The 72,089-nt window shown below is 42.5% G+C and overlaps 1 long non-coding RNA gene across 1 annotated transcript; it reads right to left on the bottom strand.

Annotated features, from left to right (window-relative positions):
* Positions 1-52,907: 52,907 nt before the first annotated feature.
* Positions 52,908-54,348, bottom strand: LOC139062137 (uncharacterized). Its single transcript, XR_011515724.1, has 2 exons — positions 53,382-54,348; positions 52,908-53,036 (listed from the first exon to the last, which is right to left on the bottom strand). It is a non-coding gene; the product is annotated as an uncharacterized lncRNA (long non-coding RNA).
* Positions 54,349-72,089: the final 17,741 nt, after the last annotated feature.

Genomic DNA, 72,089 nt, shown 5'->3' with positions numbered 1-72,089 from the left:
GAATAAAAAAATGAATCTTACTTTCATCAGCCTCTTGTTGTATGTGACATACTTCTTATTAACAGACTGATGTGTTAGTCTTGAAGCTGTGCCAGTATGCTATTACGGGCTACAAATAAGGGCAACCCACATTTGTTTATTACTCTTCCGCTTGTCAGAGATTTCTTTTTTTGTGAGTTGATAACTTTTCTACAGCTTGGACATTTCCATTGTTTAGGATTCCTTTTCAAGTGCAGACAAGTTTTATGAAACTTTTTTTTAAAGAACTAAAACTTGAGGTGCACACCAACATGTCGCCGTCCTCTGGCTCGCGACAGTAACACCACTGTTGACCATTATCAGCACATGCTGCTGCTGGCTTTGGTGCTGAAAAAGTCTTTGCAAGCAGCTCTGGGAGAATACATTTTTTGTAAAAAGCTTTTGCACATTCAAGCTGTTTGTCAAAAAATGACACATTTGCTGTCACACATTCAACAAATGGTGAATCACAGTCTCTTTCAGTCCAGAGGACGAAATCACAATATTGTCTGTCAGAAACAAATATCTGCATTTGTACTTGATAATAGTATGCGTGATCCGGCTTTAGTCTGATGGTTCCCTGCTCATTTTTTTCAAGGCAAAAGTTTGCTAGATCTGCTCCCTCATCCACAGAAAGTGCCTTTGCACAGAATGTGCACTTTATTTCTATAAGACCTGGACCACAACAACTGCAAGAAACATAACCATCAGGTGAGGCTCTGATGAATGGATGTGTGGGCGAGATCCTGAAACCAGCTGTTTCTACTAGGACATCGGAATGGGCAAGGCGATGCTGAATTTCATAATAATTTCTTGCCAGCTCCTCATGGTTACCATCTGTAAAACAACAAAATCCTTTTAGATACTTTTGTGAATCAAATCTCTATAAAATGATGATAAATAGTTCAAGTAGCACACAAAACCAAGTTATTTCACTTGATACGTGGTAGCCTCACTGGTGAAGCTATGAGACTTAGGGTAGCATATTTTTTGAATCAGGGACACGGAGGGCTTTGTGATGTCTGTCTTTGTGGCTGCTTTGAAGGTGGACGCTGTTATTCTACCACTTCTTTGGTCAAACCAAATGTTGGACTTTGACTGTGCTCGAGTCTCCTCTTCCACAATATCACTCTGAAAATATGATCAGACAAAATCTTACACAATGACAAACATGAACTAAGGCCAAAAAGACTTGAATTTGCTGTATTTGTAACACGATGATTTACCTGTTCCTTGGTCACAGTCATGTTTTCTAAAAGTTTTTCTGCTATTTCTTCTGGCTCCTCTGCGCTGACATCTCTCGCCTGTCTGTCACACAGATTTATGAGGGGCTGTGGAAGATCGAGGGTCACAGCTTTTGGGACATTGGATGATGCAAGTTTACAGTTCTGTTTCACAAATGTTTTAAGAAAATACCGAAGTTATTTTTGTGAGGTTCATGAACACACAACGTAACTGAGGTTCATGAACACACAAAGTTTCACACAGAGATAACCTCGCAATGGCCTGTTGCTAATGGTAAAAAAATAATCTCCACTTACCCTCCCAGTGACAACAGCGCTGTTCTTTGCAGGAAGAATCCAGAGCTGGATACCAACAACAAACCCTGATTGTGTCCATTTGTATCCCTCCAGGCTTTTATATGCTTGTAGCGATGCTCCGGAGCAGGACGAGGGAAAATTAATAAGGAAATTATAAATGTGTCATGGTCCGTGGTGAGCTGCCAGCCTGTAACCCTGATCTCTTCTGAGTATTGTTTTCACAGGTGGGCGTGTCTGAGAGCTCCCAGCTGCAGCTGATCTCACCATCAAGGCCCAGGGGATATAAGGAGCAGTGTGACACTTCACCACGCCGGATGATTACTCTTTTGGGTAGCTCTAGCCTCCGACCTGACTTAGACGTTCGTATTTTTGCTCTGGTTAACCTGTCGTCTAAAAATCCCTTGATGCCCTCTCCTGCTCTCCTCCAGGTTCCTCACAATCTCTCACCTCCTCTAGAACAAACCCGGATCTCAGCCTGCCTGACACACTGCTTCTTCCCCTGGCCGCCCGCTCTCAGCCGCTCACCTACCAATGTCCATTCCTGCTCCTACACCTCTGGACAAAACAATCCCTTTACCTGTGGATCTCCTCAGCTCACCCGGACCTTACAACCTTCCTGTACAATTACCACTACCAAGAAACAGTAAGACCAGGCTTTCAGATAATGTTTCCATTTGTTTACGCCTCATATTCACTCTGTCTCCCTCCTTAGAATCTCCCCCTGGATTCCTGCTGCCAGTCCTGCGTCTCGTCTGTTCCCGTCTCTCACATTGCTCTTTATTTAGTAATAAAAACCTTTTTACTTACCTTCTTGCTCTCCGTATGGTGATTCTGCATGTCGTGGGTCAAGAAATTTCCTCCCGTCATGACAAAATGTCATGGTATCTCAAATCCGGTAGGTCTGCTCCGACAGATTCTGGCATTTTAAAAAGTATCCCAGAATACGAAAATATCATTTCTATAGCACCTCAAGATAAAAATCACAAGGCGCTTCACAAAAACAAAAACAAAAAATAAAAAAAATTGTAACAGTATAAAAAAGCATTTCGAAAATGTTTAAAAATATATTTAAAATGAGCAAGAATAAGCAATTGCGATTTAAAAGAAAAAATGTTAAAAGAGAGAGTGAACAGGAAAGAGGGAAATCAGTGGATCCTGAGGAAGGTGGGATAGGTGGGGAGAACAGAATAAAGAGAGAGGTGAAGGAGGTCATACAAAAGCATGTCTTCAGCTGCTTTTTGAAGGAGACCACTGAGTCCACTGATCTCAGGCTCAGGGGGAGAGAGTTCCAGAGTCTGGGGGCCACAGCAGCAAATGATCTGTCACCTTTGGTCTTTAGCCTGGTGCTGCACAACCAGTAGACTTTGATCACTGGACCTCAGGGACCTGCTGGGGGTGTAGGGACTAAGAAGATCACCAATGTAAGATGGTGCTTGTCCATGTAAGGCCCTATAGACCAGAACCAGGATCTTGAAATGAACCCTGGAGTTGACTGGCAGCCAGTGAAGCTGGAGGAGAAGCGGGGTGATGTGGGTGTGTTTGGAGGACTTGGTCAGAAGCCGAGCACAGGCATTCTGAACCACCTGTAGACGGTTCAGGGAGGTTCTGCTCAGACACGTGAAAAGAGAGTTACAGTAGTCTAAGCGTGAGGAGATGAAGGTGTGGAGAACAGTCTCAAGTTCAGAGTGGGACAGAATGGGACTCAGCTTAGCAACGTTCCTGAGATGGAAGGAGGAAGAGCGAACAAGATAACTGACATGAGAATCCAGGGTGAGAGCTGGGTCAAAGGTCACGCCAAGATTCCTTACAGAAGGTTTGGTGTGAGAAGCAAGCTGATCAAGAGAGTCTCTGACTTTGGGAACCAGCTTGTCTGGGGCACAGATGAGGATCTCAGTCTTATCTTCATTCAGCTGAAGAAAGCTCCCAGCCATCCAGGTTTTGATAGTCTAAGCAGGTGTGTAACAGCTGCAGCTTAGACCTCTCATGGGGCTTAAAGGATATGTACAGTTGCAGGTCATGGTAAGGGGCATGGTAAGGGTCAGAGATGTTTAATCTATTTAATTTATGACTATATAAAACGATTTCTTCGGTTTTAAAGTGAGAAGTGAACTCTGACGGAATAAAATCCAAGCCGATCACGTTCATGTTTACGATCCGTGTTTGTTTACCTTTTTCCCCTGCCAATATGGCATCTACTCTCTGAGAGTCACGTGACGTCCGGAGCTCTATAGAGGAGTTCAATCTCATCCCAGCTGAAGCAGCACAGCTGTATGCCGGAACAGCTGGTATTGCTTTTGACTTGTACAAGAAGGTTTCAGATTCCAAACTCAGCTGTGGCCCTTCTGCACAGAGGTACCATGGTCTCTAATGCAAACGTGGGTTTCTCTGGGCGCTCTGGTTTCATCCCACAGAAGAAAAAAAAAACATGTTGAAAGTTTGCTGCACTGTTACATCCTCAAGTTGAGGTACCAACAACTTCCCAAGCTAGACCCCCTGGAGGAGCCCTGGTGGCATCTACAAATGTTGGTTGAATGTTTTGTTTAATCTGTAATTCCTAATCATCTAAATCCATAAAATCATGTTTAAACATCAACACTTATAGTGACAGTAGCCTAAGCTCTGCCCCCAGCTGGAGCCCTGTAGCACCTTAACACCCAAAAATAAACTTTCTAGCTCGGCCTCTGCACATCCAATACCACATTGTGTTTTATTAGAGGTGGAACAATCAGATTAAACGTTGCATAACTCCCAAATTGAAAACAGGAATCTGCGCAGACCTGTGGTTCCGCTGGCAACCCAGCAGAACCACACAGGTGGCATGTGACTCTGCTGTGACTGTATATACAGAACATATATGTGTTTATTGTGCTAACATCAGACCCAGAACGCCAAGCACATGTTTCCAAGAAACATCATTGAAGTGGGGAGGAGGGGAGAGGCAGGTGATGAGGGAGGGTTCACACAGTTTATGGAATACACATCATGTTACTGATAAGGATCTAAGCTGTTATGTAAGAGCCTCAGAGCCTTTGTTTCATCCTGGAACATCATACATGAACAACCAGCCCTGACACTCTTTTGTGTGTGTGTGTGTGTGTGTGTGTGTGTGTGTGTGTGTGTGTGTGTGTGTGTGTGTGTGTGTGTGTGTGTGTGTGTGTGTGTGTGTGTGTGTGTGTGTGTGTTTGCTCGAAGGCAAAGTAACAGGAATAAATAAAAGGAGACGCCACTGAGACACTTCCTAGAACATCCAGAGAAAATAAACAACACAGAAAATATCTCCTGCTCATCAACCATGAACTGTTCCATTTGCCACAAACGCCCCGGAAACAAAAATAAAAAGTGTGTTTATAGATCTCAGTTTATTTTCTCTTCAGATGTCTGAAGGAATAAAGAGTCACAATCATTTTGATTATTTAATTTTACTGTTGTTTCATTTTTCTGATTATTGCATTCTCATAAACTTTCAGTCAGCCTTACACTGTAGCCCCCTCTGCTGGAGACAACGATAAAAGGGGGTCCCTGAATCGAGGCATCTGACCGGTGTTGAGCATTTTACATTAAAAAAGTAATTAGTTATAGTTTTTAATTACTTTTTCTAAGAAATAGTTGAGTTAGTAACTCAGTTACCACACTGTAAAAGTAATTAGTTGCCTAGCAAAGTAACATCTGCAATTATACGCTCTTGCAAGATGGCGCCCATGAGTGGTTGTTCGTTTGCTAGGCTCCTGATCTTTTTTGGTTTTTTGTTGTTTTTTATTGTTTCTTCTTTATCTGGTGCAGATATTCGCTGCTAACATATGATCAAGACTTACAATTGTCGATCAGATCCGCGATGATCAACCTCCAGAACTTCAATACCGGACCCGCTTTCCCACCGCCACTGGAAAGTGGCGTTAACCCAGGTGTCGGCCCTTTGTTACCTGTCGGCCTGCCGCTGCCCCGAAGGCCATGGAAGAGGAAACGGGGGAAGAGAGCCGACTTCTTCGTTCAGCTTTGAAAGATCCTGAGAGGCGAAGCTCTACCTGATCGCTGCTTCGTGGCTGTGACGTGGCGGATCCAACAGAATCTCAACGGAGTTGGGCTGATCTCGCTGCTTACTGGAGCCTCCGAAGCAGGATGCCACCTGAAGGTGTGGGAGACAATGAGCCTCTGTGGGCGTAGCGGGAGTCGCTACGTAGCTTAGCCCGCCAGCCGACTGTAATTATGGAGCCCGCGGCACACACATTGCCAGATTTCTCTGTGAAAATGATGATAATTAATGCACGCTTCATCGCCATCAAATCTCACATCCTAAACAATCCGTTCTGCACCGAAAAATTAAACTTTTTATGGATTTCTGAGTCGTGGTAGCTTTTTGTTGATAAACTGCAGATAAATGATGTTCAGTGACCATAAGTCAGTTTCCTTTCATATTAACCTAAATTCTGAATCTCTTTTACCAGACTCTGCCAAGTAAAGACATATTATCAACAGTTCTACCATTTTAAATTTCTCCTCCCTCTTTGACTTTGTACCTCCTTCTTCTGATGACATAGAGCTCCTCACCCCGGGTTTCCACGGGAGCCGTCAGCAGCACGTTACTGCAGCAGCACGTCTTGCTCGCGTAAGCTGCTGCTTGGCCCTTCCCACGAGACGCGAAGCAGCAGGGGAGCAGCTGTCACCAACCGAGCACGAAGTCACACGAGTGACTTCGTCAGTAAACACAACAACAAGCAGGAGAAAACTACAACATGGTTTGTGTTTTATGTTCTGTCCGTTTTATAATCACCAATACGGACCTGAAAAACAAAGGAGACCGCTAGCTATGTGATAGCTTCTCACGGGGCCGCACAGTCAGTAACGTTTTTAAAAGTAAAGAAAACGGAAGGCAGTACGTTCTTTATTCTGAAAATCTCGGGAGCTTCTCTCCATTTCCGCGTCCGATTTCCTGTCTTTCCTTCCCCAAAAATTATTGGCAAAAATGTCGAACTTGACCCGTTTCAGAGGCGTCGCGCGTAGAAAATAGAACCGGCGCGTAAAGGCCGCGACATGCTGCTCCTGAGATGCGGCCGACTCGCGCTGCTGACCGCTGCTGACGGCTTCAGTGGAAAAGGTTCTGTTGACCACAGCGGTTCCTATCAGCAGCTATGACGTGCTGCTGCAGTAACGTGCTACTGACGGCTCCTGTGGAAAGCCAGGGTTACTAACTCATTTAATGATCACTGCCTCAAAATTCTAGATCAGGTTGCCCTACACAAAACCAGCCGCAGTTCCAGTGCCTCCGGTTCACCCTGGCTGAACAACCGGATTCTTGATCTTAGATGCTCCTGTAGAAAAGCAGAACATCGGTGGAAGAGGACAGGTTTGGTTGTTCATCGCGAATATTTTAAAGAACTTCTCGAGTCATACAACAAAGCTGTAGAAAATGTCAGGTCTTCTTTCTTCAGCAACCTCATATGCCAAAATAAGAATAATCCTAAGGTTTTGTTTGATACCATCTCCAGCATCGTTTCTTCAGCAGGCTCAGCTATCTTCAGCTGATGACTGTAACAAATTTCTCCACTTTTTTGCTAACAAGGTGTTGAATCTGAGATCCAGCATTCCACCAGCTCCCCCCATCAGCGAGGAGGCCCCTCAGTGCTCCGAGTCTTTCACCTCCTTCTCCCCAATTACACTAAATGACTTAACCTCAATAATCAGTCAGACAAAGCTCTCATCATGCTCATCAGATGTGTTACCTCCCTCTGTCTTAGTCGGGTCCCTTGCCTCTATCAGTCCATCTCTGTTGACTATAATCAACAGCTCACTGGGTCAAAGCTGTGTTCTGTCTTACTTTAAAAATGCAGTGGTGACTCCTCTCTTAAAGAAACCCAACCTTGACGCCAGCTCCACCAGTAACTTTAGGCCCATTTCTAAACTACCTTTCATCAGCAAAGTACTTGAGAAGGTTGTTGAAACCAAACTCAGATCCTGGTTTTCGAAGTCAAAGATCTCTGACCCCTTCTAGTCTGGCTTTCTGAAGCAGCACTCAACTGAGACTGCTCTAGTAAGGGTGCATAATGACCTCCAGTGACCTCCTAATGGCTGCTGATGCTGAGAAATGCTCTGTCATGGTCCTGCTTGACCTCATTGTAGTTTTTGACACTGTAGACCACAATGTTCTACTGAACAGGTTAAATGCTCTGGCTGGTATCTCAGGTTCTGCTCTAGACTGGCTCTCCTCTTATCTCACCAACAGAACATTCACAGTGAAGTCAGAAACCTTTTTATCAGACACCACCTCTCTAACCTGTGGGGCCCCACAAGGTTCAGTTCTAGGGCCTCTACTATTCGCGTTCTATATTCTTCCTCTAGCTGGCATCATTCAGTCTTTCCCTGACATCTCCTACCACATCTACACTGATGATATATAGCTCTACATGTCCTTCATGCCACACCAGTAGGACAGGCTGGCCACCCTTGTACTCTACCTGACCCAGATCAGTAACTGGCTGTCCAGCAACTTTCTTGTTCTCAACGCCAACAAGACAGAGACCCTGATCTCAGCACCCCCGGAACTTCAGCCAAAAATCGAGCAGGAAATTGCCTCCTTTTGTCCAACATTAGAAACCTGGGGTTATTTTTGATCCAGTTTTAAGTTTAGACTCACATGTCAAAACCATCTCCCGCTCCTGTTTCTTTCACCTGAGAAACATTTCAAAATTTCGTAAACTGGTTTCAACTGCAGATCTGGAAATAATCATCCATGCCTTTGCCTCATCACGCTTAGACTATTGTAATGCTCTTTTTACTGGTTTCAGCAAAATCTCCCTCTCACGCCTTCAAGCCATCCAAAATGCAGCAGCCAGATTCCTAACGAAATCCAGCAAACGAACTTGCATCACTCCAGTTTTACAGTCCCTCCACTGGCTCCCGGTAGAATTTAGAATTCAATTTAAAGTATTAGAGCTGACCAATAAAGCTCATAACAACCAAGCTCCAAGCTATCTATCTGAGCTTTTATCCCCCCACACCATTTCACGGAACCTTCGATCCACATCTCAAAACCTCCTGGCTGTTCCTCGAACCAGACGCCAGACGCAGGGGACAGGGCCTTTCAGATTATTGCCCCAGACTTTGGAACAGTCTGCCTTCAAAACGCCATCTCTCCGAAACTGTAGAGGTCTTGATTTTACTTATGTTGTACAGCGCTTTGTGATTCGTATCTGCGAAAGGCGTTTCATGAACATCTTATTCTTAGTTTTCCTAATCCATATTGCAAAACTGTAAAACCACTCTTGTTTGTAGTTTTATATCAACCACCAGGCCCTTACTCTGAGTTTTTGGATCAGGTCTCTGATTTTTTATCTGATTTGGTGCTAAATACTGATAAGGTCAGTATAATGGGGGATTTTAACATACATGTGGACATTGAAAATGATAGCCTCAATGTAGCCTTTAGTAATATCCTAGACTCAATTGATTTTACTCAAAGAATACATAGCTCAACCCACTCCTGCCATCACACATTAGACCTTGTGCTGACTTATGGCATAGAGTGTGAGGAAATAACTATCTTTCCACATAATCCAGTCCTCTCGGACCACTTTCTGATAACCTTTGAGTTTTTTATAACTGAGTTCTCGAGACATGAAAGTAAATTTCACTATAGTCTGTCTCTATCTGACAACGCTGTAGCATCTTTTAAATCAACTGTTCCATCTTAACTGTCCTCAGCATCTCAGAGGAACGTAGCAGAGGGCAATATTTTCATTTCTAGCCCTTCACAAATTGATGCCTTAGTTCATAATGTTACTTCCTCTTTACGTGTGGCATTAGATGATGTTGCCCCTTTAAAAAAGAAGGTAATTAGGGACAGGAAATTGGCTCCCTGGTTTAATTATCATTTACGAACTTTAAAACAAAACTCTAGAAAATTGGAGAGAGCATGGCACTCTATGCACCATGAGCAGTCCTACTTAACCTGGAAAAATAGCCTTGTGCTTTATAAAAATAAGCTTCGACAAACTAGAACTGCTTATTTCTCAGCGTTAATTGAGGAGAATAAGAATAATCCTAAATTTCTTTTTAGTACAGTTGCCAAACTTACTCAGAATCATAGCTCTGAACCATCTATTCCATTAGTCCTCAGCAGTAACGACTTTATGGGATTTTTCACAAGTAAAATTAATTCTATTACAAACAAAATCTTTAGCATCCTCCCTAATGCGATTTCTTCTTCCTCAGTAAGTGAGGCAGCATCAGAGGTGACTGTAGAACCTCATCTGTGTTTGAACCGTTTTGATCCAGTTGAGCTTTCAGAGTTATCAAAAATATTAGTTTCGTCTAAACCTTCAACTTGCATTTTAGATCCAATCCCAACCAAATTATTTAAAGATGCATTTCCTTTAGTTACTGCCCCCATTCTAGATATAATCAATCTATCCTTAGTAAATGGATATGTACCACAGGATTTTAAGGTTGCTGTAATCAAACCTTCACTTAAGAAGCCTTCTCTGGATCCAGATGACTCAATGAATTATAGACCAACATCTAACCTTCCATTTTTATCCAAAGTCCTGGAGAAAATAGTGGCCATCCAAGTATGTGAGCATTTAAACACTAATGCTCTGTTTGAGGAATCTCAGTCTGATTTTAGAGAGTATCACAGCACTGAAACTGCATTAGTGAGAGTTACAAATGATATTCCCATGGCCTCAGATAAGAATCTTTTGTCTGTTCTAGTCTTGTTAGATCTCAGTGCTGCCTTTGACACAGTAGATCACAATGTTCTTGTAGAAAGACTTGAACATGTTGTAGGGATCAAGGGAACAGCGCTAGGCTGGTTTAAATCCTACCTGTCTGACAGATTTCATTTTGTAAACGGACATGACAAATCTTCTTCATACTCCAGGGTTACTTGTAGAGTACCACAGGGTTCAGTGCTTGGACCAATTCTTTTTACCATATATATGCTCCCAATTGGTAAAGTCATTAGACAGCATGGGATAAACTTTCACTGATACTCCGTTATATTTATCCATTAACCCTGATGAACCTAATCGGTTGGGTAGATTACAGGCTTGTCTTGAGGACATAAACAATTGGATTACTGTAAACTTTTTGCTTTTAAATCAAGACAAGACAGACATTCTCATCTTTGAACCAGAAATCCAGAAAAGGAAATTGCTTAGTCAATCACCTGACCTGAATGGCATTACATTAATCTCCGAGAACAAAGTAAGGAACTTGGTGTTATCTTTGACCAGGACATGTCATTCAAATCTCACGTTAAACAGGTTTGTAGGATTTTCTTTTTCTACCTTCGGAATATTGCTGAGATTAGAAGCATCCTTTCCAGGAATGATGCTGAAAAACTAGTTCATGCATTTATTACATCAAGACTGGAATACTGTAATTCATTACTCTCAGGAAGTCCACAGAATGTAGTTAAAAGTCTTCAGCTTGTCCAAAATACTGCAGCTAGAGTTCTGATGAGAATTACAAAGAGAGATCATATCCCTCCTGTCCTAGCTTCCCTACATTGGCTACCTGTTAAATTCAGAATAGATTTTAAGATCCTTCTTCTCACATATAAAGCTCTTAATAATCAAGGTCCATCATACATCAGTGATCTGATTGTTCCATACATTCCTAACCGAGCACTTAGCTCTCAGACTGCAAGTTTACTGGTGGTTCCCAGAATATCTAAAAATAGGATGGGAGGCAGATCTTTTAGTTATCAGGCTCCTCTCCTGTGGAACCAGCTCCCAGCCTTAGTCCGTGAGGCAGACACCTTGTCTACTTTTAAGACTAGGCTTAAAACATCGGGCCTATGGTTAAAATCTGATGTTAGTCTAGATCTGGACAAGTGGGGGAGTAGAGGGAGGTGGAGTGTACAGTTGGTAAAGACAGCTCTCCCTTGCCCTGCCTCCAACATGCCTCCATCTAAAAAGGCGAGGTTATCCAGAGTTATCTCTGTAGTTGTGCTGCTATAGGCTTAGACTGCTGGAGGATACACTGACCACTTTTCACACTCTACTACTTTCTTCTACAATCTGCTCTTTAACTGTATTATTTTCTGCAATTTCAGCTGTTAACTTTATTTTTTCTCTGTTTTTCTCCCCAGAAGAAGCTTCAATGATGATCTGCTGAGCTGTGGTGGCCTCATGGAGGGGGCTATCGTCTAGCACACTCCTGCTAACCACTTAAACATTCTCCTTCTCCTGATAATAACTTTTTGCTTTCCTTGACGTTGGATGTGTTACTGCTAGTTTATCCGTTTAAATATAGATTCACTAGGATAAATACAATAATGTTTATCTCTCACCAAATAGAATATTTACTAAGAAATCACAATGTAACCATAAACACATTGCTTGGTGTGTGTGTGTGTGTGTGTGTGTGTGTGTGTGTGTGTGTGTGTGTGTGTGTGTGTGTGTGTGTGTGTGTGTGTGTGTGTGTGTGTCTGCTCTGTCTTCTCGATCCCCAGTGAGTCGTGGAGGATGGCTGCTTATACTGAGCCAGGATTCTCTGGAGGTTTCTTCCTGTTAAAAGGGAATTTTCCTCTCCACAGCTATATATAATATGCTTATATATATATATATATATATATATATATATATATATATATATATATATATATATATATATATATATATATGCTTGCTTAGTATGAGGATTGCTGTTAAGTCACTGACACTAGTCAGTGACTTGATGCAATTTGCTGGGTTCCTCATATAGGAAACATTATTTCTGATTGGCTTAATGAATTGACCTGGATTGGAATGTTTATTATGTGAAGTGCCTTGAGACGACTCTTGTCGTGATTTGGCGCTATATAAATAAAATTGAATTTAATTTAATTGAATTATAAATAAACTTTTACTTACTTATAAGTCTAATAACCAAAAATATGAAAGTTCTCTCATTTTAGATACTCCTATTAGATGCAACAGGTACAAACCTTCACAATCTATGGCTATAAATGCTATAAATCAACAGTAGCCATAGGCCGGAGACACACCGGCCGCCGAAGCGCTGGGAGGCGAAGCGCTCACGAAATTCGGCCACTGCTCACTGCTCACTGCTTCTCAGTTCAGACCAGATGCTTGTTTCTCCGCTCCGGTCGAGGTGCGGCTCGTAGTTTTTCTTTTAACATGCATTCGCTTCGGCGGCCCATGTGGTCTATAGAATAGGATAACAAGGGTGCCGAATGAAGGTGGTCCCAATTTCGCAGCGCTTCAGCGGCCGGTGTGTTCCCGGCCTTATGATCCAACCCGAGCCCTCAAGTCCACACGCCAGAACCTTCTAGAAGTTCCAAAGACCAGATATAAAAGTTGAGGTGATCGCTCCTTCCAGACTGTTGCACCCTGACTTTGGAATGATCTTCCTTTATCCTTACGCAACATTGACAGTCTGGGCACTTTTAAAAAACAGCTATAGACCCTTTTACTTAAAGCTGCTTTTACCTAAATCTTTAATTTATTTATTTTTAACTCCAATTTTTAATGTTTAGTCTGTTTATGAAATTTTAGAATTTTATGACTTTATTTTTTCATGTAAATTTATTCCTGTTTTGAGGTCATTATGATTTTATGACTTTGTTTTATTTTGTTTTGATCTATGTGACACACTTTGTGATTCTATGTCTGTGATTAGTGCTAAATAAAGAAAATGTACTTACTAGTAATGATTCCGATGGTCTTTGTTTTGTTTTGTTATAGTGCTGAACTGTTCAAACCCATTTTATTTAGTCTTTTATGATGCTGTACACTGTTTTTATCGAGTCTTTCATCTCTTAGTATAATGACTTGATGAAGGTAAAGTAATGTCAGTGCTGAATGTGTGAATTGTGCCTGTGGTGCTTATCCTGACCAGAGTTCCACATGAGGGATAATCAACTAACTCAACTGATTTTCTCCCATTTCAACACAACCTCCCTATTTTAAATCCTAAACTGTGTCCTTGTCCTTTCCCCAGGTCCAGACTGCACCCTTCCTGCTCCCTCCACCCAGGCCTTCTGGATGCTGCCCAGCATCACACCATCAGCTCAGTCTCTGGGCCTTTCACCAAACCCTGGTTCATTCTGGGTTAATGTGGATGGTGGGAGGCTACTCCTTCAACTACTCCACTCACCGTATGGTGCTGAGGTAAGCTGCTCGTGTGTGAGCAACAGCAGGATGCCGATGGATATGAAACATGGCTGAAGTGTGTGACTCTGTGCAGTTACAACCTGGACTCCATGGTATCGTTCATTGGTGGACCTCCCTACACATACGGACACCAGGTGGCGCTCTACCAGGTAATGCAGATGTAAAATTATCACACATTTCTGGAGAACATTTTCCACCTGCTACCAGATGTAAGGTTGGATCTGATGGCTTTTCTGCAGGAAGACATCTTCACGGTTCGTGGAAAACTGGTAGCAGGACCTGCTAACATTACTGATGAGATGTGGGTCACCACGGAAACCAGCCCCACCTCCTCCATATGCCCTGGAGGGCCAGAGGTGGTACAGCTGGCCAATGGCGAGCTAGTGATGCTGACCTTCAGTTACTCCCCCGTCTACTGTCAGCACCATTCAGGAGTACAACATCAGTGTGCTCACCTGCTTCATCATCATTATCTCCTCTTAGGTTCTTAGTTAGGAGCCTTGGGGGGTTAGCTGAGGGAATCTGAGTCGTCTGTACCTTTAGTTTGATTTGTGGCTGAGACGTCGACACCACCTGACACCGACGTTTTGGGGTTCAGACCTGATCAGTAACCAGTCTGACATCAGCTGATGGACCGTTCAATTGTTTTGATTTAATTTTCCTCCTGATGAGTTATGTCTTCATCAGTAAACCAGCTTTTTTCTGTGCGAGGAGAAAATGTCATTTTTTTTCTTCTCCTCTGAAGAAGGTTGCAAAGGAGCTCTTTACTTCCTATTTCCATCCTTCCTTCATTTTTCCATTTTTCTTCTTTCTCTCCATTCCTTTTTTGTTTTTCCCTTTTTTGTCATTTCTTCCCTTCCTTCTTCATGTTCTCTCTGTTTTTCTTTCCTCCCTTTCTCCTATTTTACTTTCTCATTTCTTCTTTTTGCTTTCTTTCCTCTCTTCCTTGTTTCTGCCTGACATTCCTTTTGTTTTTTCTTCCATGTCACTCGTTCCTATCCTTATTCTCCTTCTCTACCCTTTTCTTTGCTGCATGTAGTAAAAAGTTTAGATTGTTAGAAGTAAGAACCGACAAACTCCTCAGAGGAGAAGCTGAATGTTTCTGCAGAAGTTCACATGTAGGTTGAGATGTTTCCTGTGGAGGTGTGAACATGTTCATGCCCAGTAGGTGGTGCTGCTCTACCAAACATCTGTTCTTCTCACAATATTCAACAGCCATCCCAACCATTCTCTAAAAACCAGAAGAGGGTCGTTTTGTTGTCTTACTGTGAAAAACTTTTCTACGACGTCACATTTAAATGCTGAATCACCTCTTTCATCAGAGATCTGACCATCAGAACCAACCAGAGGAGGTGATTCAGGAATGCTGCTTTAATAAATGTACCTTCTGTAGTCTTCTTTTAATGCTGACCTGTTGTTTATGGAGTCTCATAGGGTGATGTGATCTCTTCCTTTTTTCTAAAAAAATCTATCTCTGAATTATTTACTATGCTGTATGAAGAAAACAAAGTTGGGTTCTTTCAACTTTGATGTGAGTTTGATTAATCATCTAAGCTTCTGTTTGTGGACCACACGTACCGTTAGCACGTCGGTACGAGGACATGGTGAGCATGTTCTTATGTAACATATCAATGTTCTCAATCCTGAAATGATGAAGCAAGCAGCAATCTGCTTAGAGTCTGTAAAACATGAGCTTAATTTCAGGTTTACTAAAATGTGTGTGGCCTCGTGAAGGAGAAAGGATCTGGATCTCTAGTTAAGGACACTGGGAAACTTTATTGCGTGACGCTCTAGTGATAAAGTTTAATGTCTGACCAGGGCGTGTGATCTAAAACAATGATTTTTGACTCTGCTTCTCCGGACCCCCTGTCCTGCAAGTTTTCCATGTTGCTCTTTCAAACACCAGAGTGTCCCTGCTGCAACATGCCTGACATAAACAAGAGTGATTAACAGGTTTCTGCAGCACTTGATGTCCTTCTGAGGAGGCAATGCAAACATATAAATCAGGTGGGCTGAAGCAGAGACATGGAAGACATGCAGGACAGGAGGTCCTGAGGACCAGGGTCCTTGATCTAAACACAAACAAGTCGTATCAGGTCTGTTCCTAGTATGGTCATCCATATTGATCCCAATATGTTCTCAGCATCCTCCTGGGGCAACAGTGGCAGAGGAGTTAAAGGCCAGCCCCGTAACCAGAGGGTTGCAGGTTCGTGTCCTGCTCACTCTGTTGCAGTCGTGCCCTCGGGCAAGACACTTCACCCTCCGTACCTGGTGGTGGTCGGATGGACGGGTGGTGTCCCTACCTTCAGCACTCCCCAGGGCAGCTGTGGCTACAGTGTAGTTCATCACCCCCAGCCTGTGAATGTGTGTCTGGAAGTGTGAATGTCAGATGTGTTGTAAAGCACCTTAGGGGTTGCACTGCACAAAAACAGATTTCCAGGCCTGTGAACATCTGCAAACCTAGTCAGTTCCCAGCAACCAACAGGTGTTCACATGGCTGTGGAGTTTGTGCTTCTCTGTTCCTGAAACTTCTAGAAAAGAACCAGGGGGAGGTGGTGCAGGGATCTGGATTGGGCAATTCACGTGTCAAAGTCATAATTAGCATTTAAATTGCGCACCAGCATGTCACACCTTTACCAAAAAAGGCTGGGATTGGTTGGATCTGTGCCAACTCATTTCAATAATATCCATGACAGGACTGTACATTTGGCACCTTCCACCCCTTATGCTGCTTATAATGCAGTTCCCGCCCCCCAGATGTTTGTGTATTGGTATAAACTTAACACAGAAAACATGTTAAAACATCAACTTTTTTATTTTAAAATTTGAGGCATCAACTCAGGAATGAAATGTTTTGTTGCTTTATCGGAGCTGTAGCGGGTAGCTGGCCTTCAGTCAGACTCAGACCCAGAACACAGCCGTCGGTGATAAGTTGTAGTTTAGTTTGGAAAGGCATCCAGTCTGATTTGAAGCACCCCGCACAAGTCAATGAGCTCACGACTCACCCTCCTCATCACACCTGACCATAACTCCAGTTCTTCTGCCTTGCTGCCAGTAGCTGCACACAAAAAGTAGAAAATAAACTAAAAGAAAATCTGTTTAAAGAGCAAATATCAGATAATTCACTTATGTCATGAGTCTTTGAACTCATTCTCTTTCTTCTTTGTCCGCTCCTAGCTGAGCTCTTAAATGAGACGGCTTTAGCTCCAAGGTACAGTTGCTGGTACCCAAAGTTTCGCCGAACAGTCTCAAAGCACGTCCTGCAAGCTGCTGGAATAAAAGCGAATGCATGTTAAAATTACGTATATGTTTACATATTAAAATCAAAATACGTAAAATGATGTTGTTGCTCTCCACACACTGAAAATCTGGACTTGCTCTTGGCGTGTGGACTAGGCCGGAGGTAACTGCTGCTCAGTCTGTAATGAATCAGTTTTTCTAGAGTTCAAACCATTAAATGTGAACAAAAACTAAACTCACCCTACCTCTGACTCGTAGCGGCAGCTGTTCGTTTCAGCATTGTGAAAACAACGGACTGCTTCCTTTAACACAAAGAAGTCTGTTTAGAGCGTAATCACAAAGCTATTCTTATGTTTGTGGGTTTCTGCCATAGAATGGCTTTCCCGTCTGTCCTCTAAGCCAGAGATCCTTTCTTTGAGGGAAATGAACCTCTCATCCATTGATTCCAGTGTCTGATGAAGACTTTCAGAGAACTGAGTCATCTGGCGAGACAACCCACTGATGGTGGACAACACCGTTTTAATGTCCACTTCCACAAGGCTGGCAGGAATCCTCGGTGGACATTCCTGTTCGTGCTGAGGAGTGGCGTGAGGAAAGGTTTGAGGAATTGTGGCCTGTCCAGGCTTCCATACCAGTAACCTGGTTACTCGGAGGAGGGGTTTGGCTCGTCTCAGCACATAAACAGGAAAACCACATGGGTGAAGCGGTGAAGGAAAACATTAGGATTTCTAATGTTTGCATAACCAACTACTTTAGGAGAGGGGTTCACGTGAGTATCACCACAGTAGAAAGCCCAGAATCTAACAGCTGTGCTCTAAAAGGCATTTGACCTTCCAGCCAATCCCTAAAAACACATTAGTGTGTTTCATCTATGAAGAAGGAAATTTCAAATTTATAAATGTAAAAAAATATCCATGAAATAAAAAGATCACCTTAAAGTAATTATCATTTATCATCATTTATTATTGTCTCTTTATTTTTGAACCAAATATTTATGCTAAAAGCCTTAATAAAAATAAGTAGACTGATAAAACAGCTTTGTAAAGCCTGTGGATCATGGGCAGCAGACAGGCTTACGGAGTTGTATCCTGCTGAGGTCAGGAACAGAAGAGCTGGTGAGACCAGAGGATCTGACAGCAGCTTTGACCTCGGGTGACTTGGAGCAGATGGATGGCTGAAAGAGAAACTCAGCTCCTTAACTCTCCTCCTCTCACACACAAGTGTGACCCTCACCACCATGACATGTGCACGGATACTCGTGCAACCTGCTGTGTCTCCGACGTTCTCACTTTCCAGCCAGATTTAAGTTGTGGAGTCAGCTGTGTCACCAGATCCTGTAGGAGGCTCATTCTGAAGCATTTCAGGACCACTTCTGGAGTTTTATGATTGCTTTTCTAAATTTTAAACAGTTGGATCCAAAACCAACAAACTGTTGATTAAACACATTCCTGTTCGTCAGCCTCGGAGTCAGAGAGACTACAGGAAGAGACAGTTGGCTTCCATCGAGTGACCTTTGACCTGAGAATGTCTCTCCCAGCAGACTGAGACCTCCTACAGTGTGTGTGTGTGTGTGTGTGTGTGTGTGTGTGTGTGTGTGTGTGTGTGTGTGTGTGTGTGTGTGTGTGGTTACTGAAAGATAGTTGGTTGTGTGACCCGTCTGGTGGTTGCTGCCCTTCATACCAACTGTTCTGTCACTTGAGCAGAACACACACACACACACACACACACGCACGCACACACACACACACGGCTGCTGAATTAACAGTCCTTTAATATCTCAGACTCTTGACTTGTAGTTATCTCCCTTTCTGTGTGTGTGTGTGTGTGTGTGTGTGTGTGTGTGTGTGTGTGTGTGTGTGTGTGTGTGTGTGTGTGTGTGTAGGCTGATTTTGGCCTCCATTCGGTGATGCTGCTGAGCGGTACCATCCTGGTTATAGGAGGAAACACACAATGACACATCGGAGCTAAGTGTTTCTCTGCTGACTTCCTGTCATCTGATTTGGGTGGGATCAACTTCTGAAAGGGTAACAACATTTTTCTGCTGCATTAGGGTTTGTGGACATGTCACCCTAAGCACACAAACAGTGAAGGCGGAAAAGAGGGCGAACTAGGAAAAACAGGCAGATTTCACCTGTATTTACAAACTCCTGGGGATTCAACAAGTGGGAGTGGTGCATCGACGAATTTTTAGAATCGAGCCGTCGACTTCATGGAGGCTTCGCTGCAGCCCTAGTTTTAACCAGGTGTTAGCTCACTAGCTAGCTGCTAAGCTAGCCATTGAGCTAGCCTTCACGATAATGCTTTATTGCTGCAGAGAGGCGTGTTAAAGCCTAATCTTAATAAATTCATTACTGGTTTCATGGAATTACACATTATTGCAATTTCTGTTAATAAGTTGGCAAATTTTTCAGGAATTTGTGGAACATCAGAGATTTTGCAGCCACTGGAGCAAACCTGTGTACAGATAACTTGCCACAAAGGAAGCAGCAGAAAGCAGAGCTAACAGGCTGTTTGCAGGTAAAAACTCTTTTAGTGGAACAGGATTTTTATGGTATAACTCAGACAGAATCTACATGAACTATTGTAGGAAGACATTTAAACTACAGATACATTTATTGTTTATTCCATGTTACTTGGACGGGCTAAACAAGTTCATACTTCTGCCTGCTCCTTTTTCAGTCAAAGTAATTGTTTATATGATGTAACTCTGACTGAATAATTATCTAAGTGAGTATGTTTGAAAATAAATTTCTTACCAGTATACAGATCTGACATTTGTTTGTCAGAACAGGACAAATCGGATTATTCCAAATCAGATTCAATGTGCTTTCCGTCACATGTATTCTGTATTCTCCATCAAAGGAATCTTATCCAGGACAGATAAGGTAATAAATCAACTATAATAAATTTTGGGGAAACTAAACACATGTTTTACACAAATTAGGGTTTTGTTTGCATGTTTCCACTAAACCAGCAGAAACTCATGTCCATGTTTGTAATCTCTGTCCTCTGTCTCGTCTCTTCAGGACACGGTTAATGAGTTCCACCTGTGGAAGTCGCTTCCCTCCGTTCCTGGTTTCCTCCGTTTGCTCCTCCTTTCCTCTGCACGCTGTGAGCGCTGATTTGTTTTTGTCGTGCAACACTAACCTTGGCGGGGCGACATAACATTATTAGCTTCTCCTGCTGCACTTTAGACGCCGCTCGACGTGGAAAGCACTTTTCATTTGGATTTAATTCTCCCTCTCCTCCTTCAGCTCACCCCCACCCCCCTACACCAACACCATCACACTTCTAATTAGATTTAGGGGAAAATGAACTCTGATTAAAAAACTCGGTCCTCTCCAACAACACGCCCACACAAACATGCACTCATCCAGCTGAAAAAGCCCAGGGCATTCTGGGAGCCTGTTGTGACGATGGTGCAAAGGGAGACAGCATTCCTCCTCCCCCTCCTCCTCCTCCAGCCTTCTTCATCAACCTCCTTATTAGTGTAGATCAGATCAAACTGCCAATCAGACCAGCTCGCCTGCCTGCTTCGATCTGGACCTGTGATTTCGTTCTGTCCCATCATGCATTATTAACACAGATTTTCTCATATCCTGGGAGGAAATTAAACCTCTGCTGGTGTGTGTGTGTGTGTGTGTGTGTGTGTGTGTGTGTGTGTGTGTGTGTGTGTGTGTGTGTGTGCGTGCGCGCGCGCGTGTTTCTAGAATAACAGATATTTTTTTGTTGCAGCTGGACTTCAGATTATAGATCACTCCAGAAATTTTGGACTGTTTTGTTTCTGTTCTGGAAAAACAAAATAGCCATTGTTACCCATTCCTCCGTGAGAAACAAAGCTATTGGCTCTCCTCAAAGCCACTGTATGACATCATCAGTAAATGATGATGGTGTATCAGGAGCCTAGCTTCATGTCTCCTACAGCTGCTGAAAACTGAAGATTTTCACAAATTCTTTGTTGATAAAGTATCTGGCATTAGAGCAGCTATTTCTGGTAACTCTATTGACCCTGTTCCATTTCCTCCATCACCACCCACCCTGAACTCCCTCAATACTGTTTCTTATTCTGAGCTGAGTAAGCTTGCTACAAGGCAGAAGCCATCTGGCTCTCCACTTGACGTTCTGCCGCCTCGTCTCTGGAAGGCTGCCTTTCCGTGCCTTGGCCCATCACTTGGTCAGATTATCAATGGGAGCCTCAGCACAGGTGTGGTCCCAGCTGCTTTGAAAGCAGCAGTTATTCGGCCGACCCTGAAGAAACCTGGTGCAGATGTCTCTGTGATCGCAAATTACAGGCCTATCTCTACCCTGCCTTTTACATCAAAACTGCTTGAGAAAGTCGTTTATCAGCAACTTGTCTCACATTTAGCTGACTCTGATCTGTTTGAGGTTTTTCAATCAGGGTTCAGGTCTGGCCATAGCACAGAGTCAGCTCTACTGAGGGTCCTAATGACATCTATCTATCACTAGATCAGGGTACATCTGTGGTGCTTCTGTTGTTAGACCTGACGGCAGCCTTTGACACAGCTGACCACGCGATTCTACTCGATCGCTTGGAACGATGGGTTGGGATCAAAGGGTCTGCTCTGGATTGGTTTAGATCGTATCTCCACAACAGGACATTCTGCGTTAAACTGGGTGATGTTTTTTCTTCTTGGGAGGGGCTCCGCTGGGGGGTCCTGTAGGGATTGATCCTTGGTCCTCTTTTGTTTGCTATTTATCTGCTACCTCTGGGGTCAATCTTTCGTAAACATGGCCTATCATTCCATCTCTATGCTGACGATTGCCAGATTTACTCTCTATTGTGTCAGGAGAAAGGTCACTCTATCCAGTCCTTTGTGTCCTGTGTTAATGAGGTTAAGTCTTGGCTAATGGCCAACTATCTGCATCTCAATGAGGGAAAGACAGAGCTCATTGTTTTTCACCCTAACAGCAGGAATGCGGGTCGTTATGTTGATCTTGGCCTTCTTTCTCCCTACTCAAAACCAGTTGTTACCAGTTTGGGAGTGAAAATTGATGCTGGACTTAAATTTGAGGCTCACATCAACTCAGTGATCCGGTCCAGTTTCTATCACCTGAGACGCCTTGCAAATATTTAGTTTAGTTTAGTTTATTTCAAACAATGAAAACATACATAATTTTTTAAAAAGTACCACAAACAGAATATCAAGCCTATACTGTCGAGAGTCCACCTGGAGTGGGTACTGCATGCATTTGTTATTTCTAGGCTTGATTACTGCAACTCTCTTTATTCAGGGTTGTGTCAGTCATCACTGCGTCACCTACAGGTTGTGCAGAACAGCGCAGCAAGGTTCCTGACTGGGACCAGGAAACGGGACCACATCAGTCCGGTTCTGGCCTCCCTGCACTGGCTTCCGGTTTGCTATCGTGCATAATTCAAAATCCTCGTCTTTGTTTACAATTTCTTCCAGGGTGGTGGTCCCCCCTATCTGGCCACGCTCCTGAACAAACATTCCCCATCACGCGCTCTGCGCTCCTCTGGCCAAGGCCTGCTTGCTGTCCCTCATTCTAGGTGTCGTACTCGCAGGGACCGGGCTTTCTCAGTCCTAGCACCGTCATTCTGGAACCAGTTGCCACCCTCAGTTAGGCTGTCCCCATCTCTGCCAGCCTTTAAGAGTCGCCTAAAAACACACCTTCTCCGCTTGGCGTTTCCTGAACGTTTGATTCGGCCCTCTTTTACATTGAATTTCTTTCACAGTTTTCATTGGTTCACTCTATCCCTTGTTTTACCCATCTGTCCTGTACTAGAATGTTTCACCATTTTTTGTAATTTGTATTTAGTAATTTAATTTGCTTTTATTTTTGAATTGCTTTTATTTTTTATTTATTCACTATATTTGTACTTCTACTGTACCATGTTCAGCACCTTGGGGTTCCTGACTGGGTTGCGGAAGGCGCTTTATAAATAAAGCTTTGATTGATTGATTGATTGATTGATTGATTGATAAATTAAAACTGGGCTGATGTCTGTAATTAAGGGGCCTGCCAAACAAGGCCCTTACTGTTATTCACCGACCAAATGGTGAATAACATTTCTTTATTTTTATTATTATTCCGTAAACGTTATTGCCGATCGAAATGAAAATGTTTACCCCCACAAATCATACATGAAATCGAATGGCTCTCTGTTGGAAGAAGGGTGCTTTTACCTTTTTTAGCATTTTGAGTTTTCATGGCAACACACTTGCACAAAAACTACTCTTCAGGCAATTCTCTTGACTTGACTCCTGCATAATCTTTGATGTTGCCCTTTGGATGGCAATTTGATCACTTTGCTGTCACAAACAATGCATGGCAGTGAAAGTAACCATGGGCCCTCCATCCGCTGACACTGAGGGGGAGCTGCAGCAGAGTGATCTGTGCAGTAATTTAACTAGACTGAGAGACCATTTAAAGGCTCAGGAACCTTTACAGCTGTTTCTGTTTTCAATTATAAATTTGAGCTGATTGGGGTCTTGTTAAATATCACACAGTGACATTTTAATAGCCTATATTAGTGTAATGTTTCTGTTTTTAGTTCCTCCTGTTAAGAGCTAATTTATTTCAATTATTCAGTTGTATAAAAAACATTTGGACATACATTGTATTATTTTTCTGTATTTTCGTTCTGTGTGTTAACTCATAATCATCTTCCTTTTTCTTATTTAACAGGACAGCAGAGGGTGACATCGTCCTCTGCTGCCTGCACAATAACAGAAGTGATGCCACCAACAACTGGTGGCTCTGACGAAGGCGGAAGTTCCAGCTAAAACATGTCAGCTGAAGGTAAAAAGCATCTAATTACTTCACTGTGTTCAATAAGAAAAAAGATGATGATCATGAATCAACACACAGAACAAAAACACAGAAGAGTTTAAAAGATAAATATGGAGAACAAACGAAAGAGGACTTCCAACAGTTGGAAAAGTTACACCTAAAGCTGGCTACACTTTAGGTGTAACTAAGCTAAGGAGCCACCTCCGCTTCAATTTAAAAACCAAATAGCAGGTTAATTTTTTCATTCATCCCAAATGCTGTCAAAAATACTATTTGAAAAGCATATTGTGAATATTTAGTATTAAAATAATAACAGCAGAACTTTCTAGTAAAAAGTGGCCTTTCTCAGCAAAGCTTCTAAAAAGGCTCTTTTTTTCTAAATCTGAACCACTGACGTAAACAAAGGGAGTTAGAAGCTAGGCGCTGCCTCAGCTCAGTGTGGAGAGTGGCTAGTTTTAGGGTAGAGAGGTCCTGTTATCCAGTCAGTGTGTGTGCTTACTAGTTTTGGATTGTGTTCATTTTGATAAACTATAGTTTGCGAAGGCTGTGGAGTTGGTTTCTGGGTCGGAACCGCCGCCTGAACCACCAGGAGAGGATGTTGGCTCGCTGGTGTCTGGGTCGAATCCAGCTCACAGAAGACCGCATGAGCTCCAGAACCGGATCTCATGTGTCTCTCTCCCACTCTCTAAGCGCTAAACTACATTACATGAACAGATATTAACGAGTATGAGACAGCTGACAGACACTCATTAGTTTATTATTGTCAAGTATTAGTATTAAATTAACTGACCGATACTATATTAATTGTCTGGTACATGATAGTAATCTGTACTATATTGTGATGTTAGCACATGAGTTTAAGCTAGCATCGTTAACTCACCGGCATCGTTGACACCCAACATCCGCCAAAGATGTTCCATCACCCCAGAGGTGAAGTGAGTTCCCCTATCCGAGTTAACACGTTCGGGGAGACCGAACCGGGAGAAGATGTGGTTCATCAAGAGGACAGCAGTTGTCTGAGCCGTGTCGTTAGGTGCCGGCAAACATTCAATCCATTTGGTGAATGCAAAGGTCACGATCAAGAAGTATTTGCTACCTCTGCTGGACTTGATCAGGGGCCCCACCCAATCGAATTGCAGGTCCGACCACGGTGTGGACGGCTCCCTGCTCTGAAGAGGAGCTCTGTGGATGGGGTTAGATGGTTGAAATTGACAGCAAACCAAACAGCTCTGAATGTAGTCTGAGATGTCTCTACGCATCCCCGGCCAATAAGCAACCTGGCTCAGGGCACCGAACGTGGCCTTGACACCTTTGTGCCCAGATGAAGGAGAATCATGAGCTTGTGCTATCATATTCCCCCTTAGGGACTGTGGTGCCACAAGGACAGATGACGACGGAGGCTCGGAGACGTGCATTAGCAACCCTTCAACCATCCTCAGCGTGACACAAACCCGAAAGGGAGCACAGAGCTCAGGAACGGAGTCAAGCTCGACAGAAGAAGGCAGATGAGCTGTTGGATCAGAAAGGTACAGGATCATCCTGCTGATAGCAGGATCCGGGGACTGGAGGCTGACAAGGTCGTTCAAATCCCTATCAGCTCGAAGTGCACGAGAAGGACCTCTGACCTTACGCCAATAGATCTGAATGTCATGTGATGTTATCAATAGATCTGGGTGCTCTCGGAGTGTGGTAACTGAAAAGGGCCCAGGTTCACAAGGTCACATTAGAAGAGTCTGTGGAGGAAGTTTAGCTGTGCTGGACATCAGACAGACACACGCAACTAGCCAAAGATACTTTGTCAGTCCTGGAAACTGAAACAAAGAATGTTTAGGACCAAAGAATGGTGTAGGTGCGGCTTTGCAAGGGTTCGGCGCAGGTGAGCACTCTGGAGGGCCCTCGGTCGAAGCACAGGTGCAGTCAGAGAGACCAGGGTGAGCCAGTAGTGGTACAGGGTGACAGCCATCATCCCCTTTGGTAGGTGAGTCACCAACCTCAGGGCTAGAGGTCACCAGCGCCAGCTGTAGTGGAGCAGGGTCAGTGGTGTCATCAGCCCCCTCTTCGGCAGGTGGTTTCCCCACCGCAAGGTACTGGGCTTCAGCCAGAGTCTCAGTGCCACCATCAACTCCCCCATCGGCAGGTGGTGTTCCCACTGCAGGGTGCGGAGTCTCAGGTGGAGTGTCACTGCAACTGCCAACCTCATGTGGAGCAGGTGGTTTTTCCACCCGAGGATGAAGGGATCCAGCTGCAGCGACGACACAGACTCTGTGAGTGTCACTGACCTCGGAGGCTGTGGAAGGACTGGTCACTCTCAACACATCAGAGGATGGCTCTAATGGAGGCTTTGGACTCGGCCCGGAGCATGCAATTTTCCCACGCTCAGGGTCAGGAGACAAAACGATGGGCAGGGGTTCTCCAACATCCGACCAAAGTCCCCCCTTTATCAGATCAATGAAAGCTTCTAAGCGCTTCAAGATTTCAACACCTAGGATCAAAGGAATGGCACCGCATTCACAGATGAACACGGGGTGCCCTAAAGTCAGACGACCAATGGTGACGTGGAGGAGTGACCTAGACGACAAGATCATGTCAGAAGGAGAGAAAACACGCACAGTCACTGCACAAGGAATCCGTTCTGGAGGTCGCACACCTCCCCCTGCACCCCAGCAGAGGCGGTTGAACGTAGATCTGGACATGATTGTATAATCTGAACCAGTATCCAGGGGAGCTTGCACCGGAGCGTATGGCCCACTTGCACGCACGCCATAGGCTTACCGGTTCTCCCATGAGACAGGAGGTGTCCCAAGATTAGATTGGCGGACTCGACACCAGGGGGTGCCGGACCGTCGTTACCTGAGAATGAATCAGTCATCAGTTCAGCTGGAGCAGAGATTTGGTCTACTTCCTGAAAATCAGAGTAAGGAGACTCGTTATCTGGCTTCAGTGTTTCTCCCACATCTGGAATCAGATCAGTAGAAGAAAGGGTTAAAACATCTCCAAAATAGAAATCATTCTCTATAGCCTGGACTCTGTCATCCAGATTTTTGAGTTTCGGTTTATATACGAGAGCTGCTGCTCATTTTAGTTAGAGATAAACTTTTGATGGATTTTCTATCTACAGCCATCTTGGAGATGCCACAGAATGCTTAATTTTGTATTAAATTAAGAGTAAACTGGATTTAATAGCTTTTGTAGACGCTGCCGGATTAAAACACGCAAGTAGATGGCGGTACCAGATTGAGGAAGGAATCCGGTCAGAGGACAGGTGCCACGAAGCTCTTCCTGTCCCCAGAAGTCTTTAAAATAAAAGGACTAGCTCGTCAGCTATTCTTTTAAAATTATTGCCATGAAATCATCGATATTCAAAACCACAAAGTAAATCCAGAATGGATTTGAGTGGAAACGCTTGTTCGCTGCAGCAGATTGACGATAGAACCTGAAGAAGCTTTAGTGTTTTATCTCTGCACTTAAACAGCTAAATGTTAAATGTAGCAACGGAAGCATCTGGCCGTGATCAGTCGATCAGGCGCGTAGGTAATAATTCACAAAGGAATTAACCTCTTCCACACGAAATACCGTCAAAAAGTTCTCGTTTTATGTCGAAAAAGCGTTTAATTAAGCAGAATTATTGTCGCTACGCCCCTTCCGTGTAATGGCCTAAGACCGGCGTTGCAGCCTGGGGGAAGCCTACGGGTATTAAATGCGCACACCGAGTTGGTCAGACGACTCCTTCAGTTGGTCAGACTCAGCTTCAGGTCTCTGCCTGACAAAATCCGATATTAGCGTCGGAAAACGTCCGGTATCATGGCGGACACCCAGCGGACTAACCTAGGTTGATCAGACCTCGATTAAAACTGATTAGTTCTGGTGCTAAATCAGAGATGGCTTCAGTGCTAAGTGGATCAGCGTTTCCTAGCATTTCCTATCCATGTAACACAAGTCTACAACAGTGACAAAACCACATTCAGATGAACACACAAATGTGACATAATTTAGGAATTTAGAGGATTTGAAAAGCAAACGCTTGATGATACAGACTTGGTAACTGTGACGTGGTTGTGTATGGCTTGGCAACAAAAGAAACGCCAGTGCCGAAGTTCAGCTTGAAGTACTTGTTTATTGCGCTCATCTTTGGGTGGATCTTGGCACAAACAGTTTTCTTCATTTCATACAATGTCCACAGACTTAAAACAAATAGTCCAAAATACCTGTTAGAGCAGCTCAGAACCGGTCCCCCTCTTGGAACCTACATGGACTCTGATGACACCCTCCAACTGTGCAGAGCGTCCTTTTAAAGGGCCAGCTCCACCCACAAAGGAAACACATATACATTTTCCCTGACAGTTCTGAATCATCAATCCTGACATTATCTCCAAACAATAATGCATTCCAGCCCCCATGATCTACTTATATCTACAAATTCTTTATCCTTCCAGTTAGCAGCTCAATAACCCTGAAGGTAACCTACAGAATATAATTTTAACACACACACACAACAAAATCATCATGTGTGCACCCACGACGAATTGCTCCAAGTTATGTCAAAAATATACTAATAAGGTTTGTAAAAAGTACTTATAGGACAGGCTTAATTCGTGACGGCTCCTCCGTCACACTATCCCCTTCTCTCAAAGGTTGGCGAAGTTCGGCAACCTAGAGAGGAAATCATCGTCGTCGTTGTAGCGTTATGGATATGCTATTTTCTGCCCTTAACAACTGCCCTTTGACACAGTGACAGTGTGCATAAATTGCCAAGGCCATGTGCTTGCTTTTGATGTTTACATTACAGCAAAGAAGACAGAAGAAGTACGAAGAACGTTTTTCATTAGTTAATCAAAGAACTTCATTTTTAATAAAGATAATCAAAACAAATGTTGGTCAATAATAATCAGGTGACCAATCTGTGAAATCACAATGTATGATTTATGTGTTTAATGAATAACAGGACTAACTGAGCTAGACATCCTGATCCACATAAGGTAAACACCTGACAAATTGCTTCCTCATCCAATCAGAACTTCCTTTCTGTTGCTGGCACAGTTCTTTGGTGTTTAGTTAATCTGTTCACTCTGATTCGCTAAGAATCCAAAACATCTAAGCTTAATAAAACAGAACGACGCCATTTTAATTCAGTTCCACCGCAAGTTCCACCACAAGTTTCAACGTAGTTCCAACGTGAGCTCGACCAGCTCTCAAATCCATCATCACCTAAGTGAAGTGCAGACTGGCCAGCTGTATTTTCTGCTTTAAGCTGAGAACTGTCAAGCTGGAAAAATTCCGTCGTTTTACCAACAAGACGACTGTTCCTTCAGAATAAAAGCTGAACTCTCTACGTGACACTGACACCTGCCGTTGCTACCGTGAGTCTATCCGTAGACTGGTTTGTCGTGCTGCAGAAGCTGTGCTATCAGTTCCAGCACCGAAGGAGGGTCCGAGGACCTGGCATTCCGGATCTAACACGGGAGCTTCTGATTCTAGGTAAGATTAATTTCTAGACCTTAATAAAGTGTAGGAATACACCAACTATATTCCGCTACATCATCTTCCTCCGCTTATCCGGGTCCGGGTCGCGGGGGCAGCATCCCAACTAGGGAGCTCCAGACCGTCCTCTCCCCGGCCTTCTCCACCAGCTCCTCCGGCAGGATCCCAAGGCGTTCCCGGACTAGATTGGAGATGTAACCTCTCCAACGTGTCCTGGGTCGACCCGGGGGCCTCCTGCCGGCAGGACATCCCCGAAACACCTCCCCAGGGAGGCGTCCAGGAGGCATCCTGACCAGATGCCCAAACCACCTCAACTGGCTCCTTTCGATCCGGAGGAGCAGTGGTTCTACTCCGAGTCCTTCCCGAATGTCCGAGCTCCTCACCCTATCTCTAAGGCTGTGCCCGGCCACCCTACGGAGGAAACTTATTTCGGCCGCTTGTATCCGCGATCTCGTTCTTTTGGTCATTACCCAAAGCTCATGACCATAGGTAAGGATTGGGACATAGATCGACTGGTAAATCGAGAGCCTGGCTTTCTGGCTCAGCTCCCTCTTCACCACGACAGATCGGCTCAGCGTCCACATCACTGCAGATGCTGAACCAATCTGCCTGTTGATCTCCCGATCCCTCCTACCCTCACTCGTGAACAAGACCCCGAGATACTTAAACTCATCCACTTGAGGTAGGACCTCTCCCCCGACCCGGAGTTGGCAAGCCACCCTTTTCCGGCCGAGAGAGGAAATCTGCCACTTTATTGCAACTACTGCTTCTATGCCGAATGATAAATTTGTAAGGTTGCAAGGACAAGTACCACCTGGTCAGCCGATGATTATTATCTCTCAATGCCTGTATCCAAGTTAGGGCACGATGGTCTATTTCCAGGTCAAACTCCCTGCCAAGAAGATAATACCTTAGACTTTCGAGAGCCCACTTAATGCTCAGGTCTTCCTTTTCCACCACAGAGTATTTCGCCTCACGGGGTAATAGCTTGCGGCTTAGGTACACGATGGGTTGCTCTTCCCCTGTTTCTCCTTGCGCCAGGACCGCACCAAGGCCCACTGCTGAGGCATCCACCTGAACCAAAAGTCTTTTGTCAAAATCAGGACTTCCAAGGACAAGAGACGAACACAGATGTGTTTTTAGAGTTTTGAATGAGGCTTCACATTCTTCCGTTCAGATGATAGGATTCTTCTGATATTTAGCTGTCAGATTAATCAGAGAGAAGCAATGGTAAAAAAATGTGGCACAAACCTTCGGTACCAGCCAGCAAGTCACAGGAATGATCTTACTTCCTTCTTTGTTCGGGGACGAGGGCAATTTCGTATGACTTCAACTTTATCAACCTGAGGCCGCACCTCTCCTCTCCCCAGCTGATATCCCAAATAACGGGTTTCCTGCTGTGCCCAAACACATTTTGAAATATTCAGTGTCATGCCTGCTTCTTCAATCTTCTCCAACACTCTCTTGTTTGATGCATGACGTGTTCCTCCCAGGTGTCACTGTAGATGATCACATCGTCCAGGTATCCTGCACTGTAGCCCTCACATCCCTTTAGCACCTTATCCATCAGCCGTTGAAATGTTGCTGGAGCACTGTGTAAGCCAAACGGCATGACAGTGAATTGAAACAGACCAAAAGGTGTACAGAAGGCTGTGTAAGGTCTGCTTGAAGGCTCCAACGGCACCTGCCAGTAACCCTTACAAAGGTCCAGGGTGGTAATGAACTTGGCCCTTCCAATCCTCTCCAGCAACTCATCCACTCTTGGTATGGGATAGGCGTCAAACTCTGAAAAGGCATTTAGCTTCCTAAAATCAATACAAATACAAAGAGAGGATACTTTCTTACACACAATGACCATAGGGCTGCACCATTCTGAGATTGAAGGTTCGATGATTCCCACCAACAACATGGTTTCAATTTCACGTTGCAAATTTCCCACCAACTGTTGTGGGACTCTGTATGGGCGCAGGCGAATGGGTTGGTTTCCTTTTAGTCGAATCACGTGTTCAATGATGCTTGTTCGGCCTTGGTTAGGAGAGAAAAGTGGAGACAGTTTTTAAAACACTGATGACCATGGACCGCTGGTTGTTTGCAGATGGTGCATTTAGTTGTAGGGCAAACGTGGCCTGAATTGGTTTTCCCCATAGCAACATAATAAACACGCTTACAACTCATGCATTTTTTAAGCAATTTGCAAGGAGAAACAGCCCTTTCCATTTGAGGTCTGTAAACAGGTGTTTTGGTGTTTTTGAAAACAGATTAAATTTGTGCATATCCTGTTACAATCGCCGCATGTGATGAGCGAGATTTCTGTTCATGTGCATAAATCGCTATTACACACACGGCAAAACCATGCACATTGATGCCCACTCATTGTCTGATGGGGGTAAACACCAAGAACAAAAATATTTAGCGCCTGAAAAACCTTTTAATGTTTTTTATGCCGTAAAAGAGCTCCGGGAGTTGACGTCACTTCTCCCGGCATGGAACAGTTCAAATCGAAACAGCGCCATATTGGCATGCAGAAGCCGGAAGCTGGACTATTTGTTATAGTCAGAAAACTCAATCAGACAGGGAATATGGTAGATTCCTGTTGTGCCCCAGGATGCAGAACAGACACGGAAGACATAAGGAATGAGCCATCTACAGGATTCCCCAAGATTCGGAGCGCCGCAAACGTTGGATCATTGTAATAAAACGCACTAGTGACCGGGCTAAAATTAAACTGTGGGATCCCGAGAGAAAAAGTTTTTGCTTATGCAGCGACCACTTCATATCAGGTACTTAAACCAACGTTTCCTGAACTGTGTATGGTATTTATTTTAAATGCTTTTATTACGATTCTTAGTGGGCTTCCTACACTTATTTTGGCGTGGCTTTTTCTGTCTTATTACTCATAGCAGCAAGTAAACATCACGTAAAACGTTGCCTCGTGAGCTCTGCGTGCTGCCGTTTACGTGTTTTATGATCACAGCAATTAACCGGCTAAGCAGTATTTAATTTTTAAGCAATGGTTGATCAATTGTCAGATGACACATAAAAAGCACTTTGGATTGCTATTATCTGTCTCACCAAGACAGCTCTCAGACAGATCCTGAGACGCTCCTGCCTGACATTTTTATTTTATTCACGGAAAAAAATCAAACTAGTGATTTCTCTTGGCATTCAGTTTATACATTCAAACAGCACAGCACTCTATTTAAACTACTTACATGTAAATCTGTTATTTGTCCATCCATTTTCATCCGCTTATCCGGAGTCGGGTTACGGGGGCAGTAGCGTTGAGAGGCCCAGACTTCCCTCTCCCCAGCCACTTGGGCCAGCTCCTCCGGGGAAATCCCAAGGGGTTCCCCGGCCAGGTCCGGTAAGAAGTCCGCTCCGACAGCTTCTGGTGTTTTTAAAAAGTATCCCAGGGGCACAGTAAGGGTTGTAGATGTTTATTCTATTTAATTTCTGACTATATAAAACAATTTCTTCGGTTTTAAAGTGTGAAGTAAACTCAGACGAAGTAAAATCCAAGCTGATCCCGTTCATGTTCATGTTTACGATCCGTGTTTGTTTACCTTTTTTTCCTGCCAATATGGCGTCTACTAACTGAGAGTCACGTGGGGTCCGCAGCTCTATAGTGGCGATTCAGCAGCAAAAAAAAAAAAAAAAAACAGGTATAGTGATGTGACGTTCACAAACGAATCAAATCTTTTGAACGGATTTTCAAAGTGATTGATGAGAGCCGAGTCCCTGTAGAGAGCAATTCGTCTTAACAAACCTCCTCGGAAGTCGGTCAAACTCACCCGTTCAAACCCCACCCACCGCTGTGACGGACGTAGGAGGAACCATAGATATGTATATAAACATGTGTTTATATACGTACATATCTATGGGAGGAACGCTAACCAACCCCGTGCGCCCTCACGGACACCGCAGGAAGACATTGCAAAGATGGTCAGCAGGAAGAGACAATAAGAATGAAGAGACAGAAGGGAGTGGATGGTGAGGGGAGGCACTGTAAAATCTGTTTGATGAATGGTTGTGAATGATCAACTAGCCTTAAAATGGGAACTTCTTTCTTTCTTTGTAAACTGATACCCCCAGCATTTTCAGGTAGAGCTTTGTCATATGACTGTTTGCTGCCTTCATTTACATGGGAAGCCAACCTAAATGGTATGTGCTTGGTTAATGTCTTGAATCTGGTGAACTGAGCCTATCCACCCAAATAATTCCTGACACTGCTTAGAAAGAGAATGAGCTGTTAGTTGCTTGGCAACAACCCCCACCACTGATTCCCATGTATTGGATGCATTTACAGAACAAAGGTAAGTCAATGCTTTGTCTAGGTAAGTGAAATGATATCGAGCTGAGGAGACAATTGTTGGAATGTGGTTGGTTGATGTCTTGAATCTGGTGAACTGAGCTTGTCCATCCAAATACTTCCTGGTACTGCTTAGAAAGAGAATAAGCAATTAGTTGTTTGGCAACAACCCCCACCACTGATTCCCAAGTACTGGATGCATTTACAGAACAAAGGTAAGTGAAATGATTGGGAGCCAAATTTGTGTGTGTGTGTGTGTGTGTGTGTGTGTGTGTGTGTGTGTGTGTGCGCGTGTGTGTGTGTGTGTGTGTGTGTGTGTGTGTGTGTGTGTGTGTGTGTGTGTGTGCGTGCGCACATGTGTGTGTGTGTGTGTAGGGTTGGAGGGTCTCACATATGAAAGGGAGGGGCTGTGGGAACTGTGGGGTGAGTTATCCTAACACAAAAGAGTTATCAATCTTAACTTGACGTAAAGTGGTGCAGATTGAATACATCAAAGCAGGTTATCAATATACATCTTGACAGAAGAGGACTACAATCACTAGCGTCAGGGCCGGCCCGTCCTATAGGCATTATAGGCAAGTGCTAGGGGCGCCAGCCAGCCAGGGGGTGCTCTGGCGCCACAAAATAAATAAATAAATAAATAAATAAGGTTACGTAACGTTTGTAAAGCAAGTTGATATTAATGTGTCTTAATATTAAAATATCAAGCCCACAACATAATACCTTCTTAGCAAAGTTTATTAAGTAGCACAGTGTGCATTTAAAAATGATTAATGATACGTCACTATGTGGCGCCGCGCGTCGCGCCCACTTCGCCCCCCTCCCCGTCTTTACCTGCTAGCTACGAGAACGGTTGTTTTGATGAGTCAGCTAGTTCATCATGTCTAAACGGCCTAAGTTATCTGGAGCCCAGGGGAGGAAAAAAAGAAAAGAAGAGGAGGAAAAACGCGACAAAGACAGAGGTAAGGTGTAAAATATTGAAATTAAATGATGATTTCATGACGTTATTAGTTAGCACTCTGGGGATGCTTTAGGACAAACGAAGCTATTTTCTTAATATTATAACGTTTGTGCAGCACTAAAGCATGAGACACAAATATATTAGCTCTTAACAATGGTTTATTAAAGTTGTTAAACAGCTGGTATAAGCTGCATATCTGGCTCCCAGACTGTAAACATTCAGTCAAACAAACAACGCGTCAATAACAGAGCAGCAGCAACACATTACAGCAACCTAGCTAGGATTATTTTAGTGCTTTGGAATATTTTCTGATGTTTTGTGTTCTGAGAATTCAGTGTTTCATAATAACGCCTAAATGTTATATGATGGTCTTTGGTAACTGTCTGATAGTTTCTTCACAATTCTGTCTGTTTTATATTTTTTATGAGTGATTTTTTAAACCTCATAGTAGAAAATTATTTGTATTATGCAAAAATTATCATTGATGGTTTTCTTCTTTAAATTACTGCAACAGATTATTGTTGCAAAAAAGTTATAGTATGTCAATGTCCGAGGTCAATGGAAAACCCACTGTTAAACAGATACAGATCAGCAGCACGTGAGAACATTGTCCTACATGGTTCAAAAATGTTTTGCATGAGACTCATCTATGTCTGCTGCCAGTTTAGCTCAAATGTTTTCATGAACACTGCATTGTGCATACATTTCTGTATTATTATTATTTTTCCAGAAATTTATTTTACTCTTGAAATCATGTATTGATATTTAGCTTGGTGTCATATACTCCTCTTCTGTCTTCAGATGCGCTGCTGAAGTTTCTATGTCCCACCCCTGCAAATCCTCCTGTCGCCTCCACCTCGGCCGAACAATTAAGCAGTGATGTAGCTGCAGCATCATGCACTCCTCCTGTTGGCTCCACCTCAGCAGCACACCTTAGCAGTGATGCAGCAACATCAAGCACATCTTCTGCTTCTCCAATAGACCCTGCTGACTGGCCATCTCCTCTAACAGATAAGGTACGCACAAAGTTGGTTCACAGAGGTCCATTTCAAATTGAAAATAGCTTCACATTCCCTAAACAAAAAGATGGACGAAGGTGTCGACATGACATTTTTAACAGACTCAGTCAATGGAGAAAAAGTCAGAAGAAGTTGGCTTATGTATCCTAAAAAAGAGGATAGCTTGCACTGCTTCTGCTGTAAAATATTTTCTAAAAGAGAGTAGAAACTGACTAGGGAAGGACTAAAGGCTTTGAGAATCTCTGCCACCCGTCCTGTTACAGTGGCTGCAGCTGAAAGAAGCTTCTCTAAGCTCAAAATGATTAAAACTTATTTGAGATCTACTATGATGCAAGAACGTCTCAGTGGACTTGCCATTATAAGCATAAATGTGGTCTCAAATCAGTTGTCATTTGAGGATGTTATTAGTGACTTTGCTGCAAAAAACCCAGGAGAGTAAATCTGTATCAGGTTATGTTATGGGCCATTCCCATCTGTACCGGGTCGGCCCGGGCTGGGTAGCCCCAGTCGGCCCCAGCCTGGCCCGGTTGATTCCACACATCCTTGTCTTAAGCCCATGTGGGCTGATTCTACCCACCAATCAGAGGCTTGCTCTAATGGAAGGTGTGATATTGCTGTCAGCAGTGGGTGTGTTGGCCCTGGTCGGCCTGAAGCAGACCCCCTCGAGAAGAGGGCTGAGAATGAGCCTTGGTTGGCCCGGAAAAATACCAGGCCACCCAGATATGTAAACAACCTACGCTACCCGGCCCGGGCCGACCCGGTACAGATGGGAATGGCCCATTAGGTTCAGGACATGTGGTGTAGTGTCATTGATAACGCAGTACCAAAAAACACCACTAGAGGACATTGTTAATCATCTTTTGGGTGAATTTTTATTGAAATCCTAACTTGTTTTGTTTTGTAATTCTTTCTGGATACTGGTTTCTTTAATGCTTTATTTTGTGTTGTTCCTTATTTTTATGGTATTTATAGTTTTTTACTTTTATTTTTGTAATATTGAAATCTTCCTTATTTTTATGGTATTTATAATTTTTCACTTTTAATTTTGTAATATTTAAATCTAATGCTTTTAGTTTAGTTCATTTTATTTTATATATTCAGTTCAAAATGTTTACATTTCTACGTATTCTGAATGTGCAAATGGCTTTTTTTAAAATAAAAAGAACATCTAAGCAGAGGCGGTTTTACCATTAGGCATAGGTAGGTGGCCGCCTGGGGCCCCCTTGTGTTGGGGGGCCACCTAGCCCTGACCGCCAGCACCCCTCTGTTAATGCCACAATATTCTTATTACCAACCTGCCGCAGACGGGATTGGACATGCGCACTTCTCATTACCATAATTCCTGAACCGTTCAAGGTATCTTTAAAATTCCAAAAGTGCTGAAAAGATTAAAAATGGGGCTTTCTGTGCATATACAATACATTACGGTAGCCACCGGGATTCCCTGTCTTGAGCGCACCGAATCACAACAAAGATTCAGAGACGTGCTGAGTTTGTCATCCAAAATGCTCTGCTTTATAACTTTTGAATGGCTGATCAGATCCAGGAAATTCCAACACTTCCTAAAAGTATATAAAAGCAGTTTTCCAACGATCTATAGCATGAAGCAATCAGAGTTAGGGAAAATATCACTACGAGGGGAAATCCTGCTGTACAGCCTGATTGAAACGGAGCGCAGCGCCACGGTGAAAGCGGATAATGGAACGGGGAAGCTAATTAGCATAAAAAGCCAGCATGAAATTATGGGAATGCCTCAAAGAAAATCAACACGATCTGTTAGGTGTCCCAGAAGGCTTATATCTGAAGACAGTGACCATGAAGAAGGACAGATCTCCAGTGAACCAGGGTATGAATGTTTGTTCCGTCTTTATTTTTTATTTTTTAATTTGAACAACCCTCAACTATTTGCTAATTGTAAGATTCAGCTTCATTCCAGCATTATTTATCTTTTTACAATAAATAATTATTTTTGCTAAAACAAATGTTTTTGGTATAGCAGTACACGGTGTGCCAGAGAAGCACCCCATGGCGGTGTGAGGTGTGCAGGACTCTGCCTGCAGCTGGAGAGAAGCTGCTTCAAGGTCTACCACATCAAATAAAAACGTCTGAAAGTTTACAAAAATAAAGTCTTAAAAACTGCTACAAGACACCAAGGTTCAAACTTTTTTTAAGAATAGATGCATTTCAGTTCAAAGTTTAAATTGTTTGCCCAGTAATTTTGAAGTTCCTGTTCAGTAATAACTGTAAAAAATTCAAATCAGTTTTTTGCTTTTTTCACTTTTAAGCTGATTTTTTAAAGGCTGTAATAGAAATACATTCTAAATAGAAGAAGAAGAAGAAGAAGAAGAAGAAGAAGAAACTTTCATTTCTATAGCGCCTGTCAAGATAAAAATCACGAGGCGCTTCACAAAAACAAAAATATAAATATAAAAAAGCATTTAGAAAATGTTTAAAAATATATTTAAAATGAGCAAAAATAGGCAATTGGGATTTAAAAGAAAAAATGTTAAGAAAGAGAGAGAGTGAACAGGAAAGAGGGAAATCAGTGAGGAAGGTGGAATAGGTGGGGAGAGCAGAATAAAGAGAGAGTGGTGAAGAAGGTCATACAAAAGCCAGCTTGAACAAGTGAGTCTTCAGCTGCTTTTTAAAGGAGACCACTGAGTCCACTGATCTCAGGCTCAGGGGAAGAGAGTTCCAGAGTCTGGGGGCCACAGCAGCAAATGATCTGTCACCTTTGACCTTTAGCCTGGTGCTGCACAACCAGTAGGCTTTGATCACTGGACCTCAGGGACCTGCTGGGGGTGTAGGGACTAAGAAGATCACCAATGTAAGATGGCGCTTGTCCATGTAAGGCCCTATAGACCAGAACCAGGATCTTGAAATGAACCCTGAAGTTGACTGGCAGCCAGTGAAGCTGGAGGAGAAGTGGCTTCACGTTTCTTTTCGTGAAATGTTATAGTGGTTTGGAAATACAAACCATACACTGAAAGCTGAGGTTGTTCTGAAAAAAGGAGAATAGTTACACACACTTTGCACTTTTTATTACAATTTTACAGCCATAAGATAAAAAAAAAACCAGGCGGCCCTGTTATAATTATGGTCATAAGAGGGTTATTAAGACTGCGATGCACAAACAGGAAGTGATTGGTAGTCATTCCACTCCAATCCAGTTGGTGGCAGTAATGCACCAAATTGTTGTTTGCCAAGTGCCATAAGACCACAAATAAGAATGAGAAGAGAGGCGGGAGCATTCGTAACAAACGCAAAGTGATAGTCAAAACATTAAGCATGAAATGGAGTTATCCTAGTGGCTCTAATAAGAGAAAGAAGCAGCATGCTTCATAAAAGCTTTTATCTTCACTTCTGAAAGTGACGTTGTTTTTCGATGTAAACATCAAAAGGAAGCAGAAAGGAAAGACAATGGAAAATGTTTAAAGGGAGGAAAACAGACCAAAATGTAAAATAGAAAAAAAAATAACTAAGGCTAAAGCACAGGAGCGCTGACAGAAAAAAGAAAGCAGAGCAAATATTGAAAGCACTCAAAGGGAGGGAAATACAGGAAAAAAAGAGGAGGACTAATAAAAAGGGAAAATAACTCATGTCAGAAGAGGGGAGAGTTTCGCAAATCCAGTTAAAGATAAGATTGTCGAAAATTTAGTGTAAGGGGCCCCATGTCTGTGTTCGCCTTGGGCCCCCAAATTGCTAAATCCGCCCCTGCATCTAAGACAAAGCTATGTGGTTTCTTGTGAGTATGTACAGTCGCAGTGGAATTTACTGCAGGGGGCGCCACCTATAATCTTGCCTAGGGCTCCAATTTTGTTTGGGCCGGGCCTGACTAACGTCCTGTGTCATTACACAACAGTCATCAATTCATTTCTTGACATATGGGGTCATTAAAGGTCATATCACAAAAGGTCATAAAACAATACAGCTGTCAAGTTGACGTAAGGTGGTTTGAGTGAAAGATCATAAAGATCAAAGAACAATAGACCTGTCAAAAATTGAGACGAAAGGTGGTTTCTTCATCTCCCTCACAAGAACAGCTGAAGTCACATGTGGTCTTGCAATTCTCCAGTCATTTCATGATGTCACAAGACGAGCTGCTTGTGCTGCCATTTTGTGTCTGAAACGCTCCTGGTGGGAAGGGAGTTCGCACGCAGTGTTGGGAGTAATAGCATTTAAGTATAATGCTGTTACTAACAGTATTAGTTTTTAGGTAATGGAGTAATCTAATTAATTACTTATTCCATCGTTGCTACGCCATTGCCATTACTAGGCATGTCAAGTGGCACATTACTCCAATGTGGCTGAGTGAAGGGCAGCGGTGACAGGCTTTCTGACAACTACACTAGTTATGTGTCAGTCATGATTGAAATGGCTCTTTTGCCCATTTCCCAATAGCATCGGCTCCACACTGCCTGGATAGCCCCCGTCGGCCCCAGCCTGGCCCGGTTGATTCCACACATCCTTGTTTAGGAAGGCAAGGAATGCAGTCAGACGTTCTCAGCTCCTAGGCAATCAGCATGATAATGAACTGCGCATTCCTTAAGTCCATGTGGGCTGATTCTACCCACCAATCAGAGACTTTCTCTAATGGGAGGTGTGAACTTTAGCTGGCAGTAGGTGTTTTGGCCCTGGTCAGCCTGAAGCAGACCACCTCAGGAAGAGGGCTGAAAAACAGACTGATTGCACCCTGAAAAAAGGCAGGCTATGCTAATGTGGACACTCTAAGCTATCCAGACCATGCGGAGCCGATGCTAGTGTGAAAAGGACATTAGAGCCGATCGGAGCCGACTCCTTCTCAGAGGAATGTGTGACATGGACTGTACCCACACTCCCCATCCTACACCGAGCTGGTAACAAACAGCAAAAATAAATACTCACACATGCGTACCTCCAGTGTGATGGCACAGCGCTGCGCACACATGCCTACAATAGCTGTGGAAGCAAGGAGAGGGGTGGAGTGTATAAAATGCCAGGGACAATTATTACATTAATGTGATCAAACCTGTAAATATGGGTGAGGGTCAATCTGTAAAGGAAGAGCAATGAAAAAGCGCTTCAGAAAGATGAGTAAATGAGTGACACAAGAAGAGAGTAATTAAGGCAAGTCGTATTAACATTTAATCAACAATCAGACCTCTCTACAATTCCTAATTTTAAAGTTGTTATTGAATTGGACCTGGAACTAATTGTATCCTTATTCATCAAATTGCAAATGAAGATATTAACAACTATGTTGTTAATATATAAATTTTAATTAGGGATATCTATAATAACAACTGCACTAGTAGGAATTAAGTTAGAGATATCTCAGAATCCCTAAAATCCTAAGGTGGCTTTTTTAACATTCATGAGACAGACTGGATGTGTATACCAGATATCTATAATTCTATTGTTCCTTATAGAAATCAACATTCCAGATATCCATGAGAACATTCTTCTTGAATGAACATTTTACATATCTGAAATGCCTTTTCTTGTCTGTTGTTCTAATGGTGTTTTTCTTTTAGGACTCTGGTAGTTTGTTCTAAAGGTGAAGTGGTTCTCCTTTAGATTTCTATGAGATTACTGAGCGGAGAACCTCTCATGCCAGTGGTGTTCTATTGGAAAATGCTCGAGCGCGTAACAAATGGAGGAACCATGTAAATGCAAAAGTGTGGTGGTTCAGTGAGACCAATAACTGGATGGACCAATAGTTGCTTTCTGTCTGTGTTATTGGAGTTTTTGGACTATTGTGAGTAAACCACTTAATTAAAATGTGTGGGTGACTGAAAAGACAAATGATTTTTTTCTGATTTCAAAGTCGCCTATACCTATCTCCTGCTTTAGCTTCTGATGGAAAATAGACGTTGAAAATCTAGGATTTGAAAATCCTCACAGATTTACGCCACACTGTGAATTAACATTCATGGACTCACTGATCTTGACTCACAATGGGGAAGGTTGGTGTTTTAACATCTGGGAAGCAGCAGCGGTCATCTCAGCTAGCATAAGCTAACCATTAACATTAGGCTTGCGTTACTTGTTGAGTTAAAATATCCATGTTGCAAATCAGTGGAAGGGTTGCGTTGCTGTTATCTGGGGAGGATGTCCATATATCAGGAAATAAGACTCCAGAGCCTGCCGTATGAAGCTCTGCTGGGATGTTAGCGACTTTTAGGCTCGAGAAATTGTGCACCGATATATCCCCCCGAGAATGATTTACTTACTACTAGAGACCATTTAGAACATATTAATTAAACGAAAAATTCACTCCTTAATTTAGATGTTATTTTTTTTCATTCCCCCAAATTTTTTTACAGCTATACTATGTTAGAATTTTGTTAAGAGGCATGGCAATAATGTTTTAAGCTATGTTGTTTTATAGATTTGCCATTATAGCTTTAAGCTAAAAATATTCCTTTGATCTTTCTTTTGCCACCAGGTGGTACATCTAACTTTTTTTAGCTTCACTCAGATAATGTGGACAGAGATGCTTTTTATTGGTGTAGATGGGCGCTGAGACTTCCTTACTATAGATTATAGAATTTCTAATAATCTTAAAATTATATGACCTTTTTAAAAAAAAGAACAAAAAACCCAGTATGTACATTGACCTAAATACAATTTATTGTTTCCATTTGTGAATATATCTGACCTGAGAGTTATGATCCATCACTGTGTCCTCTGCAGCATCTTACCTCCTATTTAGCTCTGCCAAACGAGCTCGTTAGCAACCTGGCGCCCCGAACGCCATCGCTGATGTTTGGGATGCTTTAAATGTCTAAGTGGCACAATTTCTCTCTCTCTCTCTCACACACACACACACACACACACACACACACACACACACACACACACACACACACACACACACACACACACACACACACACACACACACACACACACACACACACACACACACACACACACACAGAGGCAACAAGAGAAATTGTCATATTAATATAATGGGAGTACATTAAGGTCATTAAAACATCCCAGAGTTGTAAACCCCCCCCCCCCCCCCCCCCAAAAAAAAGGCTGATAGCTTCATCAGGATGAGCATCATGACTCGTTTATGATGGTATGAGATATTTTATGAAGTCATCTCATACTGTTTTCTCCTGTATTATTATTCAGAGTAAGGTTGTAATTTTTTATGCATTTGGAGATAGATTTGAACTGTGGGTCACCATCAATTTTTAATTTACAACCTCATGTCTACTATGATTTACATACAACCTGACACCAAATGTGGCAAATTTTTTTTTTTATTTTGTCAGTTTTAATCTTGCTTCCAGGGGTCAAAATGTCAGATTAATCATCCTTATTCATACTTTTGACCTCTTTTTTGTTTGATTTGGTATGAAAACATCACAAGATCGAGCTAGTTAAAAACTGATGCATAAAGAAATGGTCATAATAGTCATTTAACATAATATTAATATAGTATTTCCATAATAAAAGTACTAATTGTCAGCTGCCACCAGAACTAAGATCCTCCACCAGAGGGCAGAACAACACACTGGTTTTGTTATAGAAGGTTTTTCCAGAAAGGTACAAATGCCAAGAAAAGAGTTAGAGGGCTGACTAAAACTGTAAGCTATTTTAGTCGACAAATTGAAATATTTGTTCTTCTAGTGAAATAATGTTCAACTTCTGTAAAGGAAATATTAACTACACCTACTTGAAACAGTGAAGAATTTATAACAAATGGGTAAGGGATACTATGTATTTCTTGAAGCTGGAAAAATGAGGTTTGCCATTAATGGGAAGACACAGCAATTTTTAGAGACCTGGACAAATTTTCTGAATTATGTTGCAGCACTGAACTGAATGAAACTGAATTATTCTGTTTAAATAATTCTTTGTTTTGTGTGTGTGAGTATATATATATATATATATATATATATATATATATATATATATATATATATATATATATGTATATATATATATATACATACTAACACACTGAACAAAAATATAAATGCAACATTTTTGTTTTTACTCCTATTTTTCATGAGCTGAACTCAAACATCTGAAACTTTTTCTACATGCTCAAAACACCCATGACTGTCAAATAATGTTCTGAAATCAGTCTACATGTATGTTTGTGAGCACTTTCCTTTACCAAGATAATCCATCCCACCTCATAGGTGTGGCATATCAAGGTGCAGAGTAGACAGCATGAATAAATGTACAGGTATGCCTAACACCTGGAACACACCAGACGCGGAAGCGCGATAAAGCGCCGTGGAACTACGAGTACTTCTAATCGGCGCCCTCGTTAACCTATGCTCTCGGTCACATCAGCTGCAAAGCGCCACGAAGGCTCGCACGGCTTGAGCTCTATTTCTTTGTGAGCTGTGAGTGAGCCGCGTCAATTCTGGCAGGGAGTCGAACCAAAGCAGAAGAGGCAGGCCGGTAAATTTAACAAAATAAAAGAAAATTTTCAAAATAAAACACAGCGATTGATAAATTTGATCCGTTTTGTGTATCTAAACAGACTAGTGAGATGAATATGAACACACACATAGCAGAGAAAAATAGAATTTCCATAATTTTAAATGCAGTTTTTACAGCAAAAGATGGATTAATGTGAATACAAAGAAATACACAGCAGCAGGATCAGCGCAGTTTCCGATATCAACAAGCAGGGGGACACTGCTTACACACACACATACACATATACACGCATGCGCACACACACTCCTGCAGACATTCACAGCATTTCCATAATTTTAAATGCGGTTTTTACTTCAAAAGATGGATTTAATACATGTGAATACAAAGAAATACACAGCAGCAGGATCAGCGCAGTTTCCTTTATCAAAAAGCGGGGCAAACTGGTTACACACACACACACACACACACACACACACACACACACACACACACACACACACACACACACACACACACACACACACACACACACACACACACACAAAGAATAAGGGCAGAGAGAAGCTAACGTAAGCTAACGTTGGTAAGCTAGTTAACGTACCGCTCTATATGAGCCCCCACTAAATGCGCTACTTCTTCTGATAACTGAACTGGGCATGATCTAGTTGAAGGAATGCTGGAGGAGTTTTGTTTTTGTTTTGATCGCAAAAACAATTTCAGGCCAAAATACCTTAAAAAATGTTTCTCCCTACTGGCTGATATGAATTAATACAATAGAATAGAGTAGATGTTATTAGTCCCACAGTGGGGACATCCACTCATTACAGCAGCACACACACTTAGAGACACAGATTACAGTAAAACTGATTCCAGCCATGTTTGCTTTGATAACTTCAATAACTTTATGCTGATGACCCACATGAACATAATCCTGTTTAGTGGATGCAATTACATCATGAAGTTAGCTTAACATGATAGATTATTTTTTCTTGGCAGGAATAATAACTGGTATTATTATGAATGACATGATATTGCCCACCCCTAGATGAGATTTCATTACGTTTACATTAATTATGATTAAAAGTTCCATTTGTGACATGTAGCTGTAACTCTTTACTGCAGATAGATACATAGATAGATAGATAGATAGATAGATAGATAGATAGATAGATAGATAGATAGATAGATACATACATACAGTGGGGCAAAAAAGTATTTAGTCAGCCACCAATTGTGCAAGTTCTCCCACTTAAAATAATGACAGAGGTCAGTAATTTTCATCATAGGTACACTTCAACTGTGAGAGACAGAATTTGAAAAAAAAATCCATGAATTCTCATGGCAGGATTTTTAAAGAATTTATTTGTAAATCAGGGTGGAAAATAAGTATTTGGTCAGTAACAAAAATTCAACTCAATACTTTGTAACATAACCTTTGCTGGCAATAACAGAGGTCAAACGATTACTATAGGTCTTTACCAGGTTTGCACACACAGTAGCTGGTATTTTGGCCCATTCCTCCATGCAGATCTTCTCGAGAGCAGTGATGTTTTGGGGCTGTCGCCGAGCAACACGGACTTTCAACTCCCTCCACAGATTTTCTATAAGGTTGAGGTCTGGAGACTGGCTAGAACACTCCAGGACTTTCAAATGCTTCTTACGGAGCCACTCCTTTGTTGCCCGGGCGGTGTGTTTGGGATCATTGTCGTGTTGGAAGACCCAGCCACGTTTCATCTTCAAAGCTCTCACTGATGGAAGGAGGTTTTGGCTCAGAATCTCACGATACATGGCCCCATTCATTCTGTCCTTAACACGGATCAGTCGTCCTGTCCCCTTAGCAGAAAAACAGCCCCAAAGCATGATGTTCCCACCCCCATGCTTCACAGTAGGTATGGTGTTCTTGGGATGTACTCCGTATTCTTCTTCCTCCAAACACGACGAGTTGAGTTTATACCAAATAGTTCTACTTTGGTTTCATCTGACCACATGACATTCTCCCAATCCTCTGCTGTATCATCCATGTGCTCTCTGGCAAACTTCAGACGGGCCTGGACATGCACTGGCTTCAGCAGCGGAACACATCTGGCACTGCAGGATTTGATTCCCTGCCGTTGTAGTGTGTTACTGATGGTGACCTTTGTTACTGTGGTCCCAGCTCTCTGCAGGCCATTCACCAGGTCCCCCGTGTGGTTCTGGGATTCTTGCTCACCGTTCTCATGATCATTTTGACCCCACAGGATGAGATCTTGCGTGGAGCCCCAGATCGAGGGAGATTATCAGTGGTCTCGTATGTCTTCCATTTTCTGATAATTGCTCCCACAGTTGATTTTTTCACACCAAGCTGCTTGCCTATTGTAGATTCACTCTTCCCAGTCTGGTGCAGGTCTACAATTCTTTTCCTGGTGTCCTTCGAAAGCTCTTTGGTCTTGGCCGTAGTGGAGTTTGGAGTCTGACTGTTTGAGGCTGTGGACAGGTGTCTTTTATACAGATAATGAGTTCAAACAGGTGCCATTAATACAGGTAACGAGTGGAGGACAGAAAAGCTTCTTAAAGAAGACGTTAGAGGTCTGTGAGAGCCAGAGATTTTCCTTGTTTGAAGTGACCAAATACTTATTTTCCACCCTGATTTACAAAAAAATTCTTTAAAAATCCTGCCATGTGAATTCATGGATTTTTTTCACATTCTGTCTCTCACAGTTGAAGTGTACCTATGATATAAATTACTGACCTCTGTCATCATTTTAAGTGGGAGAACTTGCACAATCGGTGGCTGACTAAATACTTTTTTGCCCCACTGTAGATGATGATGATGATGATGATAGATAGACAGACAGACAGACAGACAGACAGACAGACAGACAGACAGACAGACAGACAGACAGACAGATAGATAGATAGATAGATAGATAGATACAGTGGTGTGAAAAACTATTTGCCACTTTCCTGATTTCTTATTCTTTTGCATGTTTGTCACACCAAACGTATCTGATCATCAAACACATTTAACCATTAGTCAAAGATAACACAAGTAAACACAAAATGCAGTTTTGAAATGATGGTTTTTATTATTTAGGGAGAGAACAAAATCCAAACCAACAGACTGTGTGTGTGGTGCCGTGTGGGTGAGCGGTTAGCTGATGTCATCGTTGTGGAACGAGTGCCCATGGCGGTGGTGGTGGGGGGTATTGGTATGGGCAGGCGTATGTTATGGACAACGACCAGACGTGCATTTCATTGATGTCATTTTAAAGCACAGAGGTACCATGACGAGATCCTGAGGCCCCTTGTGCCATTCATCCACGACCATCACCTCATCTTGCAGCATAATAATGCACGGCCCCATATTGCAAGGATCTGTACACAATTCCTGGAAGCTGAAAACATCACAGTTCTTGCATGGCCAGCATACTCGCCAGACATGTCACCCATTGACCATGTTTGGGATGCTCTGGATCCGCGCGTACAACAGAGTGTTCTGTTCCTGACAATATTCAGCAACTTCACACAGCTACTGAAGAGGAGTGGACCAACACTCCACAGGCCACGATTAACAACCTGATCAATTCTATGCAACGGAGATGTGTTGCCCTGCGTGAGGCAAATGGTGTCCACACCAGATACTGACTGGTTTTCTGCCCCAAACTGTGCACATGTCAGGGTGATCTTTTATTGTGGGCAGTCTAAAGCCAGATCACACTGCAATTTTTGGCTGTCGCACAGGATTGTTCATGTCATACTGTGAGAAATCCAGAAAGGTGTCACACTGTATGGCGCGGGATTTCTGTGAGGCAGACTTCACAACGTCTCTCTCCAGCAGGACACGCTGCGTCATGAGCGTACCTCCCAAACCATACGTCACTAAGCAGACCACTAACCAAAACAAAGCTGAAAAGGTAAAAAACACTTCTTTTCAATATCAGAGGAAGCTTCATTTTTAAAACCCTTGCTTTGGCGTCAGACTTCGGCTGCAGGTCTCCTTTTCCCATCTTCCAGCTAGCTGATCTGTTTGCTGGTCAGTCATCCTTCTCCTCCTTTATACACAAGAACCCACTAAACTACGAAGAAAGTACAGTTTTTCACAGATCGCTGCAATATCTTAAGTTTTGCTGTGAATTCTGTCTCACTGCTCCGCAGCTCCACTCCACGTGACAGCTTACACCCGCTTTGTAGTTGTACAGGATTATGCTCCCGAAGAGGGATATGGCTAAGACGGTCGCAAATCCCTCTTCACCTGTACATTATTTATGTTGTCTAATCAGCCCCTTGATATGCCACACCTGTGAGGTGGGATGGATTAAATGAAAAGTGCTCACTAATCAGAACCGGGGAGCCGGTTCAGGGATGGCAAAACCTTTCTGATCAGCCATCAGAATGAGATCACGGATACATGCGGCCAAGATGAGTTTTCTCCTCAGGGTGTCTTGGCTCTGCCTTAGAAATAGGGTGAGAAGCTCAGTCATCCGGGAGGGGATCAAAGTAGATTTGCTGCTCCTCCACATTGAGAAGAGACAGTTAAGGTGCATCTGGTTAGGACGGCTCCTGGACACCTACCTGGTGATGTTCTTTGGTCATGTCCAACCGGCAAGAGACCCAAGGGAAGACCCAGGACATGCTGTAGGGACTATGGTTTTCGGCTGGCCAAGGAACACCTTGGAATTCCCCTGAAGGACGTGGCCCAAGTGGCTGGAGAGAGGGAAGTCTGGATCCCCCATGACCTGACCCCAGATTAGCGGACAACAATGGATGGATGGTCACCGCTCATGACGTAGCCGTATGGCAGGAAGGGGAAAAGTGGACAGTTTTGCTGGATGTGGTGACTGAAGGATGGTGATAATGATAAATGACCCGCTGTAAGGTTTTGGCCCAGACAGAGCCTCTGCCTTGTCACTCACTCAGGATGTTACCAGTGGTTTGTCAACAGAAGAAAAAACAAGAGTCCAGGATGTTGCAGAGCTCTGACTTTTTTATCCTTTTTCTTTGAATGCAAACAATCCATGACATTGGGGCATGGATTCCCCTTAACAAGCAATCAACCAACAACAGTGCCGAATCCACCCTTTTTAAAGCTAACTTGGGACCAGCCATTATGACATGGGCAGGGGAAACAATTAGCCTGAAATCCTGCAATCAATAAAGTACATCTCAACATCTCAACAAAATATGTCAGACAATCTATTTACATATTTACCTCCTACCTTAACTCAAAAGAACAAAAACAAGAAACAAACACAAGGTAACCTCTTCTCTCTCTCTCCCCCCCCCCCCCCCCCTCTTCAGTCAGTTAGTTTCTCCCTCAGTAGAGCTGATTAAGCACACCAGGAACTGATCATGGCTGCCTATGGGCGCGCTTCCATGGCAACACTTAAACAAATGACCTCAGAAAGAAAGGAGTGATGAACACCACTAGATCAACTTAACTTAAAGTAATTTATAGATTACCAAGCATATTTGACCTAAAACACACAGAAATACAGGAGTAAAGAGAAACAAGAGACATAACTATTAGTGAGGAGATAAATTCCTCACACCCACACTTGTATAGCACCTCTCAGAGTAAGGACTCCAAAGCGCTTTACACTACAGTGCATCATTCATCCATTCACACACACATTCACACACTGATGGTGATGAGCTACGATGTAGCCACAGCTGCCCTGGGGCGCACTGACAGAGGCGATACCCTTTAGAGATAATTTGCTCTTGGTGTGCGGCATAAAGAGAAAATGGCAGACAAATAATGGGTATGCCCCTTTTATATTGACAAGGGCAGTGTTGTGCCCAAACACGTTCACTGAACAATCTCGTTCATGAATTTTTCTTTTTGTGAACGTGAACAGAACTTGTTCATATTTAGCCTGACGAACGTAAAAATTAGTGTGTTCGTCCTGGCATGCGTGAACTGGTTTATGGACACGTTCTTTTGCCGTTCTAGCTCCGGATCTCCATGGAGCTTTTCCGGAGCTAAAGACTAGCTAAAAAGGATGAGCCGGATACACGTCTGAAACGAGTATCCGGTACGGATAAAGCATTTTTGACGAATACGATCATGAAACGAGCAAAACTCGTAAATATCTGTATTGTTGCTGAAGGAAAATCCTCATTGGGTAACTGACGTCTTCACGCTCTGTGATTGGCCAGTCACATAGAGCGCCCGCCCCTCCCTACACACAAAACTCTGCAGCTGGGAGCTCAGTCTGGCCCATCCACGCATACACACGGACAGTAACGGATCTTTCTGTGCTTGCTTCACTGTTGCTCACGTTTCTTCAGTACTCCCTAGGTTTTCTTCAACTCGCCTCTTTTTCAGTTTAATATTTAAAGTAACTTTTTTCGTAACGTACGTGGTGCATTTGACAAGACAGAGCTGAAAACGGCTCGTGCTGCATCGGTCACTAACTCCTCTCCGCTCGGGTTTCTCTCTCTCTCTCTCTCTCTCTCTCTCTCTCTGCATGTATTAATTCATGCACTTAAATATTAATGTTCTGATTTTATTGAAAATCTTGTTCTGTAATAGTTCCTTTACTATTGTGATCAAAAATATTTAAAGAGCAAGTAACGTCTAAATTAACTTTTTTTTGCTGATGAACTGTATAAATGAGTGTCTAATAGTGTTTTAAATGTGTGTATTCATTATTTTAGCATTTTGGTGCATTTTCTTAAAAAATTAAAAATTCTGCCTAAATACCACAGTATAGCTCCACCTTCAGCTTAAAACATAGAATTTGACTCATTTTGAATAAATTTTAGCCAATGGCTAAAGAGTAAGATACTACGTAATCCAGTAGAGTACTACGTAGCAGCTCTGTGTCAACGTTATAAAAGCATCGGGAGTCTCGGCCACGCCTTGTGGCGAGTTGGGAGTTGGATTTGCATGAGAGTGTAGGAGGCTAGCCGTAGTTCAGCATTAGCATATAGCATTAGCATATCCTAGTCTTTAGCATAGCTTTTAGTGTTATACATACTTATTTAGTGTTAGCTTGGCTGTTGGATATTGTAGTTTAGTTACTGTTTGGCTGTTAGTGTAATTAGGAAAGTAGTTCGGGTTTAGTGCTCCATATCGTGTTAGCATGGTGAGATGGTGTAGTGTAGTATGGTTGCGGAGCTCTGTCGGGTTGCACTCCTTTCCGCTGGACTTAGAAATTAGGCGCCAGTGGTTGCGTGTCTGGAAAAGATTCAGCTCCCGCCTGGTGCTGTAGTTTGCAACCAGCATTTTACCCGCGATTCTGCACGTCTCCGTTCCAAGAGGGAGGCTGTGCCCACCGTGGCTCTTCCGCGATTTAGATGCAGCCCACCGACTCTGCTCCCCCACCATGACGGGCTACAGTCTGAGGTGAGTAAGCTAAATAAAAGTTTTAACATCTTCTAAAGACAATTTCCTACCTAAATGCAAAGTTTGAGAGACGTGGTTCACTCCATTTAGCTAATATCAGTCTGCACTGCCTTCGGGCTATTTTGTCAAGTTCACAAAATGTGGAACGGGATGTAAGGTTAGAATCAGCGGCGAATCGGAACATATCTCGAAGCCCTGGCCGACAAAACGGTCCACATGACTGTCAGGCTCAGAGAAAATTCGGGTTGTTTTTGTGTCAGTCGGTAATTCAGCAACAGTGACTCTAAACTGACGCAGCACTAGTTGACAGACAGCATTACAGCGTGAAATCTAGCACAGCGTGACCCGGTTCCGTGAGGAATTCTGTTCAGGAGGTCGCATTTCAGGGTCTCCACATCATATGTGACTGACTTTTACTTTATAATAACATCACACACTAGGAATGTTATAAAGCGCCTATATGGGACAGTTTCTTTTGTATTTTATCTGACTTTATAAACATCAATGTGCTTCTATTTTTTTTCAGGCTAAATCTACCCAAGACACTGGCTGTCAGACTGATTTAGTAATCTGCAAGAATGCACTTGTCCAGGCTGACGTGGTGTTACCCGTAGCAAAGGTGAATTATTTTTAATAATCTTCTATGTAAACATTTTATTACCTTCTAGTTTTAATTTGTTTTACAGATTGTTACAAGTGATTTTATGCTCTTTTAAACATTTATAAATGTGCTGCTTCTTTGTTTTTATAGAGCTCACAGCCTCAGTGTCTTGTGACACAGGGACCATGACAGAAATTCATCTTCCAGAAGGTCCCAGAGCATCCACACCTCCTGAAAAGACCACGGTGTGAGGTGTCTGCTGTTGATTCCAGCTTCCACCTCAGTGACAGTGCAAGCTCAGTGAACTGTTCAAGGTAAAAAAAAAATTAAAACATTTCTGAATTTTTAAGATATTAACAATTAAATAAGTATGTGATTACATCATGAAGGAGGCTACTGATTCTGGCCCTGTGACACTTGGTGGTCACCACCAGGTGGTGACGTGTGAGCTGATTCACCTGGTAAATAACTTTTAAATTAAATATTTTGTTTTTGCTATCAAAAGTAAATTAACTAATAACCTGCATTACTGCAGGACACTCAGCAAAATATGGACTCTACACCATGAGGCAGGCACACGTTAATAACTCTATAAGAGCACATAAGGTAAGCAACACCACATATTATTTTTATTACTGTACACTGTCCTGGATTTGTTTTCTTTCTGCATGATTTGTTTTCTTTCTGCATCTCATCATTAGCCTGGCTGATCACCTGATAACTCCTGTCATCTGGTTATGACAGCATGAGGATGTCCTCACACACCTGTAACCTACCAGCTCATCTGGCAGAATAGAGAGAGAAGAGACAACACCACATCTCCTGTTCCTGGAAAGCCTTCAGCCATCCTTCGATGACTGAGAACCTCCATCAGCTCTGTCTCCTGTCTGCCTACAATTATTATAATAAATATTGTGTTTGACAAGTTTTTTGTGCTGCCAAATATCTCATTTTGATTCCAGTTTTGATATTTTAATGGATATTTATAAATTACATTAATTGAATTATCACATTGTCGCATGTTTAACTAGCTCTATTGTGATGAACTAAACTAGCACCTCACTGTTAAAAGCTCGTTTTAATTTCAAGCATGTTTAAGTATTTATGGACATGAACAAAAACAGGAAATATATAAATTGAGATTTATTTAATTAATATAACAAATAAGGGGGAAAGAGTCATTGAAAGGCACATTCTTCTGGAAGTTCCTGATCCCGACGACATCAGCAGGAGACCAGCTGCAGACACCAGAGGATCACCTGCAACCAAGAGCAGCTAGTATCAGTAAATAAATAATGAAATCAGGGCAGTTTTAATGGGCTGAACACATTACAGAATAATTTTCTCATGGTATATTTTCATAACTTTATGCAGCAGACTAGCTTGAGCCCAGATCTCCTGGAGAGCTGCTATCCAGCACGTTTCAGTGGATTTTCCTGCTTTAACAGGTTAGATAAGCTGTTAAGCAGCTCAGCTGTTTGTTGCTGATTAAAACCAGGTGTGTTGATGCAGATAAATCTCTAAAACATGCTGAATACTAGCTTTTTAGGGCCATGGAGACAAACCCTGCAGCTAATCCAATGCTATGGCTAACGGCTACTTACGTTCAGAGATGGGTCTGTTGGGTCGGTTCCAGTAATTTCAGGCAACTCACAAGCTCAAAACAATAAGGCTCATGTCCGCTTGTCTCCTCCAAATAGACTTGGTCCCTTTCTTCTCGAGTGTCTGGGTAAGGAGGGGGAGAAACGTCCTCCACTTCTAATGACTGCTCAGAGTGAAGGGAGCTAGCTTCGTCTAGTTAGCCGTCTCTTCGTCACTGCCACGGCTCCGCCCTCTCGGTCCTCCAGGCAACGCCTACTAATGTTGCAGTTTTCAAAATTGATACGTGGGTGGGGTAAGACTCTGAGGCACACTTGACATGCACTTTAATCTCAATTCTGAGGCTGCTCTGTAAATAGAAGAAGAAAAGATCATTTCTATAGCGCCTCAAGATAAAAATCACGAGGTGCTTCACAAAAACAAAAAAATGTAAAATATAAAAAAGAATTTAGAAAATGATTAAAATTATATTTAAAAATAGCAAAAAATAGGCAATTGTGATTATAAAATGTAAAGAAAGAGAGAGAGAGAGAGTGAAAAGGAAAGAGGGAAATCAGTGGAAATAAATAGTTTTCAAATAAACCAAACCCACTTCCAGTTAAACCACACCCACTTCTGGGTTAGGCCACGCCCACTCTGAGTACAGATACAGATGATAGTGGTGTACTCACTCATCCCTACTAGCTAAAACATCCTGTTAACCATAGAGTTTATAAAAAGTAGAACCCGCAAATGCGGCCAAACATAGGCAGTAGCGGTTGGTGTGTCTATGCTGTGTGCAGGAGTCCAAGTTCATTCAGAAAAATTGAAACGGGACTTAACTGAAAGAATATACTTTTCTTATGTTTGGCACTTTTAATATTGCACTTTGAGTTTGCTACCTCAGCCTGCTTCCTAAGATTGTTTAATAATTTCCCATCAAATAATGTTTTCCTCTTGTTATTGAGAATATACTGTAGGGTAAAAACTGCAGCTGGGTATGAGTGTGGACTGAACGGGTGCCAACTATTAGAAAATTATTTAATAAGTTTTATACATATATGTGTGTATATATATATATATATATATATATATATATATATATATATATATATATATATATATACACTGCTCACAAAAATTAAAGGAACACTTTAAAGAAACACATTAGATACATCAGATCTCAATATGAAGTTGGATATCTATACAAATAACAGCAGGGCAATGTCTTAGGAACAGAAGGATGCCAAGTCTTTCAATGGAAATAAAAGTTATCAGCCTACAGAGGGCTCAATTGTGTAGACACCCTAAAATTGGAGTGAAATGAAGATGTGGCAGGCTAGTCCATTATTTCAAAAACTTAAGTTCTGCCACTCAAATTGCTTTTCAGTATCTTGTGTGGCCCCCACGAGCTTGTGTGCATGCTTGACAACATCGGGGCATGCCCCTAATGAGACAATGGATGGTGTCTTGTGGCATTTCCTCCCAGATCTGTCTCAGGGCATCCCTGAGCTCTAGTACAGTCTGAGGAGCAAACTGGCGCTGCCTAATGGACCGAAACATAATGTCCCACAGATGTTCTATCGGGTTTAAGTCAGGGGATCATAAAAGCCATTCAGTTGTTTCAATTCCTTCATCCTGCAGGTACTGCCTGCATACTCTTGCCACATGAGGCCGGGCATTAGGAGAAAACCAGGACCTACTGCATCAGCGTAGGGTCTGACAAAGGGTTCAAGGATTTCATCTCGATACCTTATGGCAGTCAGAGCACCATTTCCTAGGCGGTAGAGGTCTGTGCGTCCCTCCATGGATATGCCTCCCCAGACCATCACTGACCTACCACCAAACCTGTCATGATGAACAACGTTGCAGGCAGCATCACGTTCTCCTTGTCTTCTCCAGACTCTTTCACATCTATCACAGGTGCTCAGGGTGAACCTGCTCTCATCTGTAAAAAGTACAGGGCGCCAGTGGCGGACTTGCCAATTCTGGTGTTCTTGAGCAAATGCCAGTCGAGCTCTACGGTGCTGCGCTGTGAGCACAGGGTCCACTACAGGACGTCGGGCCCTCAGGCCACCTTCATGAAGTCTGTTCCTGATTGTTTGGGTAGAGACATTCACACCAGTGGCCCTCTGGAGGTCATTCTGTAGGGCACGAGCAGTGCTCAGCCTGTTCTGCCTTGCACAAAGGAGCAGGTATCGGTCCTGCTGATGGGTTGTGGACCTTCTACGGCCCTGTCCAGCTCTCCGAGAATAACCGCCAGTCTCCTGAAATCTCCTCCATGTTCTGGAGATTGTGCTGTGCTTGTGACACATTAAACCTTCTTGCTGCAGTATGTGTGGATGTGCCATCCTGGAGAAGTTGGACAACCTGTGTAACTTCTGTGGGGTTAAGGAATCGCCTCATACTGCCAGTAGAGAGCCAAAACCAGCATGAGTGGAAAACCAGCCAAAAAAGATCAAGATGGAGAAACTTGAAATGACCTCTGCATGTTAAACCAGTCCTGTTTTGAGGGTTTTGTAATTGTTGCCACTTTAGTGCACCTGTCGTTAAGTCCATGAACACCAATACAGCTGAAAGTGATTAACAATGCCCTCCGCTGCCTAATCAACCAGGAAATTATCAGACAAGTTTAATTGATTTCATGCCAGGCTCAATAAGAAAAATGTTCCTTTAATTCTTGTGAGCAGTGTATATATACTGTGTGTGTGTGTGTGTGTGTGTGTGTGTATGTGTGTGTATATATGAGAAAAAAGAACTATGAACTAGTTCATTTTTTAAGCAAACTTTCACAACACTGGCCCCAGGGTCCGCCCAGTAGGCGGACATTTATTGAAAGCTCTTCATTTAGTGGCTAACTGAGGTTACCTAATCGTGCCCCTAAAGGCGAAGCCCATATGAAATAGAACATCTGCTTTACAGTAATAATGTTGAATGTAAATTGTTGTTTTCACACACTAAAGTGTCACAAAGTGCCATTTCAGTGTGCAAATTTGTTTCCCCCCACATTTCTTTGCCTCCAACTAGTCCCAGCCCAGTGAAAGATTGGCTCTCCTTCTGGTAGAATTTAGTGCAATTGAAACGACCTTTCTTCTTTAGGTTCATTAACTGATTTGCTTGTTTCTAACGTTTGATGTATTTAAGAATAAACTGTTGTGCTTTGGTCCCCAGCCTGTGATGAGTGGACGGTCCTACACAGACTTGGGCCGCATCAGGACATGAACCGTCGGACACTCAATTGTGGTTAGCAGCTTCTTCTCCTGAAGCTTGGCCATATGACTTTTTCACTTTTTGAGCCGATTTTCCTCTTGTGCCAGAATCTACGAGATCAGATCGAGTTTGGTGGTGAGCGTCATGTAGTATACAGGGGTAATGAGAGGCGATTAACACCTCGCAACCAGCTCCCGATCAGCAGTTGTGAGCTTGCATGGATTTATCCCGTGTTTAATTTTTTTTGCTTGTTCCTTGTGAGTGTATTGCACTGTTGAAGCAGCACAGCGAGCAACTGTGACCCAAAAATGACCAGAACTGCTCAAACATGCGTCAACACAGCTCTCCAGCGATTTCCCTGTTAACACAGATCAGTCATTTTAATTTACTTTTTTTTTGCACACAATGACAACCATTGTCAAGAAAGCGAGTTTACCTTGTTTATGTCAAAACATTGACTTTGTTTCTTTTGTCTTCCTCCTCCGTGAGGAAGTCGTAGACTTTTAGCTGAAGCGGAACACCTCGAGTGAAAAAGCACAGAGTCCGCCCGGCTTTACTGGTTTCACTTGTTTGTAGAAGCTTCTGCAAAAATAAAAACCAAAGATTTTCTGTGATATTTCTATAAAACAAATGAAAATCTGTTTGCACTGCACCAACTGGCAAAATATTTAACAGATTTTTTCCTTGGAGTCCTCTGAGTTTGAGGTATTCTCATCCTCTGCTTGTGTTTATTTGTAGGTGGTTGATGGCTTGATCTGCCTTAGCTATATTTAGTAACGTGTCTCCATTCACTCCTCCTCTTCCTCCTGTGAAGTTCCCTGCTCAGAAACTCCTGTTTGTCCCACATTCAACTTCATAATGTCAGTAACTTTCTGTGCATATAAACAAGGTTTATAAATCCCCGAACATTTCTCCTGTTATTTAGGAGTCGGTCCAGCAGAAAATAACCAGTCCCTTGAAATCAAACATTACAGGTCATTTCACCTATATGGATTTAAAAAAAGAAAAAAAAAAAACTGTAAATGTCAGTGTTTAATGAAACTTAAATGTTTGCTGCAAGAGTTCCAGAAGTATGGTGATTTCTTTAACCCTTTAGTGCCATATTCTCACCAAAAAGTCAGCTTTGAGCACAAAAATGTCAGCTTTCAACTTCAGAGGAGCAGCTTCAAACTACTTTTTCTTCTCAACAAAGTTCAGTTTTATTCTTAAAGGTCTCTTTGCTGTTTAGAGCTTCTGGTGTTAATCTTTGCAGACAGTTCCTTAACATGTCTGATTCTGGCTCTCTATTAAAGGGACTATAAGGGAGTTTAACAACCAGTTTGTGTACAGAAATCTAAAATGTCTTCCTCATACATTCCTCTGCAATGCTCTGGTCCTGTAGAATGATCCCCAGCATTTTTACTGTGATGTCCTCTGTATTCCTGTAAAATCGCTATTACGTCCCCGGCTCTCTAGGAGAGATGAGGAGGGGAGTAATAAAAGTGGTGTGTGGATTCAACAATAACAAAGTGCAGTGTTGCTTAAAAAACAAGGGTTTATTACAAGAAACAAGTGAAATATTTACAAAGAACCCAAATCCAATACTATATACAAAAAAGGAGAAACGAAAAGCGCCACCCCAGAAGGGGGTGGGAAGAAAACCGAGAATAATAAATTTAGAATCAGAATCAGAAGTTTTTATTGCCATATGTGTGCCAAGTCACAACATTAGGAAATTGCTGCGGTATTTTGGTGCAGAAGGTAAGATAGAAAAAAAATTAATTAAGAGATAAGCAAATATAAGAACTAATAAAACACTCATGATAAAACTATTAATGTAAAAAGTGACAAGAATTAGAGAAGCAGCTATCTACTCCGTGTAGGTACTAATCTGAGTATTTGTTGAATGGTTCAAGCACAGCATCGGGTCACGTGACTGGGATCAATCAACTTGAGTGGGCTGCCCTAGGATTTTCATTCAAAAGTCCAACTGCAGAGGGGAAGAAACTGTTTTGTGGCGAGAGGTTCTGGTCCGAATGGATCTGAGCCTTCTGCCAGATGGGAGCGAGTCGAAGAGACTGTGTCCAGGGTGAGACAAGTCAGCTATTATCAGACCTGCACGCCTCAATGTCCTAGAGGTGTACAGATCTTGAATGGAGGGGAGTTTGCAGCCAATGACCTTCTCTGCAGAGCGTACAACACGCTGCAGCCTCTTCTTGTCCCTGGTGGTAGCTCCAGCATACCACACGGTGATGGAGGAGGTGAGGATGGACTCGATGATAGCGGTGTGGAAATGCCTCATCGACTGTGGTGATAGGTTGAATTTCTTCAACTGCCTCAGGAAGTACATCCTCTGCTGGGCCTTTTTTCTGATGGTGGTGATGGTGGGCTCCCATTTGAGATCCTGGGTGATGGTGGTGCCTAAGAAGCGACACGAGTCCACCATCGTGATGGGAGTGTCAGACAGGTTTGGGGGGGATGGGGTGTGTGTGTGTTTCCTAAAGTCCACAACAACCTCTGCTGTCTTCTGGGTGTTTAGCACCAGGTTGTTGTGGCTGCACCAGGACACCAGCCGTTCAGCCTCCATTCTGTAAGCGGACTCATCCCCATTAGAGATGAGTCTGATGATGGTGGTGTCGTCAGCAAACTTAATTAGTTTGACAGACTCATGCTTGGAGGTGCAGCTGTTGGTGTACAGGGAGAAGAGCAGAGGGGAAAGAACACAGCCCTGTGGTGAGCCGGTGCTGATGGTCCGTAGGTCCGAGACATTCTTCCCCAGCCTGGCTTGTTGTTTCCTGTCCGTCAGGAAGTCAGTGATCCACCTGCAGATGGGGTCAGGCACGTTCATCTGGGACATTTTGTCTTGGAGGAGGTCTGGCAGGATTGGATTATAAACACAAAAGGGGAGATCCGAGGTCAAAGTCTAAAGCCGGTCCAACGTCAAATTACCAAATTGTCTAATCCTAAATCCAAATTCCAAAAACAGAGAGCACCGAAGATTAACTATAACAAATTTACCAAGAGATCAAGCGAAGAGAAGAGAATAGCTTAAACTCCAGAAGAGTCTAAACTATCCTGTACCTTCTCAGAGAACTGATGGCTGTGGGGCAGCCTTTAACAGCTGTCTAGTAATTATCGCTGATCAAAGACAGCTGGGCAACAGGAGACAGGCGAGGCAAAGGCCACTACGGCCATCTTGTGGCCGAAAAGGGGCAAGGCACGTACCCCCCCCCTCCCCCTCCACACTTAAGAGAATAATTGGGGGGGCGGGTCTCAAAAAGGGCCAACATTAATTCAAATGGTCTCCCGCTATCTAAACACACAAAACACTACCTAAATTAACTACCCCTGGATCATCTCAAGGCGGGCAGATTAAACACAAATAATCACGCGGCGCTGATCCCCAGTGCTGCGGAGTGTTCCTGAGATGTTAGCTTGCGTCAACAACACTAGCCTTTCAGGAGGATCCGACATCTGAAAACAACAAACCTACGAGGGAGCCTCATGATTAAAACTACGTGACAACGCATCAGCGATGACGTTTTCTGCTCCCCTCTTGTGCCGAATCTCCAGGTTGAACTTGTGGAGCAGGAGGGCCCACCGCATCAGCGCTGGTTGCTGTTATACATCCGAGAGAGGAACACGAGGGGGTTGGGATCTGTAAAGACGAGAGTGGCAGTTTTACTGTTCCCAACATGAACATGAAAATGTTGCAGAGCCCAGATGAGTGCTATGGTTTCCTTTTCTACTGTAGAGTAGTTTTGTTGAGCGGGATTGAACTTCCTGGAAAAGTAGCACACGGGGTGATCAAGTCCATCGACATCCTCCTGAAGGAGGACAGCTCCAGCCCCTGCTTGACTAGCGTCAACTTCCAGCTTGAAAGGTCGGGAGAGATCTGGAGCAACTAGAACAGGTGCACAACAAAGTAATTTTTTCAGAGACACAAACGTGTTTTGGCATTCCAGGGTCCAAGCGAAAGGGACACGAGTGCTCAACATATCAGTAGGGGGTTTAGCCACTACCGAGAAGTTGCGACAAAAACACCTATAGAACCCAGCCATGCCGAGAAACCGTCGGAGCTCACGGCGGGTATTTGGAGGTGGAAAAGAGACCATGGCTTAGATTTTGTCGGATAAAGCCCTTACTTTACCATGACCCAATTCCTTGCCTAGGTAGCAGACCATAGCTTTAACAAACTCACACTTAGCTAGGTTCAGAGTGAGATTAGCAGATTTCAGACGATCGAATACTTTCTGAAGAGTCTGGATATGATGATCCCACGATGACGTATAAATGACTATGTCATCCAGGTAAGCACTACAATTTGGTACATCACCCAATACCTGATTTACGAGCCTCTGAAAGGTAGCCGGAGCATTTCTCATGCCAAAGGGCAACACAGCCCTTACGAAAAAGAAGTATACTTTAAGTATCTAATTTCAGGTATACTTAAGTGTACAGAAGTTTATTTGCATACTTGTTCTTAAAGTTTACTTCAAAGTATACTCCTTGGGACTAAATTGGGCCGCTAAAAGTATACTTGAAGTATACTACAGGTATACTTCAAAGTAATAATTTAAGTTTATTTGTAGTGTACTTCTGATATAATTGAGTATACTTTTCTCTTTGAAAGTATACTTAAAGTAACCTCACAAGTGTACTTGGAGTGTACTTCAGATATAATTGAGTATACTTTTCTCCTTGGAAGTATACTTAAAAGTAACAATACAAGTTTACTTGTAGTGTACTCCTGATATAGTTGAGTATACTTTTCTCCTTGAAAGTATACTTATAAGTTTACTTGTAGTGTACTTCTGATATAATTGAGTATACTTTTCTCCTTGGAAGTATACTTAAAAGTAACAATATGAGTTTACTTGTAGTGTACTCCTGATATAGTTGAGTATACTTTTCTCCTTGGAAGTATACTTATAAGTTTACTTGTAGTGTACTTCTGATATAATTGAGTACACTTTTCTCCTTGGAAGTTTACTTAAAAGTAACAATATACATTTACTTGTAGTGTACTCCTGATATAGTTGAGTATACTTTTCTCATTGAAAGTATACTTAAAAGTAACAGTATAAGTTTACTGCTAATAAAATTGAGTAAACTTTTGCCCTTGAAAGTATACTTAAAAATAAACTTTAAGTAACATTATAAGTTTACTTGTAGTGTACTTCTGAAATAATTGAGTATACTTTTCTCTTTGAATGTATACTTAAAATTATACTTAAAGTAATAATATATGTTTACTTGTAGTGTACTTCTTATATAATTGAGTATACTTACAGTTTTGAAAGTACACTTTACAGTAAACTTGACGTAATATTCTTTTAGTACATTTAAGTATCTCTATTTTTTCTATAAACACATACTGCAAGTAACATTTAACATCTGCTATTTGCTACTACCAATACATTTAATTTCCACTATTTACTGATACTTCGTCTTTATGCAGAGAAAAAAAAAGTAAATAAAATAGCTAAGTCATTTTGTTTAAATTTATTAAACAGAGAGAATTAGAACAGAACAAAAACAGACCTGTTTACCAGGATTAATCAAAGATGAGAACGCAAACTGTTCTGAACATGACGCGTTAATTCTGTCCATTTTGAAAGACTTTTTAAAAATGCCTTTAAAAAAATCAGTCCATTTTATGGATCCACTTGCTTGGTTGTTGATGCCTTTTTGAAGTTTTCATTGTTGCATTTCTTTCGTATTATTTTTCTTACATCTTGAACGCGCAGAGATGGAAACTTCAACTGAGCATGCCCTTTGAACACACAAAGCAAAAAAATGAACACTTGAACTGTTAGGTGAACTCTGACACCACAAAATCTTTACAGTTCGTACACTGTAAACCCGAATAAGTAGGCAGAACTCAAAAAATGTAAGGCAATCAGTTGCCTCATATTTTCTGAGTTTATAAACTCACATATTTTAGTATATCAGACCATAAATAAACTTAAATATTTGGAGTTTATATTAAATATATTTTCAAATTATGATCAAATTAAAGTTACTGATTAAGCCAACTCAAACAGAAAATAAAACAAAATTTGAAAGAAACAATTACAAACGCACACTTTTGAAAACTGGACAACAGCAGTGTGTAGTCTTTCTTTGAGTAGGTGGTTTAAAGCAACATCAGGATGCACATCAATTCAACATTAACAAAATATGAATTACACTAACCACTATCAAGTAAGTCAGTGAGTACTTTATGCCATTTGGCATAAAACCAGTTGAGTATTGAATCGGATTAGCCTATTAGCATTAGATGCTAATGGGCTAATCCGATTCAATTATTCACGCTAAACTAAAGCCACAAATGAGAGTTGCCAGACTCAGAACGGCTGGACGAACAGAGAAAAGGTAAAACTCAACTGTTCCTCCCACTGTCTTTATGGGTGACCCCGCGAGGAAAGTTGACCATTGAGCAGGGTTGATGGTTAAGGACTTAAGATGGCGGCGCGGCAGTAGCACGCAGCGGCCACTCCGGAGCCAAATGGTGCCTACGTTTTTGTGTATCATGGTTTTTTATCTTATGTTATTTTTCTTATTTTTTACTATGGATATCGTCGGTACTGGTGCCTGTGCATACAGCAGCCAGACACTTTGCTACCTTCAAAACCCGGACAACGATATCCAAGAGGAGCTGCAGGAAATGCTACGAGAACTCGGTTTGCTCCGCGCACCAGGCCTCCGTGCACCAGGCCTCCAGGCCTCCGCGCACCAGGCCTCGATGCCTCATCGCTGCCTGATGCTGGCGTCCGGAGGAGGGGACATCGGAAGCGATGCGCGAGGAAGCGTAAGCGCGGCAAGCGGGCGGGAATCTGTCACAGGCTAAAAACAAACCCTAGCCGGCCGGCTCTCCCGTCCATCATCTTGTCCAACGTCTGCTCCCTGGATAATAAACTGGACTACATCCGACTCCAGCAGGCTACGCAGCGTGAGGCCAGAGACTGCTGTGTCTATATTTTCACGGAGACATGGCTCAGCGACAGAGTACCGGACGCCGCTATTCAGCTGGACGGGATGGCCTCATTTCGAGCCGACAGAAACGTAGCTCTGTGCGGCAAGACTCGCGGTGGCGGCCTGTGTGTTTACGTCAACGAGAAATGGTGCAAGAACGCTCTGCTAGCTTCCCGCTATTGCTCACCGCTGGTGGAGTTTGTGACTGTCAGATGCAGACCATTTTATTTACCACGGGAATTCACCACTGTTTTCATTATCGGAGTGTACATTCCACCTGGCGCTAACACTAAGGAAGCGTTAGGAGAACTGTACACAAACATCAGCGAACTGCAAAACACACATCCAGATGGACTGTTCATTGTTGCTGGAGATTTCAACCATGCAAATCTCAAATCAGTGCTTCCTAGATTCCATCAGTATGTGGACTTTGCAACGAGAGGGGTAAACCCGCTGGATTTGGTTTACACAAACATCCCCGGCGCATATCGGGCAGAGCCCCGCCCCCACCTTGGCTACTCAGACCACATCTCTGTCATGCTAATTCCAGCATACAGACCACTCGTCAAGCGAGCAAAACCAGTTCTGAGGAAGGCGAAAACCTGGCCGGCAGGAGCCACCTCTGCTCTTCAAGACTGTTTTGAGTGCACTGACTGGAACATGTTTAGGGAGGCTGCAACTTACGGCGACTCTACTGACTTGGAGGAGTACACGTCATCGGTGTCGAGCTACATCAGCAAATGCATCGATGACGTCACTGTCTCCAAGACCATCATCTCACGACCCAACCAGAAACCGTGGATTACTGCGGAAGTGCGCACACTTTTGAGAACCAGAGACTCTGCCTTCAAAGCGGGAGATAAGGTGGCGCTTAGCAGAGCTAGAAATGAACTATCTCGGGCCATTAGAGAGGCGAAGCGCGCACACGCCCAGAGGATCCACAAGCACTTCATGGACAGCGGCGACACACGGCGAATGTGGCAGGGCCTACAAGCCATCACCAACTACAGGACGACAACACCTGCCTGTGATGGTGAGGGCTCCCTCCCTGATGCGCTGAACAACTTCTACGCTCGGTTCGACAGGCAGAACGACGTGGCAGCAAGGAAGTCAATCCCTCCTCCGGACGACCAGGTGTTGTGTCTCACTACAGCAGAGGTGAGGAAAACTCTACGCAGAGTCAATCCACGTAAAGCTGCTGGTCCAGACAACATCCCGGGCAGAGTGCTAAAGGAATGTGCTGAACAGCTGGCGGATGTTCTCACCGACATCTTCAACATCTCTCTGAGCAGTGCCGTTGTTCCCACATGCTTTAAGGCCGCCACCATCGTCCCAGTGCCCAAGAAATCTTCTGTGTCCTGTCTCAACGACTACCGTCCTGTTGCACTTACACCCACCATCATGAAGTGCTTTGAGCGGCTAGTCATGACACACATCAAGACCCTGTTGCCCCCCTCACTGGACCCACTGCAATTTGCATACCGCCATAACCGCTCAACAGATGACGCCATTTCCACTGCACTCCATCTTGCCCTCACACACCTAGACAAGAAGGACACACATGTTCGAATGCTGTACATAGATTTCAGCTCAGCATTCAACACGATCATCCCCCAGCAACTGATCGGAAAACTGAGCATGTTGGGCCTGAACACCTCCCTCTGCAACTGGATCCTGGACTTTCTGACTGGAAGGCCTCAGTCAGTACGGATCGGGAACTGCACCTCCAGCACCACCACACTAAGCACGGGGACCCCACAAGGCTGTGTGCTCAGTCCTCTGCTGTTCACACTGCTGACTCATGACTGTGTAGCAACACACAGTTCAAATTACATCATTAAGTTCGCTGATGACACAACCTTGGTGGGTCTCATCAGCAAGAACGACGAGTCAGCATACAGAGATGAAGTGCAGAGGTTAACAAACTGGTGTAAGGTCAACAACCTGTCTCTGAATGTTGACAAGACAAAAGAGATGGTTGTTGACTTCAGGAGGATACGGAGTGACCACTCACCACTGAGCATCAACGGCTCCTCTGTGGAGATCGTCAACAACATCAAATTCCTGGGAGTTCACCTGGACAAAGACCTCACCTGGTCCCTCAACACCAGCTTCCTGTACAAGAAATCCCAACAGCGTCTCTTCTTTCTGAGAAGACTGAGAAAGGCCCAGCTTCCACCAACGATGCTAACCACCTTCTACAGAGGAACTATTGAGAGCATCCTGAGCTGCTGTATCACTGCCTGGTTTGGGAACTGTGCAATCTCTGACCGCAAAACCCTACAGCGGATAGTGAAAACAGCAGAGAAGATAATAGGAGTCTCCCTCCCCTCAATCAAGGACATCTACACCACACGCTGCATCCGCAAAGCCACCAGCATTGTGGCTGACTGGTCACACCCCTCTCACACACTCTTCACACTCCTGCCATCTGGAAGAAGGTACCGAAGCATTCGAGCACTCACATCCAGACTGTGCAACAGCTTCTTCCCACAGGCCATTCGTCTCCTCAACGAAAAGGGACTGGACTGATAAACGCATGCATGCACACACACTCACACACACACACGCACGCACACAAACACGCGAACACACATGTTCTGTCCTTAATTAGATAGTTTATTTTTCTTATATTTTTTCATGTTGTAAATTTATGTTGCATGTAGCACCTTGGTCCTGGAGGAACGTTGTTTCGCCTCACTGTATACAAACCGTATATGGCTGAAGTGACAATAAAGTTGATTGATTGATTGATTGATTGGTTTATCCCTTGAGGTCCACGTGGCAGGGGTGAGGTGGTGCTCACTCCTCACCCCTGTCACGTGGACCCAAGGGATGAACCATCAACCCTGCTCAATGGTCAACTTTCCTCGCGGGGGTCCTACCCATTAGGACAGAGGGAGGGTTAACTCAAGGAGAAGTGGAAAATGAACATATTTGCCCAAATGGTGGTGTGTTACTTTAACATCAACAATTAAAGAGCAGACAAATAGTAAATTACATTGTGGATGTGGACAATGCTCTAACAGAGTGAGCCATCTGAATCCACCACTCTTTCAGATTTTGAGTTACACATGTAACATCAGGTCATTTTTGACTGTGCAGCTTGGGTGATAGTTTAGACTCATCAAGACCAAGTAAGATCTTCTGCGTGAACTCAAATGCGTTGGTCAGTCCCTTCGGATAATCTAGATGTAAGGCATAGATGAGGCCGAACATTACCAGGAAGGCATCAGGAAGCCTGGAGAGGTCGACAATCACATCACCCTCTAGGATAACAGATTCTCACTGGGTCGTACGTAACTGGACTCTCTGCATCAGCGGTGATGGTTGTCAGGAGGACAACTGCTGCATCCCTGAGGTCCGGCTCATTGGTATCATCCTTACAAAAATGAAAGGGAGATCATACACTAATCACATCTGAACTGAAACTCTGACTGTGGCCATTTTTATTTCAGTAGATTGTCATGTAAATAACAATAAATGCAGTCTGATAGACTCCTGTTTAGGGATGGGCAACATGTCAAAGATTTATCGTTATCCAAGTTCTTGTCTCTCATCCAGATCATTTTCCCATGTCAATAAATTTGATAATAAAAAAATGAAAAGATGTGTAAGTTGGCCACATTTATGTCCCTTTAAGAAGCTGTAGCACCTTGAGTCATGTAAAATTTTAGTCAATGTAATACATGAGACAGCTCCATCTAGTGGACAAATATTGTTGCTACGCATTCCTGTAGTTATCGCCTACTTATCGTTATCGAGGTGAGATCTTCAATATATCGTGATATTGATTTTAGGCCATATCGCCCAGCCCTACTCCTGTTCATTCTGTTGCTTTGTGCTCTCATTTACGAATAAAGTGAGATGGCTTCAGTGTGTGTCAGTGTTATGCTAATGAAAGCTACTTGAATTCTTTGCAGTGATTGTTGATTTTTCTCAGTGCCTTAAAGCCTGCCACACATGAGGGCCATCTGCTGAGCAAACGGCCTCGAATGACCGCTTGCTCAGCAGATACCTCGCCATAGGCGCCTGATTTTCACAGAGTTTTCCACCTCACGAGACGCTGAGGTGAATATCTGACCAGTTAAGATATTTTCTGCCTCACAGGGGTAAAAACTCGCCGTGTGCGCATTACCGAGCTACTGGTTGAGCTGAAATAATCTAGTGGACAACCAAAGCACGTTCTCCGCTCACATGACCCCAAGATGGCAGCCCCGTCTGCATGTCAGAAAAGAAACAACACAGAGACAGAGCTGGAAACGGAGGAAATGCCTATCCTTTTCTGTTGATGAAACGTCGCCGCCACCGGCATTTGAAGGTTAGGAAAATATGGGTACAGTAGCTGGAAAGATGGACCAGGCAAGGAGTTTATGCCAATTTACTCCAAGAGATGCACCTGGAAGACCCAGAATCCTTCCGAAAGGGTAATGGAAACAGTGGGCCCATCGATCCACAAAGTACCGTTTTGTTTATTTTTCAGACACGCAGACAGGGTAAGGGGCTGCATCTGAATACATCTTGGGGTCATGTGAGCGGAGAAAGTGCTTGGATTGGCCACTAGAATATTTCAGCGCAGCTCAGTAGTGCACACACAGCGAGTTTTTACCCCTGTGAGGCGGAAAATATCTAACTGGTCAGATATTCACCTCAGCGTCTCGTGAGGCAGAAAACTCAGTGAAAATCAGGCGCACATGGCGAGCAATCTGCTGAGCAAACAGTCATTCGAGGCCGTTTGCTCAGCTGATTGCTCTCGTGTGTGGCAGGCTTAAACATCTTGCCAAAGGTTTGTAGTTGAAACAATGGCACATTTTCCAAAATGTTCATGTGTGTTGTCCTTGTGTTGTCTTTATGCATAAATAAATAGAATGATTTGTTCAAATTTACAATACTGGGACTTACCACACATGTCCTCAAAAACCCAGAGGTTTCCTCACGTAGATAGACTGGATGGGCATGGAGAACAGTGGTACGCCTTGTGTGGACATCATGTAATTCCTAAGAAGATTAAGAGTGTAAATACTGTCAAGTTTACTAATCAAACTTAATGCCAAACTGCTGTGACCAATTTTCCAAGACAATGATATCTGCATCTAAATCCAATGATAAACTGCTGAATTCAAAAGTTAATTTGAAGTGTTTAACATTACATAATACAGAGGGGTATGAGGGCCACTGAAGAAGAAAAAAATCTGAAAATAAATAAAATAAATAAAGTCAGAATTCTGACATTTATCTCAGTATTCAATTGTTTCCTTCAGTGGCCCTAAAACTGCCTTATTGCCTAATTAGAGTCACTGAAGAAAAAGAAAAGAATTGAGAAAAAAAAGTCAGATAATTTCAAAATTCTGGGATTAAAGTCAAAATTCTGACTTTTTTCATAAACCTAAAACCAAACAAACAAAAAACTATTTAGGAATTTTTTTGTAAAAAAAAAAATCAAAACAAACAAACAAAAAAAAGCCTGAATTTTAAGATTTAAGTCAGAATTCTGATCCCCCCTCATAATCTTCCCCAATTTCCCTTTTTTTTGTATTAGGTACCAGTCAGAACTCTGAGATTAAACTCAGATTTATGACTTATTTTCTCAGAATTCTATTCTTTTTTTCCATCAGTGGCTCTGATACTCATAGCATAAAGGCATTACCTGTAAATTGTATGTTCACCAGTTTTAAAAGACAAATCTGTATACATATATACATACATACATATATAGTCATGTTATTTAGGATGTGCCATCAAAAATGCAGATTGTGAGAATTACTCACCAGTGGTCTCCCTTGTATGAACCTCTTGGGGGTCAACAGCAGCATGCCATCAATCTTGTGTGCAGAGAGTGGGGTTGGATCATTGAAGTCTGACTGCAGATTCATAGACAGGCTTCCCGGTGTGGCTGACAGCTCATAGGAACGCAGATGCTCTACATTTACACATCTACACCAGGAAGCATAATCAGTACAGAGAAAGCAAACATTGTGAATCACAAGGTAGGTCTGTGTTAGTCTGCAATATTTAGGCAGTCCTCCACTATACATGAAGCTATGTGAGGAGATTCAAGTGTAATTTGACTTATCCACACAAAGCTAAAAACATAACATTTAAAGAAAAGAATCTGGAGTAACCGCGTACAGTAAGGACAAAATTACAACACTAAAATACTGTGAAATTAATAGAAACAGCGTTCTGCGGTTCAAGATATGTGCAACTGAGCACTATTTAATTTGATGATAAAACATTAACAAAATGTCGATGTCTATGTGTGTATTAAATAAAACTTTTCACAAAAACTGACAAACTCCCGCGAGCTAACTGAACTTACCATTTTTTTTTTTTTGTCCTCAGAACATCACATTTTAACAAAAACTATGGAGGGGACAAAAATGGAGGGAAGGAGGGAACATAGCATCGAGATACAGCACCACTTTGTCTCTTGCGGTCACAATCCTCTTCTACGGTTAAAAAAAGCAGGCTGCTTGCAAAGCTATCGCACGGGTGCTACGGGGAAATAGTTTACAACACAGACTGATTTCTTCATTGCTGTACAAGAGACCACTGCTCATTTACTTTTAATAAGTGGACGTTTAAGTTTGACTTGGTGGCGCTGAGCTCCCGCTTTTATTTTTTTCTCAGAACGTTTAAAAAATTACGATGGAGGGGGCAAAAAATGGAGGGAATAAGTCTCTAGAAGTCTAATAAAAAAGTATCTAAAGTAATGCTAACCTTTAATAATGAGATAGCGCTGCTCATTTCATTTAATACTTTAGTTGCACACAAAGTTAATAACACAGCTAACTCATGCAATGACTTAGCATATTAGCTTGCTACATGGCCAACATTATTCACCATGTCCGTCTTAAAAACATTTAAAACATTTAAGCAACTTTTATGGTGGCTACTTACATTTAGCTCAGTGGTGCAGAACCAGTGACTGTCAAGTGCAGATGCAGAACAAAAGCGCGACCACCGACGGTTAATGCTCCTCCAACCTTTGCTCTTCTCGGTCTGCTGAGAAGCTTCGAGAGCCGACTGAGCAAATGCTACAAAATAAAAGCACTTCCTGTGCATGTAATTTCACAATAATTCGTAATTTCATGCTTAATATGTTATTTAGGACAGGCAGACAGAGTACTTTTTTCATCCCTATGAAAATTATTTTTACAGAAGTCCAGTACCACTCAATACTCACACTTAATTGACTAGTTATTTCAAAATAAGGCAAAGATTCAAAAAAGGATAAAATTAATATGGAGGAAGTGATTATGATGTTAAACAGAAAGGACATGTCAAAAAAAAGGACTGATTTCAAAATATATAAAGCTTTGCAACAGGATTTGATTGTTAAGAATACAGATATTAAAGAAAAATGGGAACTGGAAGTGAACATAATGATAACAGATGAGGAATGGGAGGAAACACTTGAAGCAGGCCATGAACTAACTAATAGTCTGTCTTGGAGGGAATTTGAATGGAATGTGAATAATATATACTTATATATATATATATATATATATATATATATATATATATATATATATATATATATATATATATATATATATATATATATATATATATATAAGTATATATATTATATATACTTTAAAACTCCACTTATCATGTCTAAATAGTAATGTTTCAAATTTATGTTGGAGAAAATGCGGGCTAGTGGGAGACTTTTCACATATACTTTTGGACTGCCCTAAATTCATACCATTCTGGGAAGGTGTTAGGGAGAAATTGAAAGAACCTTGAAGGTGAAATTACAATTTAAGTTAAAATGGTTTGTACTGGGAATGCTATCTTACACACATAATGGAGACATACTTAATCAAAATTCTGCTTATGACTGCCAAGAAGTGTATTACAGTTTTATGGCTGGACACAGAACCCCCAAGGGTGGCACAGTGGAGAGACAGAGTTAGACAGGTCTACAAAATGGAACAATTTAATGCAAGACTATGACTGGGACTAGGGAAATTTGAAAAAATTTGGGAACCTATAAAACAAATGTTAGAAAGATAGTACTCTCATGTGAAAATTATTATTATTAATTTTTTTTATTTATGTATTTTTGTCTTTTGGGTGAGTTATTTAGCTAGATCAAAGTAAAATGTAGAATGTAGTAGAGAGCAGATAAGATGAATACAGAGAAAGCTTGTCAGAACTATATGTACTGATTGGTGATTTGGTTAAGTTGGATAGATCTCATGGCCACAAGGAAATTCGAACTTTGTTCAGGGAAACACTGCCCTGGAGAAGGGAAGAAGAAATTCAAATGCATCTCCATGTAAATGTTGTTGTTCTAATTCAAAAATAAAAAGTTCCAAATATATATATATATATACATACTTATATATTATATATATAAGTATATATATTATATATATATTATATATATACTTATATATATTATATTATATAAGTATATATATATATATATATATATATATATATATATATATATATATATATATATATATATATATATATATATATATTAAGTATACTTATACATTACTTGGTGAAATATACTTCTGATAGAGTCAAGTACAAGTATAGTCTAAATG

Source organism: Nothobranchius furzeri, chromosome 12 (genome assembly GCF_043380555.1).
Source record: "Nothobranchius furzeri strain GRZ-AD chromosome 12, NfurGRZ-RIMD1, whole genome shotgun sequence".
Classification (NCBI taxonomy): domain Eukaryota; kingdom Metazoa; phylum Chordata; class Actinopteri; order Cyprinodontiformes; family Nothobranchiidae; genus Nothobranchius; species Nothobranchius furzeri.
This window is presented reverse-complemented; position numbering and strand designations above follow the sequence as displayed.